We start from the raw sequence: 64,689 nt of genomic DNA, 5'->3' as shown, positions 1-64,689 counted from the left end.
AATGAAATATGAGATAACACAGACAAACAATTCAATGAGACTAGGAGTTTCTTCACAAAAGATATTGAAATCATAAAGAAAACCAAACAGTACTGATGGAGATGAAGACCACAATGGAGGAGATAAAGGAGAATCTGGAATCTTTAAAGAACAGAGCTGACAATATGGAGGAAAGAATTAGCATTATAGAGGATGGGAATACAGATATGCTCCAGATGGAAGAGGAGAGAGAACTAAGACTAAAAAGAAATGAAGAAAGTCTCCAAGAAATATCTGACTCTATTAGGAAATGTAATATAAGAATTATAGGTATTCCTGAGGGAGAAGGGAGGGATAGAGGAACAGAGAGCCTATTCAAGGAAATAATAGCTGAAAACTTCCCAAATCTGGGTTAAGAGCAAGAAATACCAGGAAATAAAGCCAATGGGTCACCTAAATATGTCAACAGGCAAAGGAGCACTCCACGACATGTAGTGGTCTGGCTGTCCAAATTCAATGACAAAGAAACAATATTAAGGACAGCTAGACAAAAACAAAAAAATAACATACAAAGGAACTCCCATCAGGGTCTCAGTAGATTTCACAACAGAAACTTTACAGGATAGGAAAGACTGGAATGATATATTCAAAATACTGAAAGACAAAAACTTTCAGCCAAGAATACTCTATCCAGCAAAAATTTCCTTCAAGTATGATGGAGAAATGGTAACTTTCCCAGATAAACAAAAGCTAAGGGAGTTCATGGCCACGAGTCCCCCACTACAAGAAATACTTGAGAAGGAAATACAAGAAGGCCTTCAGGCCTGAAAAAAAGAAAAGAAAGGGAATACAAAGCTTGGTGCAAGCAGAAAAATAGGTAGACAAAATCATAAAAATAGTAGATCTTTACCAGAATAGGTTAGCAACCACTTAAATACTAAAATCGAAGATCAAAGGAAGGAATTCACCAAAAATAAATATAATCTCATCACTGTAAGCAGACACTCACAACACAAGATAGAATAAGTTATAACAAGAAAGACTTAGAAGGAGAAGAGGAAAGTGATTGAATTGACTTAATATAAGGAAATAAGAGGCCATCAGATAATGGACTATCTCATACACAAGATTTATTATACAAACCTCAAGGTAACCACTAAACAAACAATCCAAACAAAATCACATATGATAAAAAAAGAGAGAACTAGAAGAGTCATAAGATAGAACAACCAAACTGTATTGGTTGTCTGAAACAAATGGGACAACAAACAAAGGAAATGCAAAAGAACTGGAAAATAAGTAATGAAACAGCAACATTAAGCCCTCATATATCAATAATTACCCTAAACGTAAATGGATTGAACTCTCCAATGAAAAGATACAGAGTAGCAGGATGGATTAAAAAGCAAGATCCAACAATATGCTGCCTCCAGGAAATACATCTCAGCTCTAAATACAAGCAGAGGCTCAGAGTGAAAGGATGGAAGACAATACTCCAAGCTAATGGCAAACAAAAGAAAGCAGGTGTTGCCATACTCATATCAGACAAACTAGACTTCAAGATAAAACAGGTGAAGAGAGATAAAGAAGAGAAATATATAATGATAAAAGGGACACTCAACCAAGAAGATTTACCACTTATAAATATATATGCACTTAACATAGGAGCACCAAAGTACAAAAGGCAACTATTAACAAATCTAAAAGGAGACATTAACAACAACACAATAATAGTAGGGGATCTTAATACCCCACTTACATCAATGGATAAATCATCTAGACAAAATGTCAATAAAGAAATAGTGGACTTAAATGAAAAACTGGACAAGATGGACCTAGTAGACATATACAGAGCACTCCATCCAAAATCATCTGACTACACATTCTTCTCAAGTGCACATGGAACATTCTCAAGGATAGACCATATGTTGGGAAACAAAGCAAGCCTCAATAAATTTAAGAAGATTGAAATCATAACAAGCATCTTTTTCAGACCATAATGCTATGAAACTGGAAATGAACCACGAAAAAAAAAACTAGGAAAGTGACAAAAATGTGGAGATTAAACAACATGCTACTGAACAACCAATGGATCATTGATGAAATTAAAAGAGATATCAAAAACTGTCTGGAAACAAACAAAAATGAAAATATGCCATACCAAATCATATGGGATGCAGCAAAAGCAGTCCTGAGAGGGAAACTCATAGTGATACAAGCCCACCTTAACAAAGAAGAAAAAGTCCAAATAAGCAACCTCAAATTACACCTAACAGAACTAGGAAAAGAAGAACAAACAAAGCTCAAAGTCAGCAGAAGGAGAGAAATAATAAAAATCAGAGCAGAAATAATTGAAATTGAGACCAAAAAAAACAGTAGAAAGGATTAATGAAATGAAAAGTTGATTCTTTGAGAAGATAAACAAAATTGACAAACCCTTAGCCAGACTTACTAAAAAAATGAGAAAAGTCTCAAATAAATAAAATTAGAAATGAAAGAGGAGAAATTACAATGGATACCATAGAAATACAAAGGATTATGAGAAATTATATGCCAACAAATTGGACAATCTAGAAGAAATGGATAAATTCTTAGACTCATATAACCTCCCCAAACTGAAGCAAGAATAAATGGAGAATCTGAACAGACCAATCACAAGTAAAGAGATTGAAATAGTAATCAAAAAAACCTCTGAAAAAATAAAAGTCCAGGACCAGATGGCTTCTCCGGTGAGTTTTACCAAATATTCAAAGATTTAATACTCATCTTTCTCAAACTATTCCAAAAAATAGAAGAAGATGGAACACTTCCTAACTCATTCTATGAGGCCAACATCACCCTGCTACCAAAGCCAGAAAAAGACTATACAAAGAAGGAAGATTAAAGGCCAATATCGCTGATCAATATATATGAAAAATCCTCAACAAAATATTGGCAAACCGAATACAACAATACATTAAAAAGACCATACACCAAGACTAAGTGGGATTTATACCAGGGACGCAGGGATGGTTCAACATCCACAAATCAGCTGTGATGTGATATACCACATCAACAAAACAAAGAATAAAAACCACATGGTCATCTCAATAGATGCAGAGAAGGCATTTGACAAGATAAACATCCATTTGTGATAAAAACTCTCAACAAAATGGGTATAGAAGGAAAGTATCTCAAGATAATAAAGGCTATTTATGATAAACCCACAGCCAACATCATACTCAACGAAGAAAGGCTGAAAGCCATTCCTCTGGGAACAGGAACGAGGCAGGGCTGCCCAGTCTCACCACTCCTGTTCAACATAGTACTGGAGGTTTTGGCCAGAGTGATTAGGCAAGAAAAAGGAATAAAAGGAATCCAAATAAGCAATGAAGAAGTGAAACTCTCACTATTTGCAGATGACATGATTTTATATATAGAAAACCCTAAAGAATCCATTGGAAAACTAACAGAAATAATCAACAACTACAGCAAAGTCTCAGGGTACAAAATCAATCTACAAAAATCAGTTGCATTTCTGTATGCTAATAACGAACTAACAAAAAGAGAGCTCAAAAACATAATACCATTTACAATTGCATCAAAAAGAATAAAATATCTAGGAATAAATCTTAGAAAGGAGGTGAAAGACCTATACAATGAAAACTACAAGACATTATTGAAAGAAATCAACGATGACATAAAGAAATGGAAAGACATCCATGGATTGGAAGAATAAACATAGTTCAAATGTCTATATTACCTAAAGCAATCTACATATTCAATGCAATCCCAATCAGAATCCCAATGACATTCTTCACGGAAATAGAAGAAAGAATACTAAAATTCATATGGGGCAACAAAATACCCTGGATAGCTAAAGCTATCCTAAGAAAAAAGAACAATGCTGGAGGCATCACAATCCCTGACTTCAAAACATACTACAAAGTATGTTTTGTAATAGTAATCAAAACAGCATGGTACTTGTACAAAAACAGACACACAGATCAATGGAACAGAATTGAAAGCTCAGAAATAAAACCACACACATACGGACAGCTAATTTTCAACAAAGGAGCTAAGAACATACAATGGGGAAAGGAAAGTCTCTTCAATAAATGGTGTTGGGAAAACTGGACAGCCACATGCAAAGAAGGAACGTGGACCATCTGCTATCACCATTCACAAGGATTGACTCAAAATAGATCAAAGACCTGAAGGTGAGACCTGAAACTATAAAACTCATAGAAGAAAATATAAGCAACACACTATTTGACATTGGTCATAAAGGAATCTTTTCAGAAAACATGTCTACCCAGACTAGGGAAACTAAAGAAAAAATAAGCAAGTGGACTTTAGCAGATTAAAGAGCTTCTACAAGACAAATGAATCCAGAATCAAGATGAACAGACCACCCACCAGCTGGGAGAAAATATTTGCAAAACATATATATGACAAGGGGTTAATCTCCATAATATATAAAGCACTCACACAATTGAACAACAAAAAAACAAACAACTCTATCAAACAATGGGCAGAGGAAATGAACAGACAATTCTCCAAAGAAGATATACAGACGGCCAATAGGCACATGAAAAGATGTTCAACATCACTAATCATCAGGGAAATGCAAATCAAAACAACACTAAGATACCACCTCATGCCTGTTAGAATGGCTATAATCACCAAGACAAAAAACAACAAATGTTGGAGAGGATGTGGAGAAACAGGAACCCTCATACACAGCTGGTGGGAATGCAAACTGGTGCAGCCTCTATGGAAAACTGTATGGCGATTCCTCAAATAATTAAAAATAGAAATACCCTATGATCCAGCTATCCCATTACTGGGAATCTATCCAACAAACCTGAAATCAACAATCCAAAGAGGCTTATGAACCCCTTTGTTCATTGCAGCCTTATTCACTATAGCCAAGAAGTGGAATCAACCTAAATGTCCTTCAACTGATGATTGGATCAAGAAGATGTGGTATATATATATATATACAATGGAATACTACTCAGCCATAAAAAAAGACAAAATCGTCCCATTTGCAACGACATGGATCGGCCTGGAGGGTATTATGTTAAGCGAAATAAGCCAGAAAGAGAAAGACAAACACTATATGATCTCACTCATATGTGGAATATAAACCAACACATAGACAGAGAAAACTGTATTGTGGTTACCAGGGACAATAAGCCAGAAAGAGAAAGACAAACACTATATGATCTCACTCATATGTGGAATGTAAACCAACACATAGACAGAGAAAACTGTATTGTGGTTACCAGGGGCAATGGGGGTGGGCACAAGGGGTGAAGGGAGACATATATAGGGTGATGTACAAACAAAAATGTACAACCTAAAATTTCACAATGTTATAAACTATTAAAACATCAATTAAAAAAAAGACAGATGCCCATCCTCATAGATTTATATTTGAGTGTAACTCTGTTATGACTTCTCTAAGGAGATTTTTTAGGATACCTTACTTAACTCTTAATAACTATATACATCTCCCTGTTGATGTGAACTTAAAAAAGAATTTTTTGATCACCTCATCAATGACTGAGCAGGTATGATTACTTTTTTATTCTTATTGTTAATTATTGACTGATAATTACTTTTTATTACTAAAGTACTGTTCTAAGCATTTGGAAATATTAAATCACTTATTCATCAGTGGAGCCTGGGGTCTCTCAAATCGGTAAATTTTTGATTAATTCTTCTCACTTTTAAGATGCCTCATTATTGTCCTGTACCTGCTCTGTATACTCTTTTATGAATGTTTTTAAATTTATACTTAGAATAAACTTTCAGTAATAACTGAAGAGCAGCTAACATTGCTTAGGAAGGTAAATCTATCAATGGTAACAAATCATTTCTTTCATTCTGTATCTCTACCAGTCTCCCTGTTGTACCTTCAGGCACTGCCCTCTGAGATTATCTGGTGTCTGTGGCAAAAACAAAAACAATGAAACAAACAATACTAGCATCATATTATTATCTCTTACTAAAGGCATTGGTATATTTTTGCCTCAGTTATGCTACTTTCTCCAGTAGTATTTATCACTCAATAATATGTTGACATCTCCAAGTTTTATTGTTTTCTCACCTATTTTCTCTGACATTTTGGATTTACATTTTTTATAACTTTAATAATGGAACCTATTTTTGTTGGGTTCTAGTGGAGCCAATATAAATGCAAATCTATATTTAATATTTCTAATCACACATCAAGTTTATTTCTCATCCAAGATCAAAATTAGAAAGTCCCAAGATCTTTACTTACATCTAAACCTCATTTTCAAGTTAACTAAATATTTGGGTGGTGAAATGGCATCTCAGCTTTCATTAATCTCTTCATTTCTCATAAATTTTTATTAAGCACCTACAAAGTGACCATATGAGGAACCACAGCTCTATCCCTTAAGGAACACAGTGTTTAACGGAAAGACCGAGATGCATACAAATAATCACAGTAAATGTAGCTAGAACTGAAAAAGAATTATGTGCAAGATCCTCAATGAGCACTAATTATTAAAGTGGATGTGCATTGTTGGTGCAGAGATTTTCGATGAGGGATTGGTGATTGTTAAAAACTATGTTGAGGAGAAGGTGTTTTTCATCTATTTTGAAGGATGACAAGTCATAAAGGAGACATTTATAAAAGGAAATCCAGAGAGAAAAATCAACACATAAAAGTGTAAGAATCGAAACAATCAACCTGAAAATTCACTGGTGTGGAGGAGGCAAATAATAAGCTAGACATTTGGCCAGGTGCTAGACCATAAAGATCTTCATAAGTATCAGAGAATAGGAAGTTCTTTGATAATAGAGAATAAATAACAAGGAATTCACAAGATTTCTGAGGGTGATGAGTTAACTCTACAGGGCTTAGAAAACTTGTTAGGCAGTGAAGTGGTCAGAATCCTCTTCCTACCGCTCCTCAAGGGAATACTCTCCACACACTCCCAGCAGTGAGGGCAGAAGAAGGAAGGAAAAAACTCTGAGATAGTGTGGTCTCTGTCCAACAGGTAAGCAAAATAAGAATTAATGGGAGTTTGAGGCTGATTAGAACAGTAGATAATCATTAAGCTAGTCGACCCCAAAGTGACAAGAAATTTATGTAAGCTTTCTACTTAATAGAATGAAAGAAACTCTGACCAAAGTTCCCAAGAACCCAACTGGATTTTATTAACCACCTTCCCAATAACCCTCTAACTGCCAGAAATAGGAAATGGTGTATCTGATTTTCCACAGAAACATTATCAACTGATGTTGTGGAAATTCCACCATTTGTTAAACAGAACACCTGGATTCTAGTACTAAGTTTTGTAGTTCACTTAATCTCTTTGAGGCTCTTTTGACCTCTCGATTTCTCTAATATCAGGTCAGTACAACAAGAGTAGTATTTTAGTGAAATATGTGGACTTTAACTCCCTTCTCCCAATTCATAAAGGTATGCATGCGGAAAATTTATGTATCTTCCTTAAAACACACATTACTTATCCTTTTAAATATTGATAAAAATACTATTGTAAGGAATACAGAAATAAAATACTGAAACACACATTAAGCTATCTAATTTATGATGAAACGCTGCAGATTGTGGGGAAAATAGTATTTTCAGTAAATATTACTGGGTCAATTGAATATATGTGGAGGAAAAAGAAACACATCTTGGTCCCTAAATCACAACATACACAAAAAGAATTTTAGAAAAATATTAGAGCTAAATGTGGAATGCAAAACACACATCCTCTTTGGTACTTGCAGTAGGTAAAGATTTGAAAACAGGACACAGAGAATGTTACCCGTAAAAAAATGACAGATTCCAGGGCTGGCCCAATGGTGTAGTGGTTAAGTTCATGTGCTCCACTGCGGTGGCTCAGGGTTTAAATGTTCAGATCCCGGGTGCAGACCTACACACTGCTCATCAAGCCATGCTGTGGCGGGATCCTATATACTAAAAATAGAGGAACGTGGGCACAGATTTTAGCTCAGAGTTAATCTTCCTCAGCAAAAAGAGGAGGATTGGCAATGGATGTTAGCTCAGAGCCGGTCTTCCTCACACACACACACACAAAATGACCAATTGCATTAAGTTAAAATTTTTAATTGAAAAGACACTACTAAAAATATGAAAAGATAAACCATGGATCAGAATATATTTGCAATGCATGTATTCAACAAAAATTTCATCTTTAAAATGAGGTATATTGAAATACCATGAAATAGAACAATATCAAGAAGAAAAAGGGACAGGAAAGGACAGATTTCTCATACATTTTACAAAAGAGGAATAAAAAATTGCCAATAAATGTATAAATAGGCACTGATTTTATAGTCATCAGGAAAATAAATGCAAATTGAATTTCTCATGACGTAGTAATACATACAAAACATAATAGCTAAAATGAAAAAGACTAAAAATACCAAGTATTGGTGAGAATATGGAACAGCTGGAATTCTCAGACACTGGTGTAGGAGTTTAGATTTGAAATATATTTGGCATATCTTGTAAGGATGAACACATGTATAAGCAGTAATTTCATTCTCAACCAAAATATGTACATATTATCACCAGAACACATCAACTAGAATGTCTATTGTAACCTGGTTTGTAGTATATTAGTCATCTAAAACTGGAAAATACCTAAAAGCCCATTAATATTAGAATGGGTAAATAAATCTTGGCATCTTCCCACAGTGAAATTCTACATAACAGCAAGAATCTACAACTGCACATGCAACATGGATAAATATTACAAACTGTTTATTTTAAAAACTAGACGCAAAATAGTACTATGTAATGTCTGATGACATTTACATAAAGTACAAAAAATGGATCAAACTAATCTGTGCTACTAGAAACAGGAGATGTTCTCCTTAGATGGGAGAGAGCAAAAACTACAAGGAAGCATGAGGTAGAGGGGTCTTGTGAAGAGTGGGGAATATTCTCTTTCTTGGTATAGCTGTGAGGTATATGGGTTTCAGGATGTAAGCATTCATCAAGATGTAATTGTTAAAATTGCATATGTGTATTATAATTTACTAAAATTACATTTCTGAGAAATACGAAAGAGAGGGCATGTTAAAACATACTACCACATTTTAAGTGCTCAATATCTATATTTGTATATTCTTCTCAGCCTGACAACAACTTTGACATACTTACAAATATTAACACCATAGAAAGCAATGAGTGCCACTAAATGAATTATCTTCTGTGTTGCATTAGGGGAATACTCATTCTACCCTCCATTAATAAAATTAACTATTTTAAGATCATCCTCTGATAGGGAATATAGTCACATGGAAATTCTGCAGCATAAAGTGACACCCAGAGAAGACAGATCAGATTTGTCAAGGGGTAACTTGTTTTAGAACTAGTAAGGAAACACAGGTTGAACATGTTCAAGGACCTCTCCTCACGTCATTACAAAATCTTAGAGTTATACTTGGTGTCATTGGAGCACCTGAGTATGTAACCCAGTCTCAGGAAACGCTTCTATGTGGAAAGGACAAGTGCTCTTAGACCTGAAGCATGATTAGGATTCTTACAGATCAAAGTGGGAGGGAAAGTGTTCTACCCACTGCCCTTTGTGATACGTGGTCCTCTGTCCTTCTGGTGCTCCGGGTCCTGCTCTCTCTCAAAGGTAGATAATTCCTACTCATTCTTCAAGGAAAACCTTCTTCAGGAAAACTCAAATGTCCCTTCGATATGATAGTGACCCATCCTCTAAATCACCTTAAAATAATGTAGTTACAAACATTGTGATGAGAGGTAAGGAGTTGATTTGTTCAAATAATTATTATCTTTCATTATATTTACCGCATGTTACTATAAAATCAGATCTTATGTGGGAGTCCTCCACAACACAATGAAATTATTGATTTTAAAGATAGTTTGTGTTATATTTACATACCCAATATCTAGCAAACCACCTGGTACATATCCGATAATCAACGAAATTTTTTGCACTAATGAGTAGATGGATGAATGAATGAATAAATAAATAAATGAATAACATTTTATACTTGACCTTGAGAATTATTAAATTATAATCTAATTATTATTACTTGGAATGCATTACAAAAACTACTAGAAGAAAAAAATACAGAACATCTTCCTTAAGGTTACTAAGAAAGATAAATAAAGGAAACACTTCGTTAATAAAGTAAGGAAACAAAGAAAATACAAAGATAAGGGAAAGAAAAATAAGATGACAAAGGCAGAACATATATATTAATGTCAGCAATAAATATAAATTATTTAAACTATCCTAATTAATTCTAATTCCTATTAATATTTAAATTCTAATTAATTTTAAAAATTATATATGAAGTACAAGAGATTACATCAGAACTAAAACTATACTCAAAGGTTTAAAAAACATATACACACGTGCATGCACACACGCACACTCACACACAGAATGTTTTAGGTAACCAGGATACCAAAGAATTGAGGAGGGTAGATTAATGTCGGAAAAAGAGAATTCAAAGCAAAAACACTTGGGTCAAGATCAGTTTGGGGAAATAAAATGCTTGGAGGTGTGCAATCAAAACTAATTGCATCAAATTTTTCATTTCTAGGTTTGAAAAATTTCTCCATAACCTATATCACAAAAAACAGTTCATTTTCTCACGTTTTTAGTACAGAGGAAAGTTTTAAAATGTGAATTTGTCAAATGTATATATAAATCATACAGCAACTTTTAGGCTGATTTCTTTTTTTAATTTTTTGCTTATTGCAGTAACATTGGTTTATAACATTGTATAAATTCAGGTGTACATCATTATACTTCTATTTCTGCACAGATTTTCAATTTTATTTTTAAAGTAAATGGTCTGTTCATAAGTTACAATTTCAGCTTAGGACTTTCAAGGAGTGTATTAATTTCCATTTTGGATAAAAGCATAAAATATAGCCCCCAGAATATAAGAAACATTTTCCCTTGAAGACCAAAACTCATGACAAGCTTCTGTCTTTTAGACTTGGTAAATTCATAATTTATATTTGTATTCAACATTATAATTTCCAGTTTTCTTACACATATATCATTAAAATAAATATAAACAAAAACTTTGTATGCATATGACATACATAATTACAGTTGCAATATATTTATCAAATTATTTTTCGGTAATTCATTACAATTTAGTATAAACTAGTCAATAGGATCAGTATTCTTTTCTGTCTTTATCCAACTTCAGTGCATTGAACTGTCTCCCTTGACTGAGTTTTTCAATATCTGCTTTGATCTATATATTGCATTGTAAATAGCAGTACACGATGCAATATCACAGCACGTCTTGGATTTAAAGGGTCTCATTACAAGAGTGAACAATATTAGTCCAGTCTTGATGTCTGCACAGGAAGAACAATTACCTGTGTTGGAGAAAAAGATACTATGTTTTTTACCCAAGTACATTTCCTTAGCTCTATTGTATTTTAACTATATCTCCATGTATAAGGAGCGGGTAGAGAAATTAAGGAAAAAAGAATCACCATTAAATTAAAATTGAAAACATTTTTCTGGGACTACATGTGTACTTTTTTGAAGGATTTTTTTAATACTAAATAAACATTCTATTTATACTCTTCAATTTCTTTTTTATATGTATAGCTTTAGTCACTAAAACTGGCTCCATGCTTACACAACAATTTTGGTCCCACCTTCAATACATTTAGAAATCTCTCCGAGATGTAAATTAAAGCTCTAAGTATTGACTACAAATTTAAAGTTTTCTTTTTCAAAACAAGTTTAAAATAATTTTTTTTACAGCAGAATTTAATTTCTTATGCAAGGGAATTTGACTTATGCTATGCTGGCACGTGAACGGGTTACTGGAATAGTCATATTAACACATGACTATCACTATGTATAAAATAAATTTTTGATATTATCTGCTGACTACCTTCATTCTTCAACCCTACTGCTAATGAATTCGTTTTTTCATTAGACTATCTTCAACCCTTTAGATACATGTTCTTCTTTTCGTATGAGAGTTGTTTGTTTCGTGTAGCTTTTCTTGCCCCAAATCCATGAAACAAAGTAATAGCTCGGTCTCTCTAGAAAATAATCAAGGGAAATTAGACTATGATTTGAGCAATAAGGGGAGGACAGGTAAGAAGTGAGAATAATCTGAGCATTGGTCTAATAATCAGGAAATATTTTCTAGCTCTCCTCCCAGTTCCCCTTGTCATGGGAGTGATTCATCCCTGACTTCTACCACTACTTATATAAGGATTCCAATTTAGATAGAGAAATAACACAGATAATCATAATCAGAATGATGTTACACTGAATTTTAATGCTATATTTGGGAAAACACACATTCCAAAACACGTTCCAACAAAACACTTCTGCCTTCAAATTGTGTGGATAAGATCAAAAATTTATTTCTGGAAAAATAATAAGCAATTGAGATATATATATCCAATGCCCCTCTCTACTTTATCTTACTGCCTACAAAAAAAAAAAAAAAAAAGAAAATCCCATCACTACCCCCTCTGTTGTAAGTCTTAAATACCTTAGTATCTGGATATCAAAACAGTGAGCTGAATGCAATCTGGCCCAGGTGTTCAGAGTCTTGGTCAAAAAAATCGCAATCTTAGAATAAAGGTGTATGCACAGCTGCCAACTTCTAACTTCTCTGATATCTGTGCTATTGAACTGAGCCTTTAAAGGAACATGTGTGTTATGAATCCCAAGGGGATATTTCAGAACATTAGAGACATAGGTGTTTATGTGGGGATGAAGCTAACCTCTATGGGAAGAGGTAAAGGAGCAAAAACTTTCTAGTCTTAGTACCCAAATAATAATACATAAACAAGTGAATAATCTCATATTGTGTGTGTTTGTGTGTTAGCATGTACATAGAGGAAGAGAGAATTAAAATGAATATAAGTTATTTTTAATGAAAACTGGGATTTAATATTTATCCCAAATTAATATTTCCTTTCCTCTCACTGCCTTGTGGAAAAATAGATCAAAAGCACTTAAGAAGAGAATGTCTCTTTCGTTTACACACTGATTTATTTTATTTCTTTTTAATTTTTTTTTTTCTTTTCTGTGAGGAACATCTGTTGCTAATCCTCCTCTTTTTGCTTGAGGAAGATTGTTGCTGAGCTAACATCTGTGCCAATCTTCCTCTCTTTTGTATGTGTGACACCACCACAGCATGACTTGATGAGCTCTACATAGGTCCACGCCCAGGAACCCAACCGGTGAACCCCAGGCCACTGAAGCAGAGCGTGCAAACTTAACCACTATGCCACCGGGCCAGTCCCTGATTTATTTTTTAATTTATTCTTTTATTTATGTATTGTTTCCTCTCTCCATTTCGGTAATGTTTACTTAGAACTTTCTACTCTCCAAGTTAGGCTAAGATATATGTAAACATGGCCCCTGGTTTAAAAAGCTTACTTTTAAGTAAGGAAAATGATAAACGTTATGATGGTCTAGAAAAGAAAGTTATCACAAGTATAGGTTTATTACACTTACACATGAAGTTAGGAAATTAGATTAATATATAAATCTTGAAATAATGATTATGATGATAGCAATAATTAAAAAAAATAACTGATTCTAATTTTTAAGCAATTTAAAATACATAATAAAAGATATTAAACATATATTGAATAATTTGGAAAAAGATAAAGGTATTTTAAAGGAAATTAAAAAGCACCTATAGTTCAACAACTAAGAGGGAACTTCTGGTATATTTTTATCCTGATTAAAAAAATACATATATGTAAATGTATTGATATGCATGTATTATATATGCTTTAACCAAAAATGACCATAATGTATACAGCATAGATTGGTATTTTCATTTAACATTATATCGTTAGTTCAATCCAAAACAGGATTATTTTGATTGAATAAAAGTTCATTGTAAATGTTTATAATTTATTTCAATATATCTTATTCTCATACTTAAAGATCCTTTTAAAAGAAATGCTATAATAAATGAACATGTTTGTGAAACTTTTATGACATTTCAGATCTGATTATTTCTTCAAAATAAATTTTGTGTATTAGAGTCCTCCTTTCATTCCTATAGTTTTGTGCCAATTTGATGAGAAACTGTTGTCTCATTGTCATTTAACTATGCTGATGGTTACTTACTAAAAATACCATTTTTAATTTTATGTTGCTAGTTTGAAGCATTACGATGAGAGTTGCTCATATTACTTCTCTTTGCATGGCTTGTTGATGGTATTGTGAGATCTCATGAACAAAAATATGATGTTTTTATTAATGTTTTACATGTGCTTGAGAAGAATGAATATTGTCTATTGGGGTGTAAGCTCAGTATATAGTCACAGGAAATATAACATTTATTAGGCTTATTTACATTGTGTGCTTTTGATTGGTCTTGGACAAAAAGCACTGTATTCAAGTCTCCCACTCTTAGTCTTTCCATTTATTTCTTCTGGCATCTGTGCTAAGCTAGAAGCAATCATAACAAATACTCAATTCAAAAGAAGGAAAAGGCACCAATGAGCATATATGAGAAATAGAAAACAAGTAAAAGATGAGAGGCTAAAATCTAACCATATCAATGATCACGTTTAACATTAATAGTCTAAACACTGAATTCAAAGATAAAGATTGTTAGATGAGATAAAATAGCAAGACCAAACTGTAGGCTGACTATAAGAAGACTATTTGAAACAGAAAGACACAAATAGCTTAAAATAATGGAAAAAGTTACACAGTGCTAACACTAGTCAAAAGAAAGCTGAAGTGACTATTTTAATGTCAAAGTAGATTACAGAGCAAATAATTTTACCAAGGATAAAGAAGGTCAATTTCATAATTATAAAAAATAACTTAATCAAGAGAGCATAAAATTCTAAATGTTGATGCCCCTAATAAGAGAAATTCTAAATACGTGAAGCAAAAATGTATAGCCCTGCAAGGAAACAGACAAATCCAAAAATAGAAATGGGAAATTCAATATCCTCCCTCAATAATTGATAGACGTACACACATAATCAGCAAGAATATAGTAAACTTGTACAATACTGTCAACAATTCTAACCCTGCAGAAAGCTGTAAATGAGTACGGTTGCTCATTCCACTTGAATCTGAACTAGTTCTGATCCTTTTTTTTGATTTAAATATTAAAGAATGCATTTATTAGATCTATTGCTGCATGTCATGTACCTGGGACTTTATTAATTTGCTCTAACGTAGATACAATCTCAGGCACAGCGGTTGAAATTGTGGCTGCAACTTGATTGAACTTTCAGTAGCCTACAGTCATTCCAGGATCCATCTTCTTTCTCTAGGGACAAGACTGGAGAATCAAACCAAAATAGGATAAGGACTACCATCCCTCTATTTCAGATCTTTAATTGTGGCACTTATCTCTACCATCCTGTCCAGGATACGATATTGTTTTTTATTTCCTATCTTGTCTGAAGAGGATCACTTTACGGCTCCTACAAACATTCCCCACAACGATAGTTCTTACTCAAGAGGCCCAGGAAGCAATGTCCTTATTACTCCCAATTATATACTCCGGGACAAGGGAAATTACCGAAAGATGGGTGCATGACACACTGGACCCACTAAAAGCCAGACCTTAGCCAAGACTTCATATATTGCCTGTTTCCATAAGCCCTCATTTTAACGAAGGGAGTGGGAGGAGTTCCACGATAATGCTTTAAGTCTCCAGATATCATTGTCAACTCAGCCTGCATCCAATAGTCCTCAAAATGCCTGGGTATTCCATTTTCCCCAGGCTAGTTTAACCAATGTCAATGGCTGTAAATCCATTTGTGAAAGGGCTGAAACAAACATTAGAATACGTGATTGCTACAGTGCTGCAGGTTGGGTAATTTCCTCCCTGGGGTCCTGGCTACCTCTTCACTTGAAAGGTTCTGAGTAAGAAAATTGGCTCATTTCACTGATTCTTGCTTTCTTCTGATTGTATTAGGCAGCACTCTTGTTGACTGCCTATCCATTGGCCCCTAATGACAACATGTTACATGAAACATTTCTATAATTCCATACAGATGCAGCCTCCTGACTGCCCCTTTGACCTTGCTGGCTGTTAGAGCAATTGCAACCCCTTGGCTTCTGGCAGTTACTTGCTCTTACCTGTTGTCTGTTGCTTGAAAGCTCCATCATCCCCACAGCTACTAACTAGCCCAGCTCTCTGACTACCTCTCCTACCCACAGACCTGGTCTGGAGAGGAGAGCCATATCTTAACATTTTAGTGATACTGAGAGATGCCCCTTTCACCACTGCATTCCTTGGTAAGTGTTGTATTTTCTGGGCTCTCCCACAGAACATAATTTTCTGATGGCTTCTGCCCTCTCATTATATATCAATTCCAGCATGCTCACTTGCATTACCTTTTCACTGCTTCCCCCACCAGCTGTCAGGGCAACTCGGGCATTTCCACTTAACTCATTACTGGCCGTTACTTTCTCTATGCTTCAAAAAGGCACTCTATCAATGAGTTTGACCTATATCCTGGAATTCTTGCCAGAGTTCTCAATATAGTGTCTACACAAAGTCTCTCAATTGATATATTCTTGTTTATCCCTTATGTTCTCATGTCTTATGTTCTGGTTTCCTTGATCAAGCACCCTTAAGTTCTAATACCCTGGCTTCTGTTAGTACACACTATCTATTTCTTGCAAGTCATTCATAGTGTAATCACACTGAGTTTAACCTTAGTTACCAGCCGGGCAACCTGGAGAGGAAAGTAACCACAGCCTGGTAAGGAAGAGAGTTCTTCATTGTCTTCCTGCGTTAGGGTAGTGTTAGTCTTACAAATGAAGAAGTTGACCAATTTGCAAACTCTGAGGGCTCAGGGGGTATACAGAGCCAAATCCTCAGGGGCTTACATCCAAATGTCCACATCCCATGTTTCGGGGTCCCAGGTTTCCAAACCAGGGACAAGACCTTAGTATTACAGACCTGTCTTGGTAAGCATTAAATGACTATTGAGTTTTGTGATTTAATTTTCAAGCTCAATTTTACTCCTCAGCTTTGTTCTTTTTAATTCAGGAGATAGCTAAGTCTCTGCAAACTCCTTTGAAATCTATCACATTCAATTTTTACTATTTGCTAACTGATTTCCTTTTCTCATTATTGCTCAACATGGTCTCAATATAACATAGTAATAACCAGTCAACTCCACTCTTCTTCTAAGTTCTGTCTCCTACCACCAGCATAGCTTTCAAATGCTTGAAATCATTGCACTAGCAAGGGTATGTCCATCCACAGAGACATTATCCCACATCACCATTGATGAACTCTTCAGCAATTGGGCCGACATCTTGTTCTAAGGGAATAACTGTGCCCTATATTCTATGCTGATTGTGATTCTTCTTGTCAGCTGTGAAGTGGGCCATCAGTTTCACACCGTTTTCTTGGATCACTCCACTCCCATTATTGGTGTTGGTTCTAGACCTCTAAGAAGCAGATAAAAGATAGGATTAGATGTTCAACAGGTTGGGGAAACACCTATGAAGTGTAAAGGCTAAGGAATCAAGAGAAAGTGAAGAGGCTTCAGACTTAGAAGCAGGTCTGATGCATGAAAAGAGATCAGTAAGGAAGGATTGCATAAGAAAAGAACCAGCTCTCAGTGCAGCTCTGAGAAAGTCTCAGCCAGGCTAGTGGAGAGTCCCCAGACAATGTCTGACCATTAAAAGAGTCCCATGTCTGGCAGGAAGGACCTAGCTCGTGTTCCCCTGCTGTGTTCAGTCATTGTCTGAGAGCAGCCAAGGGAACCACGGTCTTAGTGTGAATGTCATGGTGCTACAGCAATGTAAGGATGCAGCAACGGGCTGTCAGTCAACAGGGCTACCCTTTTCAGCCTCTCTTGAAGGGACATTTGAGAAGTGCATGTCCATGGCCACCAAACTAATTTTGAGGAAACATCAGATAATCCCAAAATGAAGGATATTTTGCAAAATACATGTCATGGAGTATTTAAAAATATAAAGATCAAAGAAGTATGAGAAATATCCCATATTACAATGAAAACATTTGACAATCAAATGAAATATTTGACCTTGGGTGGGAGCCCAATCTGGAAAGGATTGCTATAATGGACATTATAAAAACCTTTGAAAAAATTTGGGTATGGACTGTGGATTAGTTTATGGTAAAGTATCAAGATAATTTCCCTGGTTTTGTTTTCCATTTTAAGGTTATATAAATCAATGCCTTTATTGGAAAATGCACACTGAAATATTTGAGTAAACTGCCAAATTAATTTCAAACTGCTCAGAAAAAGATAACATATAAATATATCACATGCAAATGGAAAGAAAGACAAAATGATAAATAGGCAAAATGTGAACTACTGGTGAATCTGTGTAAAGAGTATACAGCATTTCTTCTTCTAGTCTTACAACTATTCTATAAGCTTGAAATTATTTCAGAATAAAAACTACTTTAAATTTTGTTATAGATATTTACCAGGTAGCAAATTAATTAAAATGATAGTTATTTTTAAATATTCTATACGTATGGAATTTGTCAGCTTTCGAAATTGTTATACATTATTTTTTCATTCTAAGTAAATATTTATTTTATAGTTTTTTTTTTTTAAGTTTACCCTTAAAAATACATGTGCTTCAGACCCTAGAAAACGTGAATGCACACCAGGCCACATGTACAGAGAAGTAGGGAAAACCTACCTACCTAAAGAGAAAATTTACTCCAATTCTCTCTCTCTCTCTCTCTGACTCTCTGTTTGTGTCTCTGTCTCTCTGTCTTTCACACACACACACACAAACACACACACATGAGGTAATAGACCATGTAATCAAAGGAACAGGAAATACTTAATTCCTTATGGATTTCAGGAATCAGGAAGCCCAGTATCACTTTCTCCCAGGCTTGTATGATAAGCCTCTAGGTCCTTGTATTAAATCACAAACTTTTGGCTGATGTTGGTTTAAGGAAGATTATGCTTCTTAAAACCAGAAGAAACTCCCTTGATTTCCAGACTCAAGACTCTATATTTTAATATAATAAGTGCTCTTTAATTTATGTCTTTAATGATTACTTCTCTTCCTTTTGCTTGATTTTCTCTTCTTTACTATATAACACTTTCATTTTAACTAATACAGTGCTATCAGATTACCTCGCTTTTCAGTTAGAGTAACATTATGATCTTGAAAACCAGAGGAAACAGCTTGATAAATCAAAAGTACATTAAGTCCGACACATATAGTCTTATTTTTTGTGACCACATCTCCTTGTTTGGGGTGTAAAATTGAAAATATATGTACATGTAGCCTATGTGGCCTGCTGCATCCTGCCTGATTTCTGAACACACTCTCTACTCAATAGTGTCATATTCAACTTCATTTCAAATTTGAAGAGAGAGTTTGATGATACAGGTTTTAAAACAAATAAGCATGTAACAATTTCGGAGTTTTAAGACAAAATATGTCAATTGTTTACACTTTGGGTATGAGAGAAAAGATGAAAATTTAAGGTACTTTTCCCCTCTACCTATAATATATGTTTTTTATTTTCTATTTACCTGCTTACTTCTATGTTTTTACTTACTCCTTTAAAAAAGTAGCGAAATAAGTAGTTTTGTTTACTGTAATCAAAATATTGTTAAATGTACAAAAAAAGACCTTGGAGAAAGAATATTGTAAAAACAGTTTAATTTTAAGAATAAAAGAATATGAAAAGCTTTTATTATACTCTACACAGTAACTTTGGCAAATATTTAGGTCTACAAAGATGAATAAAGGACACTCATATGCACATAGCTTATGACCATAGTTCTTGAATAAGAACTAGCACAGTGGGTAGATAGCAAAATTAATGTCTAATAGTATTCGTATCCAGTCATATCTAAGTAAGTTCCAAGAGGTGGACATTCTAACAGGAAGAAAGATAAATAGAGAGAAATAACATAGGTGAAATGTCAAGGGCAGCAGCTTAGGAGAGAGTAAAATGGTCCCTTCACTGGACAGCTCTCAAGTTCCTCTCAGAGGGCAAATGCCTTCTTTCCTGTTGATTGCTTTGTAGGAGGTTTTGGTAATATCACTGCTTTTTACCACTTGTAAAATATAAACAAATTTGTCAAAACATATCTTCCCATATTTATTCCTGTCACCATCTAGCATGAGTTTTTTAATAGTTTCTCTCCCTTTATATCTCGGTAATGGCATATTAGCTTCCTTGAAAAGCTTAACAAGTTCATAGCCACAAATGAATCCACTGCTGTTGAGATCAATTTTTACAAAGGCCCCTTTGAGTTCATCAACCTCATCTTTGGAAAATTGAGTGGGAGCCATCTCACCCATTTAAAGAAAATCTATGATATTAAAATGCCACTAAAGATAGACAATTTCTCCCTAGATAAGTTGGGTAAAAACAACTTTCAGAGTTGCTGGGGATGTAAAGTTGCAGACTACCTCATCTGGCCCAACAGCCTCTGACTAATGCACTCAGACAGCTTCTGCTCCTCAGGATTTTTGCAGCTGTCTTGATATTCTTTCTGTGACAGCGTATAATGGCTTATTTTGGAAATCCATAGTCTGTATTCCTTACTTCTTCCTGTATGTTCTTCTTTTCATTTCCTGTCTGCTTTGCAAATTCTCATTAACTGACTCCTGCACAAATTTCTGACATTTAAATTCTGTTTGACTGTAATGTGTAAGTTATCTCTGCTAGAATAACATGTCATTTCTGTTTTGTTTCACTGAATTTCCCCCTAATCCTGGGCATTGTTATTGAATAGAAATACCACTTTCTTGTTTCTTCATTGAAATTATCAAACATATATTTTCTTAAATTGTCTTAATGTTTTGAAATATATCATTATTAAAGAAAGTAGTTTTATGAGTCCAAAGAACATTGGGTTTTGTCTTTATTAACATTTGAATTAATATGATCGAATTCAAGATTATGTGAAAACCCAAACTAAAAGGAAGATGCTTCACATTATTTTCACTGTGGTTGAGAACTGATAGAATTTACCTTTCATATCTAACTGAAGAGTGAATGACAATATACAAGGTGTAATAGTGTTACTGGCAACTGGTGGACATTCACCCCAAATTAATCCTCACTTTTCAAGAGATAACTGATAAAATATTCCAATTAGTTAATGAAACACTAATCACGGGCTCAGTGGAAACAGGCCCAGATCATAATGAAATACATGACACCAATAGGGTAAGTTTTATCTCTGCTATTCATTAGTTTTAAGACGGTGAAAAAGAAAAGAAAATTTTCAGGGTGAGATCTTTCACTGGGATAATAATATTGCATCTGCCTCCTGCCTTACAGATTTCTTTATTTCTATAGATCTTCTTCTCACTATATGCTGTGTGGCTGTAGTCACAGTAGCAGAAGAGTAGTTGTAGTAGAGGTATGGTGATGTAGGTAAATCTAGGGAAACAGTCAGGGTCCTGGCAAGAAACCAAAGGTACACACAAAAGTGAGTCTGAAGAGGATTAAATGAAGTTACTATTAACTGGAGTTATAGGTGGGGTTGAGGAAACCCCTCAACAATAACAGGTGTTGAGAAAAATAATGGATGTTGGGTACCCAGAGACCAATATCATAAAGAGTTTATCACTCCTTTGTTCTGAAGGGGCAAAGGAAGAAAAAAATGTTCTTGGGTAAAAACGTAAGAGCTGTAACTGTAGCAGATGGGTTTGCATGGCAAGTGCTTGAGGGACTCCTCTAGTCAGAACCCTGAGGTCAAAGCAGGCTGGGAGTAAAAAAAGAAATAACCCAAACTCTTTCTCTTCTCGTACTCTAATCTCCCGCCCCTGACTTCCGTTAGCTGAGTCCAACCGAATGCTAGAAGACAAAGGAGGCTGGGTTATAGAGTATATGAGCTTCAGTCCTCCAGGGTACAGAACAGTGCAGAAAGAGCAGAGAGCAGATCTGGAGAGGCAAATGGAGCAAGAGATAGATGTTTCTATATACCTATATTTCTTTTTCTCTCTCTTTCTCATTTATCTATGTACCTATCTATCTATGTCTTTTGCATTCTTTTTGTCCAAGTCTGATCATCTTGCCATATTCTACCAAGAGCCCCATCATAGTCTGGTTTGGCTGTGTTTTTCCGAAGTATTTTCTATTCCTGCCTCATCATTCATATTACTGAAATGATGCTTCTTGAAGCTGACTGACTTTGGTCCGAAGTAATAGCTATCAGTGATCAAGCATGACGTGTAATTCACGTCCCAATCACTTATTTCTCTGGTTGTGTATGTGTATGTGTATATGTTTGTTATTATATTCATTTTTATTTTAGGAGAGAGATATAAATCATTAATTCTGGTTTTGATCCCATTTGATTGGTTTGGTAGAAAGTCCCTCCTTTTCTCACGTATATTTAGCTATTGTCAATATTTTGGAGCTACTGTAAGGGCTTTGTTTTTCTTTCCTTTCAGATGCTTTCACAATTGTTTATATAATAATGTAAAAAAGAGATCTCAAAGGCATTCACTTTCCCCACCATCTTTGAAATTCTACTACTGAAGTTCATGTACTTCATGGAGAAGATCTGTAGCGCCTTTTTTCTAAGCTCTAACTAAACACTTTTTAAAAGCCTGCCCTAAGTTCTTTAGTCCTACGTGCATAAACCATAGGGTTGAGAAAAGGGCGGATGATGTTGTGCAGCACATTGAGAAGAACTGGAATCAAAGTAGCTTTAGTCTCTGCCAGGAGAGTTACTGCAATCACTACAACGACTGTATAGAAGAAGAGGATAAGGGTGAGATGGGAGGTACAAGTGTTCAGAGCTTTGGATGCAACTTCAGCTGAGTTCAGTTTAAGTACAGAGCGCAAAATCAAAGTATATGAAAATACTATAAGACTTAATTCACTCCCCATTCCAAGCCAAGCCAGATTCAATTGGCAAATGCTGTTTGGCCTCCTGTCATCACAGGCTAGGCTTGTGACCCCAAGGTTTGAGCACAGGCAATGCTCAATCTCATTCCCGGAGCAATAATTACACTGGGCTGCAAGTACAGGCACTGGAATGACAAACAAGCCATTTCTAAGCACCATGAATAGGGTAACTTTTAAGATTAAGGATATGGTAACAATTGAAGGGTAGCGAAGAGGGTGACAAATAGCTACATATCTATCAAAAGCCATGCAGAGAAAGATACCAGACTCCATGCCAACAAAGCAGTGAATGGCATAAATCTGAGCAAAACACTCAGGGAGGCTAATGACCTTGGCATCAAACCAGAAGATGGCCAGTATCTTGGGCATGATGGTAGTGGCAAAACCTATGTCCAGCACAGAGAGGATGCCTAGGAAATGGTACATAGGCTGCCGAAGAGCAGGGTCCTGGCAGATGGTCCTGGCAGTTTGGTATTAAGGATGAGGATATTGAGGATGAGTATATTACCTCCAAATTGCTGAGAGGTAGAGTAGTGCCAGTGGTAAAGAGAGCCAGTGCTGCCAGCTGTGAATGCCTGGGAATCCCATCAGGATGAACTCAGAAACCTGGAATTTAGAGTTATTTGTTCCTTTCAGATATGCAGACATATTTTCCTAAGATAAAAAATGTTTCTCAAAGTTGCTTTCTTTGAGTATCATCCTCATTAAACATTATTTTTAAGTTGTCTCCACATAGAGTAATCTGCTGCTGTAGCAAAATAAATTCTGTATTCCGTCACTGATACTAATTTAAAATGAATTAAAATGAAGTTCTAGAGCTTTAACAATAGAAGGTAAACTTGGAAGTAACAATTATTAATGTTGACTATTCAGGGAAAATTCAGCATGAATCTCATATCTTTGTATTGTCTTCGTTATCTCAGATTGGGAGCACACACATAAGGATGATTCTGATTGTTTTTTTTTACAACTTTGTACGTCTCTTCAGAAGTTTTGTGGAATCAAGTGGATGTGTTTGTTTTCTTCGTATTTGTTCCAATCTTGCTTGATTCAGATTTGTATTAACTAACAATAAGTAGATTTATTTAAACGTGGAATGATGGGAGATTAAACTTTGTAGCTGTACCATTTCAAGTTGTTACAGATGTCCATTAATGTTTTATATATCCTTCCAAAACTTTAATATCACAGACTTTAAAGATTTGAAAATATAAAGTATGTTGCAGATTGGAAGAGGAATAGCTTTTCTTTGATATTCTACTTTGGATGGACTTCTGAGAAGGACACAACAGAATAGCTTGAAAACAAATTAAGTGATCACGACTGAATTTGTCGATGTAAGGAGTCATATAGTGGAGACAAACCATAGCAAATAATTGTTATTTTCTAGTTGAGTCTTAGAGGATCTGAAAAGACATATGAAAACAGGATTTAGGTACAAGCAAGAAGATGCTTTTCATTTTACTTAATAAACAAGAGTTATTTGTCCATCGTATTGAAGAAACTGCCGTTGTGTATTCAGAACCATGTTCAAAACTAGACTCATTATCTTTCCTCAGACTCAGTTGCTTTTCATGCACTTTTTATTCTGTACAGGGGCCCAATTGCCTAAGCCTGAAGCTGACCAATAGCCTTCTCTTTCCACAAACAGCTGCTTCCTTATTGTGTTGTTTTCTTTTTCCTTTGCTTCACTCATGCACCCTTCTCTTCAGTGCTACTGTTAATCTGTAATCTCAGCTGGTCACTCTTATCTCTCCTCAAGATTCTTTATTTTTGTCAGTAATCTGATCTTTCAAAAATTGATATTCCTTTGGTTAAAATAATCCGTACCCTCAAACTTCCTTTCAAATGAAGTTCAAATTCCTTTATAGCACATATGACATTCTCTAACATGAACAAATCCATTGAGTATCATCTCTTGCTTTTAACTCCTTGTATCCTACATTTCAGATACACATGATAGTTGGTGTTTGCAAAAATGATTGATTTTGTAAGGCAATTAATTATCAAGATTTTTGCCATGGTGAAAGCTATTGTAGGTTTATGAGCAAGAAAAAAAAAAGAGACTGGATAGGGCCGGCCTGGTGGCGTAGCGGTTAAGTTCGTGTGCTCTGCTTTGGCGGCCGGGATTCACAGGTTTGTATCCTGGGCACAGACCAACACACCGCTTGTCAAGCCATGCTGTGGTGGCATCCCATATAAAGTAGAGGAAGATGGGCATGGATGTTAGCCCAGGGCCCATCTTTCTCAGCAGAAAGATGAGAATTGGCAACAAATGTTAGCTCAGGACTAATCTTCCTCAAAAAATAAAAAGAGAGAGAGAAAGACTGGAAAATTATGTACCCAAGTTTTAAAATGAGATATTCAAATTAGGATTATCAGCAATATAATTATATTTATTATGGCTTTATTCTTGATATAATTGCTTTTAAATACAGAAAAAATATCTGAAAGTAATTAGAATCCTGTTGTGGTATCAGCAACAAGAGAAGATTCATATTAACAACGAGATGCACTTTTCCAGATATGTCTTGTTGCCTCTATGTCTGGATAAACATATATTGTCTAATCATGGGATAAATCATTCTTCTTTAATCCTAGATGTAATTTTATTAGCACTAAAATCATCTAAATGTATTCACAGTAAATTTTAACAAAGAGACACAAACCACCTTGGACTTGAAGCTAGTTTGACTTTGGAGTTTTAGATGAGAGTTCTGAAGGATTTCAGCACAATAGCTCCATCTTGAGAGCTTGTTTAAGTACGTAATCCATTTGACTGTACAAGGCCTGGTATGTTTGCCAAATACTAATTATTATTATACATCCTCATATCAAATACACAGCCTTGTACTTTGTCCCCATATTCTTTTAAAAGTTTCCCCCTGATTGATATTTGTGTGATACAGTAAAGAGAAGGAGCAGGTTTGAACTCACAGAAAGGAAATAATTGTCTTGAATAATTTTTTTTTTTTTTAGCCAGTAGAGAGAGGTTAGCAGGACATAGAATGTAATTCTACTATGTAAAATAATCTATTAATCTTGAAGATAATCTGGCATTTGTTTTATAGACAAGGTAACTGCCAGAGCACCACATGAACCTTATAATTTCTAATTCTAGACCTAATTCCCTTGAAAAGTCTCTCCAAGCCTCTATATCCTGCTAGCACAGAGGAAAGGGTCAATCTCTTGTGCAGGATGTTGCCAAAACAACATGAAGACAGGTTAAAGATGAGCCATCAGATGCTCTGGGGTTTAGTCAATGTGACTATGCCGAGGTTTTAGTACTTACTCTGATTATGAACAGAGACTCACAGTCTGAAGTCCTGGCAATGGCAGGGGTTTCCAACCCAGTAAAGACACAACTTCCTAAGAAAGGAGCTTTCATATGAAATTAGCATGTGTTCTTAGCTCACACATGGCACAGAAGTTATCAGGTTTTAGAATTTATGGTGAGTAATAAGCAGACCAGTGATCCAAGGATAAGAGACCTCTTTTGGAGATATGAGGACACAACAGCCCATAGAGAAAGCTGAATTCCTAGGATGTTAAATCCCAAAAGGTTTGGGACATGTTTGCTATTAATGTAACCTGAGAATTTAACGTACACAGAAAAACACCTTCACTGATGAAAACAAAATGGGCCTATAAAGGGTGGGCAATTTTATTAGGGTTTGAATTGTTCTTGAGTACAAAATTTCAGGGAATTCTAAATTCTGTGTTTAGGAGGTTGTGCTTTAAAAAAATACTTTTAAAGGAGAAAGTATTTATTAATCCTCATATATATATGTGTGTATATATACGTATATTTACATATATATAGAGAGAGAGAGGGAGGGAGAGTTTTTTCTGTGTTCAGAAATCATGGTAGGTATAAAATGATCAATAAGACTGTCTTGGTCCCTGTCCTCATGGAAATTGTGGTCTAGTTGAGGTGGAGGGATAAAATATTAAATAAATAATCAATATATAATCAAGCAAACATATACTTATAGAATGGGATAAGTGCTTTAAAGCAAAAGTAGCCAGAGACATGAGAGCATATAAGGGGGAGAATTAATTTAGTGTTTATGTGAGAGGAGGATTTCCAGAAGATATACCAGTTTGTGTTGAGGCCAAACATTTGGGTAGGTGTTAACTGTGGTGTGTGTTTGGTGAGGGGGAGGAGGAAAAGGAAGGATTCAGGGAAATTTGTGATGCTGAAATGAGATGAATCATTGCTATATTGAAGGTAGTAAAAGAAGATAAATATGGCCAGAGCCCTAAGATGTAGTGGAAAATTGGACATGGTATCAAACAGAGCTGCTGAAGTAACAGAGGCCAGAGATTCATAAGAAAATTTATGCTAAAATAATGCTGAAAATTTTTTAAGGAGAATTAGGACATAGTAGCAATGTGGAGACCCAATTAAATGTGGAAAGAATAAATATGAGTAAATCAGATAGACAACAGTATCCAAAAGAGAGATGAATATATCTTGAACTAGGACAGGGGCAATGAAGATGAAGAGAAGTGGATAGATTTACAAGGTATGTTGGAGGAAAAATTGACAATTTTTATGAGCAAAGAAAAATTCTAAGTCCCTGGTATATGCAGTGTCATGGCATGTGATGTTATGCATATTCTTATGGAAGATTGCAGAAATACCAGGTCACAGAGGAAGAGAATGAGTTCAGATTAGGTCATGACAAACATGAGTTGCCTTTAAAGCAGCCCTGTAAAGATTGCTTAGCCAGTGCATGAAAAAGTAGTCCCAGAGAGCAGAGTAGCAATTTGAAAGAAAAAAAAAATTGGAATGATCAGTATATTATTTTGCAATCAATGGAATATAGAATATATCCTCCTAGATTATCTGATTTGTTGGCATACAATTGTTCATAGTAGTCTTTTATGATCCTATGTATTTCTGTGGTATCAGTTGCAATGTCTCTTCTTTCATTACTGATTTTATTTGAGTCTTCTCTCTTTTTTTTGTTAGTTTAGCTAAAATGTCATCAATTTTGTTCATCTTTTCAAGAAATCAGGTCTTAGTTTTGTTGATCTTTTCTATTGTTTTCCCAGTCTTCATTTTATATATTTCAATTCTGCTTTTTGCTTCTTTCTGTTAACTTTGAGCTTGGTTTGTTCTTTTTCTGGTTTCTTGAGATATACAGTTAGGTTGTTTATTTGAGTTCTTTCTTTTTTCTTAATATATGCATTTATTGTTGTAAACTTTCCTTTTAGAATTGTTTTTGCAGCATCCCCTATGTTTTGATGTGTTTTGTTTCCATTTTTCATTTGTTTCAAGCCTTTCCAATATTAGTGTCTTTTATTTCCTTTTATTATTTTATTCTACTGTTTGGACTTGTAGTACAACATTAGATAGAAATGGGAATAGTTGACATCTTTGTCTTGTTATCATCCTAGGGAGGAAAGATTTTAATATTTCTCCATTAATTAAGAAGTTAGCTGTAGGTTTATTGTACATAATTTTTATCAAGTTAAGGAAATTCTCTTCTAAATTTAGTTTACTGTCTCTCTCTCTCTCTTTTTTTTTTTTTTGGCTGAGGAAGATTTACCCTGAGCTAATATCTGTTGCCAATCTTCCTCTACTTTGTATATGGGTCGCTGCCACAACATAGCCACTGACGGGTGGTGTAGGTCTGTACCCAGGAACCGAACCCAGGCTGCCAAAGCGGAGGGCACTGAACTTAACCACTAGGTCATGGGTCCAACCCCAGTTTATTTTATCTTTTTATCATGAATGATGTTTAATTAAAGCAAAATTTTTGATTAATCTAATGAACTAATCTTGTGAGATTTTTTTCCTCTTTAAATCGATTTTATGATTTGTTTTTTGAAGAAGTCTTTATTTTTACTTTTATTTTTTTGCAGGGAAGGATTTGCCTTGAACTAACATTTGTTGCCATTCTTCCTCTTTTTTTCCTGCTCCTCAAAGCCCAATACATAGTTATATATTCTAGTTGTAAGTCATTCCAGTTCTTCTATGTGAGCCACCACCACAGCATGACTGCTGACAGACAAATGGTGTGGTTCTACGCCTGGGAACTACATCTAGGCTGCTGAGTCAGAGCATGCAAAACTTTAAACACTAGGCCATCAAGGCTGGCTCTATTTTGTGATATTTTGAATTGATAATCTTTTGTGTTTTCAACCAATGTTTAATTCCAGAAATAAATCCCACTTAGTCACAATGTGTTGTCATACAACTCCCAGCACACACACACACACACACATACACACATGCTCGTGGAGATTTTTAGGTAACTGATTCAATTTCTTTGTGTATGACTACTATGACCTTACATTTCTTCTTAGATCACTTGTAGTGTTTTAAATACATATCTATTTCACCTACATTTTCAAATGTATTAGGATAAAGTTGTTCTTAACATCCTCTTATCATTTATTTTAATAAATGTTTTATGTTCACTTAAGAAATAAAAATTATACTTTAAAGCTGTTGAATTTTTTTAGGCCAATTAGGTTAAATTGCTTATCTTGGTCAGATCTCTATAGCCATTTTGATTTTTCTAACTCTTTGTTCTTCAGTTACTGAGAGAATGTTTTAAAATATCCAAATATGGGGGCCTGCCCAGGGGCATAGCGGTTATGTTCACGCGTTCTGCTTTGCCGGCCCAGCGTCTGCCGGTTCAGATCCTGGGTGTGGACTGACTTACTGCTCATCAAGCCATGCTGAGGCGGTGTCCCATATCGAGGAGCTACAACTCTACGACTGTGATATACAACTGAGCACTGGGGCTTTGGGGAGAAAAAAGAAAAAGAGGAAGATTGGCAACAGATGTTAGTGCAGGGCCAATCTTCAAAAAAAAAAAAATCCAAATATAATTTCACTGTGGATTTGTCGATATCTCCTTCCAGTCCTATCAATTTCTTCTGTGTGTATGTATATGTGTATTTGTCTATAATGATATTAAGCACATACCAACTTAGGTACTTTTTATTCTCCTGTTGAATTGCTACTGTAATCATTACAAAATGTTGCATTTTATCACTCCTAATGTTTATTGTGTTTAAATTATTTTGTCTTTTATAGCCACACAAGATTTTTCTTATTTTTTGTATATAATATGTGTCTTTTTAAAATCATATAGTTTTTTATTGAGGATATTTTCTTATCTTCCATTTCATTTTCTTTCAATTGTATTGCTCCGTCAATTTATATTAATGTAATTATCAACAGAATATTTTTTTTTTAATTTACCACATTACTATTGTTTTAATACTCACATTTTTAAAAATTTGTTCCTCTTGCCATTTTTGGACCAATAAAATAGGTATTATTATTGTATTTTTCTTCAATGGTAATTTTGTTATGCATTTCTTTATTTTGTTGCTGAGTTTAATCTAGTTATTACAATATACATTCTTTACTTATCAATGTTTGTTTAAATAGTATTTTTATCACTTTAACAATGTAAAAATCTTACATGATTTAAACTCAACTTCTTTCCTACCCTTTGTGTTATTAATGCTATATATTTTACTGCTACATATGTTTAGACTTTACATGATATGTTTCCCCATTAAAAGAGTAAATATTCTTTCATAATTACCTCCATTTTTTTTCTAGTCCTTTCATTAATTTCCACCATTCTGTGCTTCCATCAGTAATTATTATGCTCACTTTTGCCATTTTTATTCAAAACAGTGTTGGAAGTTCTTGCCACAGCAACAAAGCAAGAAAAAGAAAGAAAAGGCATTCTAATTGGAAACGAAGTAGTAAAACTGTCACTATTTGAAGATGACATAATACAATACATAGGAAACCATAAAGATTCCACCAAAAAACTGTTAGAACTGATAAATGAATTTAGTCTAGTTGCAGGATACAAAGTCAATATACAGAAATCTGTTGATTTTCCATACACTAATAATGAACTACCAGAAAGAGAAATTAAGAAAAAAATTCCATTTACAATTGCATCAAAAAGAATAAATTTAACAAAGGAGGTGAAAGAACTGTATACCAAGGACTATAAGACATTGATAAAAGAAATTGAAGAAGACACAGAAGAAATGGAAAGATACTCCGTACTCATGGATTTGAATGATTCATATTGTAAAATGTCCATAATACCTAAATCAATCTACAGACTCAATGCAATCCTTATCAAAATTCCACTGGCATTTTTCACAGAAATAAAACAAACAATTCTAAAATTTGTATGGATTCTCAGAAGACCCTAAACAGCCAAAGAAATTTTAAGAAAGAAGAACAAAACTGAAGGCATCACACTCCATGATTTCAAACTATATTACAAAGCTATAGTAATCAAAACAGCATGATATTGGGATAAAAACAGGCACATAGACCAGGGGAACAGAAAATAGAGCCAAGAAATAAATCCATATGTATATGGTCCATTAATTTACAACAAAGAAGACAAAAATATACAATAGGTAATGGAGAGTCTCTCCAATAAATGATGTTGGGAAAATTGAAAAGCCACATGCAAAAAAAAATGAAACTATCTTACACTATATACAAAAATTAAATCAAAATGGATAAACACTTGAATGTAATACTGGAAACTATAAAACTCGAAGGAATAAAAATAATAATGGAAATTAATGAGCATAAGTTAACAGCATCAGAGAAAAAAGTAACTAGGTCACGATGTTTCTCTTACATCTCGTTATACTAATGATCTCATGGTACACTTTCTAGTTTTGTCTTTAAGAAGTTATTGAGAAAACAGAAGACGTTGTCAACAATGAGAATATACAGTGAGTTTTTTCCAGACTCAAATCACAGTGATCAAACTGGAAATTCCATTCATAATTAAAAAACAGAGCAATTTGGGTGTTCTGGCCCCAGATCATTAGTTTCACTCAAATCAATTTTCTGGATAATTGCTCTAGCTTCCCATTAGTATTTTTCTTTCTTGGAACCTCATATTATTGAGACCTGAGCTATACACAGAACCTGGAGGTGAAAAACTCATATGGAGGGTCATGTGGCATGAAAATTATTTTGGTATTCTGCAAAAAATATGATGGGTATGTACTAGTCATCACCCTTACCTGCAAGCTCAGATACCTATTTTTGGAAAGTCTCCTGCCTAAACAGACAGAAAGAAGCATTCTCTTCCTTCCCATCCCACCCAGGGCAAATGTCCCTTTCATATGGTATGGGATTTGATGTCCTTAGAACCTGAAAGGATCCTTATGACACAGTCTCGTATCTGCTTAGTTTTCACCCCATAGACAACAGGATTCATGGTGGGAGGTAGGACCAGATAAAGATTGGCCACAATGATGTGGCAAGATGGAGGAATTGTGTGGCCCCCAAAGCAGTGGGAGAAGAAGGAGAAGAAAGCTGGACTGTAGGAGAAAACAATGGCACAGATGTGAGCAGTGCAGGTGCTGAAGGCCTTCGGCCAAGCATCTGCTGAGGAGAGGCTGACCACTGCCCGGAGGATCACGGTGTAAGAGACTGTGATGCACAGGTTGTCAAAGCCCCCAATCAGAAAGGCAACCATCAGACCATAGATAATATTGACCTTGATATTTCCACACGATAATTTGGCTACAGACATATGGTGACAGTAGGTATGAGGAATTATATCGCCTCTGCAATAGGGAAGGCGCTTGATGAGGAAAGTGAATGGAATGATGAGTAACGCCCCTCTGAGCAAAGTGGAGAGTTCGGCCTTTGCAATAACAGTATTAGTGAGGATAGTTGAGTAGCGCAGAGGGTAGCAGATGGCCACATAGCGGTCCAGGGCCATAAGCATGAGCACCCCAGACTCCATCCCTGTTAAGGTGTAGATGAAGAATATCTGAACCAAGCATTCATCAAAGCTGATTTCCCTGAAATGAAACCAGAAGATGCATAGGGCTTTAGGGACTGTACTAGAGCATATAAAAAGGCCAGTTAGGAAAAGCATAGCTAAAAAGTAGTACATGGGCCTGTGCAGGGAGTCCTCATAGCAGATGAGGTAGAGGAGCCCACGATTCCTTGCCATAGCCACAGCATACATGGAGCAGAATGGGAAGGAAATCCACATGTGCATGTCCTCCAGTCCTGGGATCCCATTAAGAATGAACGAGGCTGGAGTCACATCTGTTTGGTTTAGCATTAGCATGATCGAGTTAATATGATCGTTAATCATCTTATAGCATTTGTGGATTCTCCTATATAAAGATAAGAAAAGAAAAAATTTTGGTCATGGTCACTGTCTTCATTTCTTTTGCCTTTTTTCCTATTTCATTGGCCCAACATTTCAATAGCCAAGCAACCAATTTTTCAGAGTTCCAGGGAATATGAGCATAAACATTGTTTAAACTAAATAGAATCTTTTGTATGTATTATTTTTTATTCACTCATTTATCACTGTAGTCAGTAAATATTTTTTAGTGCCTAATACCTGCCTAGTTCTTTAATAGACAAATGGCATTCATTTATGGAAGATGAAGATTTGTTTATTATTTTTCTGAATCTATTTTTATTAAGGCATATAATTTAAATATTAATAACTGTACAGATATTCCAGGCAGAAAAATCAACATGAAATATCATGAAACTTTAAATAAAACATATTTTTGAGAAAAAAAATGTAGTGATGTCTCTTGCTTGTGGACATTACAGGACTAGAGATGGGGCTAGATTTTGGTCAGGGGACAGATCAAACACACCTTGTCAATCTCTAAATAGATTCTCCCATAGAAATGGTCCACCTGAGGGACATGTTTTGCTACCTATTTCTCAGATATCATATGGAAATGTGCAGGAGTCAGAATGCTCTAAGAATTCTTAAAATATATTTTGATTACTATGATTTGGAAAACACAAGAGGAATCTTTAAGAAAACATTGGAACATAAATGCATAAATCACTGTAAAAAAAAATAAACTAAACAAAATATTCCCATCCTAAAACAGAGAAAGCAAATAAAGTATGTGCTTGAAGAAATATTCTCCTAAAGAAATCAATGTTATTAATTAAAGATTAATTAATATTAATCAAAATAATGGGTTATGCATAGAATCTTTTTAGGTAACAGATTAGTTTATAGAATATATATGAAAAAGAACTGTTTTTTATCCATGGACTTGAGAATTTGTGAAGTACTCAGAAATATTATTTAATTTTCCTTACAACATATGGTCAGTTAGTATACCCATTTTATAGTCAGGAAAGTGAAGTCTGATATGTTAATGATCTATGTAAAGCCAAGCAACTATAAAGGGGGGAAATATGGTCTGGAATTCTGGCTATTTTTAAATCCTGTTGTTAATGGTTTTGAATATGTTTGCTTCTTGGACTAGTCCAGACAGCCCTCATAATTAATAAAGCAGAAGTAAAAACAATAACAAAACATACTAATGAATTTGAGATAAATTTGACACAAATTTTTTCTTCAGATGGTCTGCAAAAATCAAATAACTCTATATCTAAGACACTTCCTTGATATAGTGTTTTATTAATATTTTATCTTAAAACTGACAGCTGAGTTTCATTACGTGTTCATACCAAACGTGTGCTGTTTGCTATTTATTTATTTTTAAGGATTTCATATATTAAAGATAGAATATTTAAAAATTATTGTGGATTAAAATTATAGTATGTACAGAGGGGCAGTGTTGATGTAGACTTTGTGAATATATTCACCTTAACTCAGACAATGGCATTCTATACTACTTATAACAAAATAAACTAAGTTAAATTAACTAAGATGGAACTAAAAATTTTTAATTCTTAATAAAATATAATAAACAATAATTTTAATAATTATACTAAATATTAAATTAAAAGTTAAAAATATCTGAGTTTGAAATGAAGGATAAATTTAATCCAGATCTCTAAAATTGCCATCTGATGTGATATTATTCTCAAGAGATACTGTATAAGACAAAAGCTCTAGTGTCTATGGTTTGGCCTTTCTACACCCAGACCAGAACAGAAAAACGGTCTTGGGCATGCTATGGTACTGATAGTGAGATTGCTTCATCAATTCAGAGTGATAAAATAACTTCAATCTTACTGAAAAGAGCAATTAGAAAGATTTTTTAACTGTGCAAAGGAGGAACAAAGATGTATATCGATGTCTAGGTCATTAAGTCACTATACATCTCTCCCAAAGAAACCAAAAGCATGGTATGTTTGTCATTAATGTCATTGGTTTGTCCCGAAAGCCTGGCACTTCATAGGCCCTCAGTATGTACCTGTTATATGAATGGATACTGGAGGAGGATTAAACAGTTTATATGTCCATGATTTTTGTGTTATTCAGGACGAGGTTAGAGTTATTGACAGATAAGCATGTTAAAAATGTAAAGGAAAGATGGTGGGAGGTTGTGGCGGGAGAATCATGTCAAAATAGTAAAGGGTGTGAAGAGAATAATGGATATTTTATCAAAGTCAAAACAAAGTCAAAAATAAAATCACGAGTAAAAGAAAATACGAAAAAGATGATTTCCATGTGTATCTGTAAACAAATAATTAATATGGTGTACATTTGATTAAAAAACTAATTTTAAGATTAAATTTAAAAACACTATGCACTATTTATGAGGCACATAAAATACAGAGTTTGAAAGCAAATGCATAGAATGAATCAGGTGTTCTTACATAAGCAAAACAATTTAGTAGTATCAATATCAGATATTTAAAAAGCAGTAATTCAGTTAAAAATGCTATTTATACAATGATTAAAAGAACCATTACCAGGATAACATATTTGTGACTCCCTTAAACCTAAACACACAACCTTAAGCAGAAAGAATTTCAAGTAGAAAATTACAAATTCAATATTACGGTAAGAAATTTTAACACATATTTCTTGAAATGAATATGTAAACAAAAATTGATAATGATATAGATTTGACAGCACTATTAAGAATTTTGTACCGAAAAATTTATATATAAACCTATATGCAAAAAAATATGGGATGGTAGACCACCTTAAGTATACAAGTGTGTATGTCAGCCATGTTCTAGGTCATAAGTGAGAAGTAACAAAGAATTGACATCATACAGATGATAAAGCAAAATACAAAAACAACATTATTAACCACAAAAGAGACAAAAAATGCATACATTTAGAAAGATTTGGTAATAGTATTAAATGAAAATGGATCAAATATAAAAATAATAATGCAAATCACAAAGAGTAAAGAATAGAAAAACAATGAGAAACTTAAAACTTTAGGGATATGGTTAAAATGGTGGTGAACATGATGTAGTCCATGCAGAAATAGAAGTACAATGATGTACGCCTGAAATTTTTACAATATTATAAACCAATGTTACTGCAATAAAAAATTAAAAAAAAAAGTGGTATTTAATAAATCTGTAAATTTAAGTGAATGTATTACAAACACTGTCAGACAACTTTTCCTTCATGCAAACTAGATTCAGAACTATACCTATTTGAAAATAAATACATATATTTCTACAGTGCTTCCTATATGCCATAACTTATTCTAAGCTAGATATATATTTTAACAAATCAACCTTCCTAATAATCCTCATTGAGTTAGGTACCATTATTTTGCCATCTTACAGTTGAGGAAACTGATGTACGTAGATGTTAAGAAACTTACCTGACATCACACAGTTAGTATGTGGTAGAGCTGAACTGGAATTCATGTACTTACTATTTCCATTGATCCCACCTACACCAACAAAACCCCAAGACTAGATTAAAATCTCTAATAGTGAATTTCACCCGATTTTGAGGCCTACTCCAAATTCCATTTCTATAACAAAGCTTTTCTTTATTCAAGAGTATATTTCCCACACTGCTAAAAAAAACAGTACTATTGAAGTTTTAAACGTTTTCCCATTTCTCATCACCAGATTCTCTTCACAGATTTCTGAGTACAAGGATTATTAAAATCTGTGTCTTGAGTGTCTACACAAATATCTAATAATTGTATATTTTGATTATGTATACTTTCAATAAAGTCAAAATATGTTCTTGCACAAAATTAAGTTTTCTATTTTTGTGATTAGTTTTACTCACAGGTAAAAGCTAAGTATAAAAGAACCATTGATTTACTCACAAAAATATACACAGTTAATGTGTATTTAGGAACTTTAACCATGTTTAGACATTTTCATTTGCTATAAATTTTAAACAATGAACAAAATATCTTGAGTTTGAGGATATTATTATCCATTAAAGGTGAAATTCACATTATTATGTAATATAACATTATATCATATTTATAATATGCATTTCTGTATCAAAAAGGGCATATAGAAGCAAGTAATTAGTTACATGTGATGAGTAAGAAAAAAGGTTCTCAGAAGATGTAAAATTTAAAACAGACCTTGGAGGGTGAGCAGGAGCCCTACAAAGAGATAAGGTAGAAAGAGAAGTGCATTTCAAGCACAGGGAATTGAAGGTGCAGGAAGTAGGGCAAGCTACAGAGGGGTAAGATAAAATTTTGATTAAGAAGCAAGGGAAGGGCCGGCCCCGTGGCTTAGCTGTTAAGTGTGCACGCTTCGCTGCTGGAGGCCAGGGTTTGGATCCCAGGCACGCGCCGACGCACCCCTTCTCCGGCCATGTTGAGGCTGCGTCACACATACAACAACTAGAAGGATGTGCAGCTATGACATACAACTATCTACTGGGGCTTTGGGGGCAAAATAAATAAATAAAATTATTAAAAAAAAAAAAGAAGCAAGGGAAGTTTCAGATTAAATTCCTGGGCAAGATGTTAGTTTTATTCTGTTGAGATGATACCAGTTAAAGATTAAAGACAAAAAAAAAAAAAAAAAAACTAATAAAGATATAAGATCATAAGAAGAATGTTCCATTTTAGAGAGTGTTCTACAAATACACCAAAGGATGAGAAGAGAAGGAGGAAGAAGGAAGATAATAGTTTTTATAAGTTTTACCAACTTCTTACAACCGAAATCCCAAGCATAGATACATTTCTCCCCTTTTCCATCAGACTACCTATTAAAGTGGAAGAGAGAGCTTCTCTGTCCGCGAATATCCCAGGTCATACCACTGATCTCAGTTACTTATTTTCTGACTTTATGATCTTCATTTCAATTTCTATTCCTTCCTCTCTCAAACAGTTAAACGTGTTTAATTCTCAATAATTTTAAGAAGAACTAGTCTATACTCTACTTTGCTCCATAGATGAGATGTTTTAAGTGTTGTTTTCTTTCCTTCCTACTGATTGTTAATTCCACCATGATATAGCTTCTTGTTATTAAACTCCCTTACTAAGGAACTCCTTGTACCTGAACTCAGTCTATAGATTCCTAACCCCCTCTTACTAATTCCCTCTGCCAGTTTTGACATTATTTAATAGGTACTTGTGATAGATTAATGGCATCAATAACTCCAGTGAATGGTCTTTCTATACCCACATCCTTTGACCCATAAATCTGTGAACCCCTGTCTATTATCATTGGCTTGTCCATGTGACTTGCTTTGGTCAATGGGGCAGTAGAAAACTTGACACAGCATAGACTTGCAAAAATATGTGTACTTTCCACCTCCTCTCTTGGAACACAGCCAGTGACACCCTGAGAACCACGTGTAGCAGAAGTGAGGACTCCCAAAGGAGGATGTCCTGGTTCAATCAGCCCAAAGAGAACCAGCCAGCTGACTACCAGATACAGGAGCAAGCCCAGAGGAGATCAGCAAGATAATTCTCACCTAAATTAATAGACCTTCCCTGGTGATTCCTAAGCTCATAAACAAAAATAATTATTTATTGTATGCTACTAAAGTTTTCTGGTTGCTTGTCAAACAATATTATTGTAGCAAACTATGATTCAGTCCTTCATCAGAAAACACTGCCTTCTTTGTATTCAGAGACGTTATACATACATAATTCCTTTCACATCTCAGTTCATTTCTTTCAAGTTCCCTGGGTGGCCTTTTATTCTAATGTCCGTTCTTTAAATATGATTGTTATTCAAAATTTTGACTGAAGGCTCCTTTCCTAACGTCCCATTTCTACATACTTACTGTTCTACATTTTATGAAATTAACAATTTCACCAATGCATTCATTTATTCAACAAATATGCTTTGAAGGTTGTGTGTGTGTGTGTGTATGTATACACACACACATGAACCTTACTTGTGGTCACTATGCTGAACAAGAAGGAAAATCTTTCTGCCCTTAGGAAGCTTATATTTTAGTTGGAGAGAAAAATCAATAAAGTGTGTATGAATAAGAATATTTAAGGAAATATGAACCTTGATGATATAGTAACGGGAGGAACTCTTTTACTGACATTGGAACTTAGACCAGACAGACGTGAATAAAAAAGCTATTAACAGCATGATTAACAAGTATGAATAAAGAAGATACACAAAACTTCACAAAAAGCAAAGAGAAAACACATATCTATTAACAAGACCATGAGATGTGTGCATATAAATCAATATAAATTGAGTTCCAAAGAATGTCTCAATCTCCCCAAAATTCACATCAATAAAATACTTTATCTGACTATAACAGAATATAACTAGAAGTTAATAACAAAACAGCAGGCCAGAGTCTAAAATGTATGCTACTAAATAACTCATACATAGAAGGAAAATGCATAAAAATACATTATAATCAAAGAACTTCATGATAAAATGTGGATGAAATATCTAAAACATATATAATTTTTTCTACTATTAGCTTGATAACATCTGTCAAAAGAAAAAGACAAATTACTGATAATTAAGCAAATATTTGATAGAGAAGTCCAGATAAAGAGCAAGTGAGTTAACTCAGGCAAGACAGAAAATAATTAAGACCAGGACAGAAATTAATACAATAAAAAACAGCAAAAAAATCTATGAAAAATAGAAAGATTAATGAAATAAAAAACTGACTCTGAAAATATTATTAGCATAGATACATTTTTTTATAAATTTTATATTAAGGGAAAATTAGAAATAAGATGCAGATGAACCAAATTTGGACTGCCCAAAACACAAGAAATAAATAGCATTGGCTGAATTCAAAATACCTTTTAAATTATAAACACTAAATTCTAAAAAATTTGAAAACAAATATAACACAAAAGAACTAAAAAAATAAGCAGTACAAAATTATTCAATAAATTAATCATATTCAAAACTCTGCTATCCACTGCCTTCTCCCAACAAGAAAATATGCTATCAAAAACAGGGCCTGCCCCGTGGTTTAGCGGTTAAGTGTGGGTGCTCCGCTGCTGGCGGCCCGGGGTTCGGATCCCGGGCGTGCACCGACGCACCGTTTCTCCGGCCATGCTGAGGCCGCTTCCCACATACAGCAATTAGAAGGATGTGCAACTATGACATACAACTATCTACTGGGGCTTTGGGGGGAAAATAAATAAATAAATAAATAAATCTTTAAAAACAATAGGCCCATAGTGATTCTCTTTACAGGAGAAGGGCAATTTTGAAGTGATAGATGATTCTTGAATTATACAAATTATACCAGAAAATAGTAAAATAGGAAAAGATGAACAATTCATTTTGCATAGCAATTACAGTGTTAATTTCAAAGATTTGTACATACAGTGCAGTTTAAAAGAAACAAAATTATAGACAGCGTCCTCATGAATTTATAACAAAATTTATAAATAAAAGATTAGTTAACCAACAACTGTATATTAAAACTACATAATGATCAAGGAATGTTTATCCCAATGATACATATATGATCTGATCCAGCAAAGTTATATACTTCTTTACAGTGTTAAAAAGAAACGAAAATTATATAATTATCTTCATATTTACAGAAATTATAGAAATGATTTTATATGGTTCTATACCAATTTACAATAAAAACAATAAAAAGAAGAAAAGATGGAAAGTTTTTGACTTGAAAGATATATACAAAACAACCCACCTTATATTTTACTCAAGAGAGTGTTTTCACTCCTTCCCGTTAACATTAAGAGCAAGGCAAAGATATCCAATGTCATCCCGTAATACTGGTGATTGTGAAGAGTGTTCAGCAAAAGTGGACAAAAACCTCAAGTTTTCAGTGCTTCTGAAGTCAAAAAATGCATTTCAAGACAGGAGGAATAAATGAATTACATTCAGTGATTCTGAGAGGTAATGTTAGATGAGAATAGAGAATGATCTATTCAATTTAACATGAAAGGCAATGGTGAAATTGCCAAAAGTAATTCCAGGTGATGAGTAGGAAAGACAAACTACAGGGAGAGTGGTTTTGTTTTGAGAAAGGGGAGAAATGAATATTGACAGTTTGTTATAGAAGGCTTGCTGTGAAAGTGAAAAGAGAAAAGATGATGCATGGAGAATAATTATGTTTGAGTGGTAGGGAGGTTGTTTTGTAGGATTTTAAAATGGGATTAGTAGAGGGAAACGACATAATTAAAATCTAATGAGTATACATAAGGGGAAGAAATGTGTATTCTCATTAGTTGACTAGGGAGGGATTAGAGTAAATAATTGAGTTTAAATTCTGTTTAATTGGCATTATTTCTACAATCTTAATGTAAAATTACTGTTTTGTTTGGTCTATCCCCTAATTATGTTTTTTAAATTTATTTTATTTATTTATTTATTTATTTATTTATTTATTTTGTGAGGAAGATCAGCCCTGAGCTAACATCCATGCCAATCTTCCTCTTTTTGCTGAGGAAGACTGGCCCTGGGCTAACATCTGTGCCTATCTTCCTCCACTTTATATGGGATGCTGCTCCAGCATGGCCTGACAAGCGGTGCCTCGGTGGGCGCCTGGGATCCAACCCCGGCCGTCAGTCGCGGAGCGTGCGCACTTAATGACTATGCCACAGGGCCGGCCCCTATCCTCTAATTATTACTTTGTAAAAAAAAAAAAGAGAATTTAGATTATATTCTTGAGTTTCATTCTTATATGGAGAAAAGACAGGATGTATATTTTTGGTTTCTCCCTTATCCTGTGCTCATAAAATAATATTTACTATCATGTTTCTTAATTTGGTTAACAGATTTTTCTCTCTCTCTAGACTACGTATATTTGAAGGCCATTTTGAAAAGAACTGCATTTCCACTAGTCTATAGGGAAGCAATTTTGTTTGGGACAAGCCGAATAGATGTTGTCAGGTGATTAAGTTGTTTCCTAATTAGAAATCCAGAGGCCGAAACCTTGTTTAATTAATGACCTCATGGATATTTCATAGCTTCTCCATCAGAAAGACAACATTGAGAAAATAGAGGAATTTTGGTACAGATGAGAAAAATATAGCATTTATTTTGCAAAGGAAAGGAACAACATCTTTCAAACTGGAAATTCTGATCACTATTAGGAATAGGACAAACTGGCATCTGGTTGTAAATGATCTTCTTGCACCAGGCGTTACACAAAGCTCATTTCACTTCCCTCAATTGTCTCAGCATTCCATTGTGTTTCTGTTCATGGATGCTTTGGCTAATATGAGACCTGTCCTTCACAAGGTGAGGAAATGAAAAACTCATAGAGAGGGTTGTGGGCATGCCAGTGATGTTGAGATTCTGAGGACTCTTAAAAGGAAAGCACCACTCACCACCCTCCGTTGTCATAGCCAAAATGTTACTTTCAAGAAGGTATTACTAGACCCTGATGAAACAGCTGACAGCCAGTATAAGTTTTCCTATATTTCCTCCCATGGATTCCCTTTCCTCTGCTCTTTCCTTCCCTTTCTTCCCCTTCTCTTCTCTTCCCTTCCCTGGCAAATATCCCTTTCATATGCTGTGGGATTTGATGTTCTTAGAACCTGAAAGGATCCTTATGACACAATCTCGTATCTGCTTGGTTTTCACCCCGTAGACAATAGGGTTCATGGTGGGAGGCAAGAGCAGATAAATATTGGCCACAATGATGTGGCAAGATGGAGGAATCATGTGACCCCCAAAGCGGTGGGAAAAGATACAAAAGAAAGCTGGACTGTAAGAGAAAATAATGGCACAGATGTGGGCAGTGCAGGTGCTGAAGGCCTTCTGCTGAGCATCTGCTGAGGAGAGGCTGACCACTGCCCGGAGGATCATGGTGTAGGAGATTGTGATGCACAGAATGTCAAAGCCTCCAATCAGAAGGGCAATCACCAGACCATAGGTAACATTAACGTTGATATTTCCACAGGATAACTTAGCTACAGACATGTGGTCACAGTAGGTATGGTGTATTATATTGCCTCTGCAATAGGGCAGTTGCCTGATGAGGAAAATCAAGGGAATGATGAGAAATACCACTCTCAGAAAAGTGGCAAGCCCAAGCTTTGCAATAACAAGATTGGTGAGGATAGTTGAGTAATGCAGAGGGTAGCAGATGGCCACATAACGATCCAGGGCCATAAGCATGAGCACCCCAGATTCCATCCCTGTTGAGATATAGATGAAGAACATCTGGACCAGGCATTCATCAAAGCTGATTTCCTTAAGATGGAACCAGAAGATGCAGAGGGCTTTGGGTATTGTAGTAGTGCACATGACAAGGTCAGTAAGGGAAAGCATAGCCAAGAAGTAGTACATAGACCTATGCAGTGAGTCCTCATAGCTGATGAGGTAGAGAAGTCCGCAATTGCCTACCATAGCCACAGCATACATGGTGCAAAATGGGAAAGAAATCCATAGATGCATGTCCTCCAGTCCTGGAACTCCATTAAGAATGAATGAGGCTGGGGTCAGGTCTGTTTTGTTTAGCATTAGCATGATCTGACTGTTACAATTATTAAGCAGCTTATAGGGGTTTTTTTGTGTTTCTTAGTTTGTTTTTGTTTTCTGATCATCCAGGATTAGGAAAAAAAAAAAGAGAAGAAGAAAAATCTTAGCCATGCGCTCTCTCTCACTCTTCCTTCTTCTCTCTGTCATATGTGCATTTTAATATCAAACAACTAAATATTTTAAGTATGAGGAAATATTTACTTAAACACGGTTCAAACCAAGTATGTGTTGTTTGTTAATTCATTAATTTACCAATTCATTCAACTAATACACATTTAGGACCCACTATGTCCCAGGTTCTGTCACATACACTGTGTCTACATAAGTTTGAATCAAGAAGGTCACAGATGCAGTCCTCATCAATTTATAATTAAGAGTAATTATGTTATTATCTTTCTAAGGATAATTTTGTTAGAATATCTTATTTAAAATGTTAATTACTATACATATCTCTCCTTGATTGTTTTCTTAAGGAAAAGTTCATTGATTGCTTTTCCAGTAACCTAACAGATATGATGAGGCTGTTTTTATTATTGATGTTATTCTTAATAGGTCATATTTGTGCTGTGCTGTCCTAAGAATATTTCATATATTAACTCATTTAACTCTCACTTCAAGCCCTGGACGTATTTTTATTAACCCATACTTCATAATTTAGTAAATGGAGGCACTATGTAGATGAGGCCTCTTCATGTCTGAGTTGCTGTGTATTCAATACCAAAGATGAGCTCTTCTCTGACCCTTCCTTTTAAATTATTTCTTCTAAATCTTGACATAGAAATGTGTCTTAGAAATAAATATTACCATAGGATAATAATGAAATAAAAATATCTAACTCCGTCATTCTGACTGTTGAAGTCCACTACAGGTAGTCATTTTTACATATTTTAGTTCTCTAGATCATTGATCTTTGTATTTCTAAATAATCTGTATATTTTGCTTTTTCTTTCAGTTTCTCTTGAAATAATTTTTGTTAAAGTTATTATTTAGTGTTTAATTGTTATTATAAGGATTATCCTCTGCAAAGTCATGTGAAAATATTTAAAAACATTTTAAAATTTTTGTGCTCTGAACTTGAATTGTGGTGATAGAAGTGCATGTGTGCTTCTGCATATCTTACTGTGAAGGCAGTTAATAGGCTTTTTCATACTCGAAATCTATGACATTTGCTTGCTAAGATTTTCCTTGCTTTTGATAACTTCTTCCCAAATCTATTCTTGTTATTTTTCCACCACTCCCTTTAGTCAGATATTGGTTCCTCTGAATCTATTCTCTTTTTCTCCAACTTAATTTTTCTTTTAAGTTGCATCGCTCTATTTATTTGATCCACATTCTAGAAAAGTTCCTCAGTGATAACTCTCAAATATTTTGGAATTTCTTTATTGTTGTGTAATATTACAAATATCCAAATTGTTATTTTCCTCTGATTATTGTGAATGTACAAAAATCATATATATATATATATTATAACACATTTTTCTTGTGGAAGATTCACGCTGAGCTAACATTTGTGCCAACCTTCCTCAATTTTGTATGTGGGTCGCCACCACAGCATGGCCGCCAATGAGTGCTGTAGGTCCACACCTGGGAACTGAACTCAGGCAGCTGAAACAGAGTGCACTGAACTTAACCACTAGGTCACAGGGCTGGCCCCCTAAGATGTTTTTGAACACATATATTTATTCTGCTACTTATATATTATTTCCATAACTTCCAGGTTTTAATAGTTTATTTTTATATCTTGCTTTTTTATCTTTTATTTAGGAAGTGTTCTTCAATTGTCCAGTATTCTTTGACTATTAATTCAGACTTGGTCAAAAGCCTTTAGAAAGATGATTCAAAACTCTAGGTGATGGTTGAGTCTCATCAATTGGTAGAGTTTACTTTGTGTGCTCTTGTAGGGACCTCATGCTTCATTGTAGCCATCCTTAATATCAGTGTTTATAGGTCTTTTCTTGGAGACTTTCAATTTTTCAGAAAATAATCCAAAAATCTCCATTCCAGAAGAAAATATGGCAAGCTGCCAGTGTTATTGATATTGAGTAGTAGAAGGACACCGGGGATCTCACACTTAAATGTAAATATGGGATTCAACTCTCTCATATTTTACGATGTCTCATCCTTGGCCTTCATTGCATCTGGTATACATGCATTTGTAGTACTTGTTAAAGTTTCTACCCAGAATAAATTTCCAGTCAATAGAAGAGAGTAGTTAACATTGTTTAGAATGGTGGACTAATCAGAGATGTCAAGTTATTCCTTATTTAGTTTTTCTACCTACATCCCTGTATCATATTCATGTATTTACATCAAAGGATGACAGATTAGATACTGCAAAAAGAAACTTCTTTCAGAAATAGCAAAGCAACGTGGGATGAACACGTTAATAGGGCTGCTTTGCAAAGACCTCTTCTCATGGCATCACAAAATCTTAGTGTGTACAGGAGTAGATAGAAACAGTAACTAAGCAAAACTTTGAAGAACATCAGGAAAATTTTCAAAGAGGAAAAGACAAATACTCTTAGACCTGAAACATGATTAGGATTCTGCTAGATCAGTGTTATATTCTGTTTCTATTTACTATAATATACTCACATCACACTGATATTTTTAGCTTTTGATTTTTCAATTCTCTATTCTATTTGAGTCCACTCTCCTCCCACCAAATCTATCTTCAATCATCACCTTCTTCAGGAAGACCCAACTCTCTCTTGGGTAGGATAAAGAGCCACCCTCCAAATCCTCTTAATATGATGTAAAAAGAGAGATGACAGACTTACAGATAAGAAATAAATTGTTGATGGAATCAATCACTTTTATTATTTCAACATCATGGATTATAAAAATTTATGTTCTTGAATAACCCCCAGTTTAACAGAAGTGTTAATATTTGCTCAGATTATATTTATGTTTATGTGTGAAGTGTCTAGAAAGACACCAGACACATTTTTGATGCTGATAAATGCTTTGGAATGAATGAAGAAATTAACAAATTAATGAATCACATTTTGTATTTCACTTTAAGAATTATTGCACTATGTGTTATTTCTTGGAAACTATAAAAGGAACCACCTGAAGAAACAAAACTCTAATATCAACTTCATAAACCACCAGAAAATGTAAATTTCTAAAATTCTCCATCATAAAATGGAGAAAAATATACAATAAAAAAGATGTACAAAGTAAATGGTACTCAAAAGTTGCATATTCATATTTGGATCTAGATGACTTTTGAGAAACATTAGATGAAAGACTTGACACAGTGCTATTTAAGCAGGTTGTACCACCTTTTGCTTTTATTACTACTTTGTCTGAAATTAATATTTTATCCCAAATGTTGGGGTATGTTTTTAGTATATTTTCTTTTTGCCCCCTAAATTTTTGTGCATATTTTGATTATTTTCTTGCATAATTTTTACTGAAAAGATATAAGTGCTTGTATACATCTCACTATGAATTGTGATTTGTAGTATTGTTTAAATAAATGTGCTTTATTGCCCAAATAAAAATATTTGTTTTTCCTACCACCTTATATTTTTAGACTACAGTGTAGTAATTCTTGAAGTCAAGTGTGAAATTTGATTTATTCATTTTTTAATCTCTTCATTCATTCAAAACATTATCAACATCTAATATGTGATAAATTTAAAAACTTTTCTATTATATGGTGAGGATTTGAAAGGCTTGACACAGTGTTATTTAAGCAGTTTGCATCAAATTGTTTCAACTCCTGGCTTGACAAGATTTCTCTACAACTGAAATAATAGAAAACATTGACATTATTTTCCACTATTTGTTACTACACAGTAGAAGTTTTTTAATTGGGGAAGTCAATTAAATCATGTCACTGGTGTCAACTTAAGCTCTAATCTAAAAGAAGCTTTTTAATTTGCATTTTGGACAAGAGAAAAATATGTGTTTATGATAAAAGGATACCTTTCCTTGATTATCAAAATTTCCTTGATGTTTTTTTTCTTTCAGATGCATAAATTTCTACTTTGAATATGACATTATGATTTGAAGATTACTTTTACAGATATTATAAAAAGTAACAAAAACTGTAATAATTCATATATATGTATATATATGTATGTATACTGACATGCATACACACACTATATACATAACATCTATATAAAATATATTTTTATGTTTATAAACATACATATATATATATTTTTATATTCTGCAATGTCATTCTGCAATGACAATGGATTCATATTATGCTGTGGTGGGCAGGTATATTTAAGCAGAAACATTAACACATGAATATCGCCCTTTATAAAGTACAATTTTTATATTGTCTGTTGTCCATTCTCATTTACAAAACTCAGAGAGAATAAGTTTGTTTCCTCACTAGATGGTCTTCAATTTTACAACCCATATTCTATTCTTAATGTGAAATTTTGTTCTTTCAAAGAGTTCAGTTATAAATAAGTCTCTCTAGATATGAAGTGAATAAATTAGATACTAATATTAAGAACAAGTGGAAGGCAGTTAAGAAGCAAAAGCATTCTGACCATGATCGAGAACTATTCTCTAGCTCTCTCCCCATTTCTTCTTGTCATGAAGGTGAGTCATACCTGACTTCCACTACAATAGAACCAGTGATTCCAGTTGGTTAGAAAAATAGCATAGTCATAATCATCATGGAAAGTTACACTGAATTACAATCTGAGAACTGGAGAAATAAACATTGAGGAGAACCCAATCTTCCTCAATACATCTGCCTTCATATGGGTGGACGAAATCGAACCTGTATTTCTGAGAATATAATAATTAATTTTTATACATCCAAAGACTATTTCCTTTTTATTGAACTGACTATAAGACAAAAAATCCTGTCTCTAATCCCACTTTTGTTTGTCTTTTAATACCTTGGTTTCTGGATAGCAAAATAATAAGCTGAATGCAATCTGCTCCAGGTGTTCAGGATCCTGGTCAAAAAACATCATGATTCTGCAATATATGTATATGCACAGCCCTCTAACTGTGCATCCCTTGGTATCTATACTGTTGAACTGAGCGTTTAAAGGAAAGTGTGTGTTACATATCTCAAGGGGATATTTCAGAATATTAGAGACACGGGTGCTGGTGTGGGAATCAATATAACTTCTATGGGAGGAGGAAAATTAATAGAAACAATCCATTCTTACTTGCTACATATATCATGATATATAAATAAGTGAATAACATCATGTGTGTGTACCTATATGTGTGTTTGCATGTGAGCATGTATATATGGAGGAATGAAAATGAATAAAAACTTTTTAAAGAACATTAGTGACTTTAATATTTATTGCAAATTTTTTTCTTTCTACATAAGGCTCTGTGGGGAACAAGTTGAAGCACTTAAGTGCAGAATGTTTCACTTATTCACACATCTATCCATTTATTCTTTTATTCATTTATTTTTGTGTCTCTAATTAAATGAGATCATTGAATATTTAGTACCCCTCAAGTCAGGCTAGGAACTATGAAAAAAGGATCAGATAACATGGGCCCTGGATTTCAAGAAGTTTACTTTCAACTGAAGTCGATGATGAGTATTATGGCATTCTAGAAATTCATTAAAAGTTCAGGCTTGTTATGCATACATACTAAGTTTGGAAAAATTAGATGCCTAACCTTGATATAATAATGATAATGTTGATAGCAGCAATAATAAAACAAAATAATTGACTCTAATTTTGTATTCCTTTAACTAAATCCTAAAAAATATGCCTTATATCTTGAAAAAAAAAAGCAAGTCTGGAAGGAGATAAACAGCATTCTTAAATTGTATGATATAGCGGTAACATGATATATTTCTTTTATACATACACATATATAGCTAACGTGTGTTTATACACACGTTAGCTATACAGACATGAGCTGCATAATGACATTTCGGTCAATGACAAGCTGTATATATGATGGTGGTCCCACAAGATTAATACCATATAGCCCAGGTGTATAGCAGGCTTCAACATCCATGTTTGTGTAAGTATACTTTATGATGTTCGCACAATGTCGAGATCACCTAATGATGCATTTCTCAGAATGTATCCCCGTCATTAAGTGATGCATGACTGTACATATTTTTGAAAAAAGCCTTCTGATATCATATTAAAGCATAAATTTGGCTATTTTCAATTGACATTATATAATTAGCACATTCTAACAAAAGTTATTTAATATTATTATGATTGAATAAAAGTTCTTCACATGTGTTTATACATTTAGACTTTTAATTTAGTATCTTTTAATTTATGGGAAATAATGCAAGAATTATACACGTAGAGAACACTCAGCACAATTTTTTAACTTCATTGCTTTTTTTAAAGTTGAGGTTAAATTCACACAGCATAAAATTAACCATTTTAAAATGTACAGTTGAATAGCTTTTAGTACATTCAAAATACAGTGCAAACATTACCACTATATAACTCCAGAACGCTTCTACAACCTCAAAAAGATACTTCAATAACCATTAAACAGTCACTTGTTATTTCCCCGTATCTCAGCCTCTGGCAACAACTAATTTGCTTCATATTTCTATGGGCTTACTTATTCAGACATTTCCTGTAAATGGAATCATACATTATATATCCTTTTGGTGCCTGGCTTTTTCCCCTTAGCATAATGCTTTCAAGTTCATATATATTGCAGCATATACTAGTACTTTACTCCTTTTCATGGCTGAATAATAATCTATATTATGGATATACTTTATTTTGTTTATCCATTCAGTGGCTAATGGACATACACGTTGTTTCTACTTTTTGGCTAATGTTGCTACTGTGTTCATTTGTGCACAAGTTCTGTTTTAGCAACTGTTTTTAATTATTTTGGGTATATATTTAGAAGTTGAATTGTTGGGCCATATGGTAATTTTATGTATTACTTTTGAGGAACTATCATACTGTTCTCCACAATAGTTAGACTATTTTACATTCCCATTAGCAATATATGTGTGTTCCAATGTATCTACATCTTCACTAACACTTGTTATTTTCTATTTTTCAAAAATTATTATATCTATTCTAGTGGGTGTATGGTATCGTATTATGGGTTTGATTTATATTTGCCTAATGACTAATGATGTTGAGAATCTTTTCATGTGCCTGTTGGTTATTTGTATACCTTCTTTGGAGAAATGTCTATTCAAGTTCTTTGCTCATTAAAATATATAAGACATATTAGAAAACAATAGCAGAATGGCAAAAGTCAGTCCCTCCACAGAGTAATTACATCAAACATAAATGAAATAATGTATCCAATTAAAAGGCAGAGACTGGAAGAATGTCTGCATAGCCAGGGCAATTAGACAACAACAACAAAAAATAAAGAAATAAAGCATGTTCAAATTGAAGAAGAAGTACCACTATGCTTATAAATATCATCCTATATATATATAAATGCTTAAAGAATCCGCAAAAATACTATTAGAGCTAATACACAAATTTAGCAAAATTTCTTGATGTGAGATCAACAGATAAAAATCAATTGTATTTCTATACATCAGCAATTAACAATCAAAAAAAGAATATCAGAAAGCAATTTCTCTTATATTAGCATCAAAATAATAAAATATTTACTGATAAATTTTACTAAAGAAGTGCTAGATTTGTGCACTGATAACTACAAAAACATTGTGAGAGAATTAAAGAAGACCTACCTAAATGGAAAGACTTCCTATGTTCATGAACTGGAAAATTCTTATGGTTAAGATGGCAATACTACCTAAAGCTATCTGTAGATTCAATGCAATTCCTACCAAAATTCCAGCAGTTCTTTTGCAGTAATGAAAATGTTGATCCTCAGATTCACATGAAATTGTAAGGAACTCTAAATTTCCAATACAATCTTGAAAAAGAGGAACAAAATTGGATGACTCACAGTTCATGATTTCAAAAAGTATTACAAAGCCACAGTAATCAAAACAGTGTGGTACTGGAATAAGAATAGGTATTCATGAAATAGAATCGAAAATCCAGAAATAAACCTGTACATCTATGGTCAATTTGTATGTTACCTCTGGTTCCAAGACCACTTAATGAAAAGAGAATTGTCTCCAGCAAATAGTGCTGAAACAGCAGGATATATATTGCAAAAGAATGGATTTGAACCCTTACTTCACACCTTATACAAAAATGAACTAGCAATAGATCAAATAACTAAATATAAGAGCTAAAACTATAAAACACTCAAAGGAAAACTTAGGGGTAAATTTTCATGACCTTAGATTTGGCAGTGGTTTATTAGGTATAAAACCAAATGCTCGAGCAACAAAGAAAAAAAGAAAGAAATTAGACCTCATCAAAATTTTAAAAAAACATAACTTTTGTTCATTAAAGGATACTATCAAGAAAGAGAAAAGATAATTCACAACATAGGAAAAAACATTTGCAAATCACATATCTGAAAAGGCTCTAGCACCCAGACAATATGAAGACACTTACAATGCAATGACAAAAAGACAAATATCCCAATTTAAAAATGGGCAAAGGACTTAAATAGTCATTTATCCAAACAATATACTCAAATGCTCAATGAGCACATGAAAATATGATCTATATCATTAGTCATTAGGAAAATGCAAATAAAAACCGTGAGATATTACGACACTCACTAGAACAGCTATAAGAATCAAAAAAAAAAAAAAAAGTGTCAGTGAATATTTGGATGAAGTGGGATCCTCAACCTTTTCCAGTGCAAATGGGAAATATGCAGTTGTTGTGGCAAAGGGTTTGGCAGTTCTTCAAAAAGTTAAGCTCAGAATTACCATATGACCCAGCAATTCCCTGCCAGGTATAGAGAACTGAAAACAGTTGTTCAAAAAAAATGTACATAAATTTTCATAGCATCAACGTTCACAATTGCTAAAAGATATTAACAATGTATATGCACATCAATTCATGAATAGATAAATAAAATGTGGTGTATATACACAATGGAATATTATTCAGCCTTGAAAAGTAATGAAGTGCTGATACATGCTACAACATGGATAAATTTTGAAACTATTACTCTAAGTCAAAGAAGTCAGAGACAAATGGCTATGCTTGTATAATTCTGTTTATATAAAATACCCACAATAGTCAAATACATAGACTAGAAATCAAGTTAGTGGCTGTCAGATCTGGGGAGGTAGGTCTGGTGAGGGAATAGGAGCAAATGATTAATGGGTACAGGGTTTCCTTTGAGGTAATAGAAATGTTCTGGAATTATATAATGATGCTGGTTGTAGAATATTGTTAATTTACTAAAGCTAATCAATTGTGCAATTTAAAATTACTAAAATGGTCAGTTTTAGGTTATGTGAATTTCACCACTATTAAAAAATATACAAAGATCTCTTACCAAGTTTCAGCTGTTTTTCTTTAAGTGCTCCTCTAATTTCTGTAAGCTTTTGGTTACTATCAAGAGTTCTGAGAAAGTTGATTCTTATAGTTTTGTAAGTTTTTCATTAGTTTTGTTAGGAACAGATTTGGATTTCTACTTTGCCATTTGGGCTTATGTTACTCATTGTCTACTGATTTTTGTGTTAACATAAGTAGTCACTTACCTGAGATAAATGTCCAGGATTGCCATTTATATGTTGTATGATATTGTGTGTTTAGACATTTAAGAAACTGGCAAATTGTTTTCCAGAGTGGCTGAAATTTTTAATTTCAAGCAGCAATGTATAGCAATGTATGCATTACCAGTTTCTCCCTATCTTTGCTAGCATTTGGTACTGTGACGATTATTTTATTTCAGCCATTGTCATAGTTTGGTAGCGATAACCTATTATGATTTCAATTCTCATGTAACTAAAGGCTAACAATGTTAAACATCTTTTCATGTATCTATTTTTCAACGGTATATCCTCTTTATTGAAATGTCCACTTTTTTTTGCCCATTTTCTAAATGTTTGGGTTTTTCTCATTTAAATGTTGGATACACACACACACACACACAGACTAGTCTTGTTTTCAGATATGTGGTTTGTAAATATTTTTCCCAGATAGTAACTTCTCTTACATACTTTTAATAGAGTCTTTTGCGGAGAAAATTTTTGTTTTAATGAAGAACATTTATCAGTTTTTCTTTTAAGGATTATTATTTTGGTGTAAAATCTGTATAGCTTAGCCCTAGATCCTGAATATTTTTCTTATAGTTTTAAAAAATGTTTTAGAGCTTTATGTTTTACGTTTATATCTGTGATCCACTTTCAGTTCATTTTAGTACAAATACAAATGTAAGAGTAAGGTGGAGTTGGGGTTGTTTTTTCTATTTCTGGGTTCTCTATTCTGTTGCATTGATCTATGTGTCTATCATCTGTCAACACCACACTGTCTTGATTACAATAGCTATATAGTAAATCTTGAAATTGAAGAGAATGTTTTCTCTAACTTTAGTACTATTTTTCAATTATTTTAGTTATTATAGTTCTTTGACATTCTATATATATTATTAAATAATCTTGTCTATATTAACAAAAAATCTTGGAATGTTTATAGTAATTGCATTAAATTTGTGTATCAACTTGGGATGAATTGATATCTTTACATCCATGAACCTAGTATATCTCTCTATTTACTTAAATTTTCTATGATTTCTTTCATTAAGATCCTGTAGGGGCTGTCCCAGGTGCAGAGCAATGCTCCGCTTGGCAAGCCGTGCTGCGGCGACATCCCATATAAAGTGGAGGAAGCTGGGCATGGATGTTAGCCCAGGGCCAGTCTTCCTTAGCAAAAAAAGAGGAGGATTGGCAGATGTTAGCACAGGGCTGATCTTCCTCACAAAAAAAAAAAGAGAGAGAGATCCTGCAGGGGCCGGCCATGTGGCATAGCCATTAAGTGCACGCACTCCACAACTGGCAGCCCAGGTTTGGATCCCGGGTACACACCAATGCACCGCTTGTCGGGCCATGCTGTGGCAGCATCTCACATAATGTGGAGAAAGGTGGGCACAGATGTTAGCTCAGGGCCAGTCTTCCTCAGCAAAAAGAGGAGGATGGACATGGATGTTAGCTCAGGGCTGATCCTCCTCACCAAAAAAAAAAAAAAAAAAAAAAAGATTATGTAGCATAAAGTCTCTGTACAAGTTTCTTAGCTTTACATCTAAGTATTTTCTTCTATTCAGAAATTGTAAATGGTATTATATTTTTGTTTTGTTTCGTTACATTTTTTGGTAGCCTGTATGGGGATCAAAATGCTATTGTATTTTTAATTTCTTTTTTTTATTGCTAGAATAAAGTACAATTGACTTTTGTGTGTATCTTCTTTCTACTAATCTTACTGAATGCTCTTAGTTTAAGGATTTTTTTTTTGTAGATTCCTTGGTAGTTTCTACATAGACAAACATGACATCTATAAATGCAGACATTATAATTTTCTGCTTTCTAATTTGTATGCCTTTTATTTTCTTTTTCTGCCTCATTGCACAGACAAGAATTTCAATTACTACATTAAATAATAGCGGTGAAAGAAAATATTATTGGTATGTTCCCAAAATTAGGGGGAAACATTACAACTCTCATCATTAAGAATAATATTAGCTATAGGAGATTTGTAGATCAGCTATGTGAAATTGTGGATGTTCCCCTCTCTTCGTATTCTTGTTTGCTTTTTATTTAAATCAAGAAAGCGGCTGAAGGCGCCAGCCAAATGGCAGAATAGGAAGCCCCAGACCTTATTTCCCTTTAGAAACACTAACTTAACAAGAATTTGTGGTGCAAAAAAACCTTTAGAAAAACTCCAGAAACCACTTAGGAAGTCACTGTGCCCTAGGAAATCTCAAAATCAAGAATGGCTGCATTGAAATCAGTAAGAAAAGTTGTTTTATTTCAACTCTATCAGCCCGTCCACTAAGCTGTCACAGCTCATGGCAGTTGGGAAGAAAACCCCAATTGGTGAGCTTTTTCTTTGGGAGTGAGGGGAAAGAGCAGAATGTGCACCAAATGTTCCACCTTCTCAGGGGATTGCTGGAGAGACTCCTTTCTATCTCACCTGCCTCAGAGACCTGACAGAACCAGCACACTTTGAATGCCTCGGGGCAACTGAAAACAAAAGAGAACTCAGTTTCTTGCTGCAGTGTCAGAGAACTTGCAATACTGCAGACAGAAACTAGCACTAGTTAGCTCAATTATAAGAAGGTGTCTAGCTCATTACTTCTTTTTTGGGAAGGAAGGAAAAGAGTAGAATGTATGTCCAAAGTTCTGGCTTTTAGGGGCGCTGCTTGAGGGACTGGTTTTTGTCCTGCTTGACTTCATACAATGACAGGTGTAGGATACTTCAGACATCTGGTGAACCACTGAAAATAAGAGAGATGCAGTGCCTGAGGACTTGCTACAAGCAGACTTATACCAGAGGGAGCAAGAAATTCTAAGCTTCTGAAAAAGAAACCAGCAATCATCTTTAATCAGGAAATTATACAATGAATCTCAGGAAGGTCTATCCCCATAAAAGCTTTGAGAGGTTTCCAGAATTTCTAGCCAGGCTGATTGGTGAAAGTCTTTCCCTATACAAAGACAGTACACAAATGTTTTGTCACATTTCATAGATTTCCTTTTCACTCTGTTGATTGTTTCTTTAGCTGCACACAAGTTTTTAAGTTTGGTGTAGTTCTATTCATCTATTTTTGCTTTTGTTGTCTGTGTTTTTGGTGTCATATCCAAGAAATGATTTCCAAATGTAATGTTGTGAAGATTTTCCCCTATGTTTCCTTGTAAGATTTTTAAATGTCAGGTCTTATGTCTAGGCCTTTAGTCCATTTTGAGTTAACTTTTGTATGTGTTGTAGGATAAGGGCCCAACCTTATTCTTTTACATGTGGATATTCTTCCAGTTTTCCTAGACCATTTGTTGAAGAGACTATCCTTTCCCCACTGTGTAGAGCTGGCACTCTTGTCAAAGATCATTTGATGACATACGTGAGACTTTATTTCTGTTCCATTGTTCTCTATGTCTGTCTTTACATCAGTACCATATTGTAGGATTACTTTAACTCTGTAATGTGTTTTGAAATCAAGAAGTGTTAGGCCTCTAGCTTTGTTTTTCTTTCTCAGGATTGTTTTGACTATTCAGGATCAATTCTGATTCCACATGAATTTTAAGATCATTTCTTCTGTTACTACAAAAAAATGCCACTTATGGTGAATTTTGACAAGAAATGCTATAGAAATTCTATAGATGGTTTTGCATAGTATAAGCATTTTAGCAATATTAAGTCTTTCAATTCATGATCATGATATGTCTTTCGATTTATTTGTGTCGTCTTTAATTTCTTTCAGGAATTTTTTGTAGTTTTCAGTGTATGAGTCTTTTATCTTCCTGCCTAGTTTTATTTCTAAATATTATATTCTTTTTGATGCTATTATAAATGAGATTGCATTCATAATTTCCTTTTTAGACTATTCATGCTTAGTGTATAGAAAAACAACCGAAATTTGTATGTTTATTTTGTAACCTGCACTTTGTTGAATTTGATTATTAGTTCTAATAATTCTGTCAATGTTTGCACAATATAATTGTGTGTTCTACCATTAGGTTAATATGTATAACTGTTATATCCTTTTCATTAATTGACAATATTTTCACTATGTAATGTCCTTCTTTGTGGTTTGTGACAATTTGATTTAAAGTTTATTTTGTCAAATATACGTATGGACATTGCTGCTCTCTCTTGGTTATCCTTTACAGGAATACCTTTTTTCACCCTTTTACTTTCAATCCGAGTCTCTACATCTTTATATCTAAAGTCTTTTATAGACAGCATAAAGTTGGATCTTGTTTTTGTAATCTGTTCGGCCACTCTATGTCTTTTGATTATGACGTTTAATCCATTTACAATTAAAGTATTTTATGTTAGAGAAAGACTTACTATTGCTAGTTTGTCTATTGTTTTCTCTACGTCTTTTAAATATGTTGTCCCTCTTTTTCTTAATAGTTAATACTTTACATAAATTAATATTTTTTTTTTGTGTGCTGGGAACGTTTCACCTTGAGCTAACATCTGTTGCCAATCTTCCTCCCTTTCTTTTTTTCCTCCCAAAAGCCTCAGTACATCATATATTCTAGTTGTAAGTCCTTCTAGTTCTTCTGTGTGAGCTGATGCCACAGCATGGCTACTGACGGATGAGTAGTATGGCTCTGCGCCTCAGAACTGTACTGGGCTGCCAAAGTGGAGCACGCCAAACTTTAACCACGAGGCAATCAGGGCTGGCTCTATATATATTGCCCTTTTCCTCTCTTAAATGGCATTTCTTCATATTTCATTGATTTATTTTGCTGTGGCATACTTTGATCTTTCTTATTATATTCTGTACCTTCTATAGATGTTTTCCTTGTGGTTACCATGGGGATTATATAAAATTATATATTAGTTTTAATAATTTATTCAAATGCTACTCCTTTAGATCTCTCCTCCCCCAACTTAGTGTTCTCAGTGTCACAAATTACATCATTTTCTATTTTGTACCGTTATATTTATGGTTATTTTTATGCTTTTATCTTTTAATTCTATACCTGAATTAAAAGTGATTTATGTACCACTATCACAGTATTACAAGATTCTGTCTTTGTCTAGCTTTTTACCGTTACCAGAGCTTTATATTTTCGTATGCTTTCATGTTGGTGTCTAGTTTCCTCTTGTTGTAACAACAAATACTACCCTTAGCAATTCTTGTAAGATAGATGTAGTATTGATGAACTCCCTTAGCTTTTGTTTACCTGTGAAGGTCTTTATCTCTCTTTCTCTCTTTTTTTTTTTGTGTGAGGAAGATCAGCCCTGAGCTAGCATCCAAGGCCAATCCTCCATTTTTTGCCAAGGAAGATTGGCCCTGGGCTAACATTCGTGATCATCCTCCTCCACTTTATATGGGATGCCGCCACAGCATGGCTTGACAAGCAGTGAGTCAGTGCATACCTAGGATCTGAACGTGTGAACTCCGGGCCGCTGAAATGGAGGGCGTGCACTTAACCGCTATGCCACCAGGCCAGCCATCTCCTTCATTTTTTTTTTTTTTTTTTGTGAGGGAGATCAGCCCTGAGCTAACATCCATGCTAATCCTCCTCTGTTTTTTTTGCTGAGGAAGACCGGCTCTGAGCTAACATCTATTGCCAATCCTCCTCCTTTTTTTCCCCAAAGCCCCCAGTAGATAGTTGTACATCATAGTTGCACGTCCTTCTAGTTGCTGTATATGAGACACAGCCTCAGCATGGCCAGAGAAGCAGTGCATCGGTGTACGCCTGGGATCGGAACCCGGGACGCCAGTAGCAGAGCGTGCGCACTTAACTGCTAAGCCACCGGGCCGGCCCTCTCCTTCATTTTTGAAGGACATTTTTGCCAGATAGTATTCTTGGTTGGCAGTGTTTTCTTTCAGCGGTTTGAGTATATCATCTCACTCCTTTCTGGCCTGTAAAATTTCTGTTGAGAATTCCACTGATAATCTTATGGGAGCTCACCTGCACATGGTAAGTTGCTTTTCTCTTGTTCGTTTCAAGATTCTCTCTTTGTCTTGACTTTTGATCATTTTTTTAATAATGTGTCTGTTTAGGCCTCTTTGAATTCATCCTAGTTGGAGTCTTTTATGTTTTTTGAAGTTGGATGTCTATTTTCTTCATTAGATTTAGGAACTTTTTGGCCATTATTTCTTCAAATAAAATCACTGTCCCTTGTTTTTTCTCTTCTCTTTTTAAAACTCCCATAATGCATATATTGATTTTCTTGCTGGTTTCCCATAAATTCTTTGGGCTCTCCTAATATCTTTTTGTTCTTTTTTTCTGTTTTTTCCTCTGACTTGATAAAATTAAATGACCTGTCATCAGGTTTACTGTTTCTTTCTTCTGCCTGATCAACTCTGATTTGTTTCCCCTCTAGTCAATTTTAAAATTCTGTTATTGTATTCTTCAACTGCAGAATTTTAGGGTTCTTTTTTATAGTTTCTATTTGTTGATATTCTCACTTTGTTCATGAAGTTTTTTCCTGTTTTGTTTGGTTTCCATCTGTGTTGTCTTGTAGCCACTTGAGCTTCCTTAAAATGATTATTTTGAATTATTTGTCAGGCAATTCATAGATCTCTCTTTCTTCAGCATCAGGTTTTGAATATTTATTTTGTTTCTTTGACTGGATCATGTTTCCTTGTTTCTTATTGTGCCTGATTATATTTTGGTTGTGATTTGTGCATTTGTAAAAACAACCATCTCTCCTAGTCTTTGTGTACTGTCTTTGTATAGGGAAAGACTTTCACCAATCAGCCTGGCTAGAAATTCTGGAAACCTCTCAAAGCTTTTATGGGGATAGACCTTCCTGAGATTCATTGTATAATTTCCTGATTAAAGATGATTGCTGGTTTCTTTTTCAGAAGCTTAGAATTTCTTGCTCCCTCTGGTATAAGTCTGCTTGTAGCAAGTCCTCAGGCACTGCATCTCTCTTATTTTCAGTGGTTCACCAGATGTCTGAAGTATCCTACACCTGTCATTGTATGAAGTCAAGCAGGACAAAAACCAGTCCCTCAAGCAGCGCCCCTAAAAGCCAGAACTTTGGACATACATTCTACTCTTTTCCTTCCTTCCCAAAAAAGAAGTAATGAGCTAGACACCTTCTTATAATTGAGCTAACTAGTGCTAGTTTCTGTCTGCAGTATTGCAAGTTCTCTGACACTGCAGCAAGAAACTGAGTTCTCTTTTGTTTTCAGTTGCCCCGAGGCATTCAAAGTGTGCTGGTTCTGTCAGGTCTCTGAGGCAGGTGAGATAGAAAGGAGTCTCTCCAGCAATCCCCTGAGAAGGTGGAACATTTGGTGCACATTCTGCTCTTTCCCCTCACTCCCAAAGAAAAAGCTCACCAATTGGGGTTTTCTTCCCAACTGCCATGAGCTGTGACAGCTTAGTGGACGGGCTGATAGAGTTGAAATAAAACAACTTTTCTTACTGATTTCAATGCAGCCATTCTTGATTTTGAGATTTCCTAGGGCACAGTGACTTCCTAAGTGGTTTCTGGAGTTTTTCTAAAGGTTTTTTTGCACCACAAATTCTTGTTAAGTTAGTGTTTCTAAAGGGAAATAAGGTCTGGGGCTTCCTATTCTGCCATTTGGCTGGCGCCTTCAGCCGCTTTCTTGATTTAAATAAAAAGCAAACAAGAATACGAAGAGAGGGGAACATCCACAATTTCACATAGCTGATCTACAAATCTCCTATAGCTAATATTATTCTTAATGATGAGAGTTGTAATGTTTTTTCTGCTATTCTGTAGATCCTGAACATATTAATAGAACTCCATTTTGATTTATTTATACTGTTTTCACAGTGTATTTTCCAGTTTCAAACTGGAAATTTCTATCCCTATCTGAAAACAAGACAACTGGCATCTGGTAACAGATTACCTCTTCCTGGTTTATTCATACGTTTTGTTAATTTACTCAGCTTCCTATTATATTTTTGTTCATAGGAACTTGGGTTAATGAAGAGACTAGTCCTCCACAGGGGTGAGGAAGTGAAAAACCCATAGAGAGTGTGGGGAGCATGTCAGTGATTTGAGGATTCTGAAGACATATAAAACCCCACTCAGCATTTTCCCTTGTCATGACCAAAATGTTACTTTTAACAAGGCATCATTAGGCCCTAACTAAACAGTCAACAGAGGATTATTTTCCTTCTTTCCTCCCTCTCTGTGTCTTCCTTGAATTATATTTCTTCCATGTGCTGTGGGATTTTGTATCCTTAGAATCTGAAAGGATACTTATGACACAGTCTCCTATCTGCTTGGTTTTGATCCCATAGACAATAGGGTTCATGGTGAGAGGCAAGAGCACATAAATATTGGCCACAATGATGTGGCAAGATGAAGGAGTTTTATGGCTCCCGAAGCGGTTAAAAAAGAAACAAAAGAAAGCTCGACTATAGGAGAAAACAATGGCACAGATATGGGCTGTACACGTACTGAAGGCCCTCTGCCGAGCATCTGCAGAGGAGAGGCTGACCACTGCCCGGAGGATCATGGTGTAGGAGACTGTGATGCACAGAATGTCAAAGCCCCCAATCTGGAGAGCAACCATCAGGCCATAGACAACATTGACCTTGATATTTCCACAGGATAACTTAGCTAAAGATAGCTGGTCACAGTAGGTATGGTATATTATATTACCTCTCCAATAGGGTAGTTGCTTGGTGATGAAAATCAAGGGAATGATGAACAACACTGCTCTCAGGAAAGTAGTAAACCCAGCCTTTGCAATGACAGGATTGGTGAGGATGGTTGAGTAGTGCAGGGGGTAACAGGTGGCCACATAGGGGTCCAGGGCCATAAGCATGAGAACCCCAGATTCCATCACTGTCAAAGTGTGGATGAAGAACATCTGGACAAGGCATTCTTTAAAGCTGATTTCCTTAAGATGAAATCTGAAGATACAGAGGGCTTTAGGGATTGTACTAGAGCACATGACAAGGTCAGTAAAAGAAAGCATGGCAAAAAAATAATACATGGACCTGTGCAGGGAATCCTCATAGTAAATAATGTAAGTAGTCCACAATTCCCTACCATAGCCACAGCATACATGGAGCAGAATGGGAAGGAAATCCAGAGGTGCATGTCTTCCAGTCCTGGAATCCCATTAAGAATGAAAGAGGTTGACGTCACATCTGTTTTGTTCAGTGTTATCATGATAACGCATAACGTTAGGCTGGTATAATCGTTAAGAAACTTGTAGGATTTTAGTTTTATTTCTGTTTTGTTTCATTTTTTGACCTTCCTAGGTTTGAAAAATAGAGAAAACAATCTCAGTTGTGGTCTCCTTCTCTGTCTCTTTGTCTCTGTCTCTTCTCTCTGTTAAATATCACATTTAATATTAGAGAAACAAAAATTGTAAATGCCAGGAAATGTTTACTTAAATATAGTTTAAACCAAGTAGGTATTGTTTGTTATTCATTAATTTATCGAATCATTCAACAAATACTTATTTAGCATCTACTATGTGCCAGTTTCTATCGCATATATTGTATCTACATTATTTTAAAACAAGAGAACATCATTACAATTTTCATATATTTATAATCAAGTGTAATTATGTTTTGATCTTTTTGATCGATATTTGTTATAATATCTCATTTAAATGTTAATTACCATATACCTCTCCCTTTGGTGTTTTCTTAAGGTAAATCTCATTGATCACCCCACCAATGACACAACAGATATGATTAAGATGTATTTATTATTGCCCTTTTTATTAATTAATAGTTCATATTTATGCTTACTATATACCAGGTAAAGTTCTAAGAATTGTATAAATATTAATTCATTTCATCTTCACTATAAGCGTAGGAAGTGTTTTTATTAATCACACTTCATAATTGAGTAAATGGAGACCCTGTGTAGATGGGGCTTCTTCATGTCTGAATTTCAAAGGCATTCTCAATCTACTAGCTTCAGGTGGAGCTATTAAGAGGACCATTCTGATTTTGATCCTTTTTGCATGAACTACTCTTCATTTGTTTTTCTTCATTTCTTGGCTCTGGAATATTTTAGAAAATTTTAAAACATCTATGCTTTCAAATTCAATGGTGATGGTGGGATATATGTGTGCATGTACATCTTTAATTGTGCAGGCACTTACTGGGCTTTTCAAATCTGGAACTCTATGACTTTTGGTTTTGAAAGTTTTCTCACACTCACTTTTGTTAATTTCTTCCTAATTGTGTCCTTGTTATTTTACTACAATTACTTTTAGTCACATACTGGATCTTCTGGACTTATTCTCTTCTTTTTCTAAAAATTTCTTGCATTGCACCCTCTGCTTTTTTGATTCATCTCCTAGAAAATTGCCTTAACTATATCTTCCAAATATATTGGCATTTATTTATTGTCTAATTTTACAAATTTCCAAGATCTTATTTTCCTTGAAACTTGTGAATCTGACAACTATATATATATATATATATATATATATATATATATATATATATATATATCAGCTAAATTTCAACTATTTATTTTTATAGCTTTTTTTTTTGGTCTTTTACTTTGGAAGAGTTTCTCAATTGTTTCGTAATACTTGACTATTAATTCACACATAAGAAAGAGGCTATAGAAAGCTGATTCAAAACTCCAAGGGATGAGTGAGCCTCATCAATTGGTAGGATTTACTTAGATTGCTCTACTAGGGAACCTCTGCTTCATTGCAGACATTCTTAGTTATCAGTGTTCATAGGTATTTGTCTCAGAAATATTCAGTTTTTTCAGAAAAGAATCTATAATCTGTATCCTGGAGGATTATATGACTGGCTGCCAGTGTTCTTGGAGTTAAGTAGTAGAAGGGTACTGAGGATCTCACATTTAAATATGAATATTGGATTCAATCCTCATATTTTTTATGAATTCTCATCCTTCGCCTTCATCACACCTGACATATACACATTAATATTATTTCTTAAAAGAGAATAGTTGACATTCAGTGGATGAAATAGAGACATCAAGTTGTTCCCTATTCAGTTATTCTACCTATATCTCTGTTTTATCTTTATATATTCGCACCAAAGTTTGACAGATTAGATTCTGCAAAAGGCAGATCTTTTTGGAAATAATAAAGCAATATAGGATGAACATGTTCATAATAGTGCTCTTCAAAGATCACTTCGTATGCCATTACAAAAAGGTTAAGAGTCATATAGATGCAGATAGAAATGACAATTCAGTAAGCTTTGAGGCACATCAGGACAATTTTCTAAGAGGCGTGGACAACTGTATTTAGATCTGAAGCATACTTAGGTTTCTGACAGACCAAAAGGGACAGAGCAATGTTCTCTCTTGTTGCTCTTTGCTATTTCCTACTCAAATTGTACTGATATTTTTAGTTTGGTGATTGTGGAATATTGTCCTCTTTTTGCACCCCCTTGCCCCCCAGCAAGCCTCTGGTATAACATTTTTCAGGAAGAGTCAACTCTCTCTTGGACAAGATAGAAAGCCAACTTCTAGAGCCTCTTAATATAATGTAATTAGCAAAGTACCAGAATTATAGTAAAGGAATAGATTTGTTGATGGAATCAATTTCTTTCACTATTTTAAAATAATGGTATTATAAAAATCTTAGTATATTCTTGAATCATCCACAAATTAATAAAGCCTTTAATTTTAGGGAAGATTGTATTTTATACCTGCAGTGTATAGCAAGACACTTACTACATATTAGTAGTTAACAAATACTTTTGAATAAATGAACAGATTAATAAATTAATGAATCATATTTTATAC

General features: G+C 34.4%; 3 protein-coding genes and 1 pseudogene across 3 annotated transcripts; all 4 read right to left on the bottom strand.

Annotated features, from left to right (window-relative positions):
- Positions 1-22,536: 22,536 nt before the first annotated feature.
- On the bottom strand, positions 22,537-23,493 carry LOC131408070 (olfactory receptor 56B1-like). Its single transcript, XM_058544636.1, has 2 exons — positions 23,354-23,493; positions 22,537-23,305 (listed from the first exon to the last, which is right to left on the bottom strand). Exons 1-2 carry the CDS (start codon positions 23,491-23,493, stop codon positions 22,537-22,539), a joined length of 909 nt encoding a protein of 302 aa, XP_058400619.1.
- An 8,498-nt stretch (positions 23,494-31,991) lies between these two features.
- LOC131408069 (olfactory receptor 52N4-like) lies at positions 31,992-32,957 on the bottom strand. Its single transcript, XM_058544635.1, has one exon. It carries the CDS (start codon positions 32,955-32,957, stop codon positions 31,992-31,994), a length of 966 nt encoding a protein of 321 aa, XP_058400618.1.
- A 9,545-nt stretch (positions 32,958-42,502) lies between these two features.
- On the bottom strand, positions 42,503-43,468 carry LOC131408068 (olfactory receptor 52N4-like). The gene has a single exon (XM_058544634.1). The coding sequence runs from the start codon at positions 43,466-43,468 to the stop codon at positions 42,503-42,505; it is 966 nt and encodes a 321-aa protein (XP_058400617.1).
- Positions 43,469-61,090: 17,622 nt separating this feature from the next.
- Positions 61,091-62,106, bottom strand: LOC131409100 (olfactory receptor 52N4-like; annotated as a pseudogene).
- Positions 62,107-64,689: the final 2,583 nt, after the last annotated feature.

The sequence above is a fragment of the Diceros bicornis genome, chromosome 7 (genome assembly GCF_020826845.1).
Source record: "Diceros bicornis minor isolate mBicDic1 chromosome 7, mDicBic1.mat.cur, whole genome shotgun sequence".
Taxonomy (NCBI): domain Eukaryota; kingdom Metazoa; phylum Chordata; class Mammalia; order Perissodactyla; family Rhinocerotidae; genus Diceros; species Diceros bicornis.
The sequence above is the reverse complement of the archived record's forward strand: the minus strand, read 5'-3'. Positions and strand labels throughout refer to the sequence as shown.

Bases quoted from the DNA above. Each gene is read 5' to 3' on its own strand.
- LOC131408070 (XM_058544636.1), bottom strand. From the start codon at position 23,493: ATGTCTGCATATCTGAAAGGAACAAATAACTCTAAATTCCAGGTTTCT. The intron at 23,306-23,353 runs GTAATATACTCA...CCAAACTGCCAG, and splicing joins TACCTCTCAGCAATTTGGAG to GACCATCTGCCAGGACCCTG.
- LOC131408069 (XM_058544635.1), bottom strand. From the start codon at position 32,957: ATGCTAATGCTAAACCAAACAGATGTGACTCCAGCCTCGTTCATTCTT.
- LOC131408068 (XM_058544634.1), bottom strand. From the start codon at position 43,468: ATGCTAATGCTAAACAAAACAGACCTGACCCCAGCCTCATTCATTCTT.